Raw genomic sequence first — 53885 nt, forward strand, 5'->3', positions numbered from 1 at the left:
GACTTCACTTTGTTTATGTAAGTCTGAAGGAATTTGGAGTGGTGGGTTTGGACATATACACATGGGATATAAAAGATTTTCACAAATGCTGGTGGAGGTCCTTGGCTAAGAGGAGACTCTGCCTTGGGCCAGTCAGTATAATAAACTGCACCTCACTATCTACATTGTCCTTCTGAGTGAGTTTGTTTCCCAGAACACGTGGCTACAACACCACCATACCAACTTCCAAGGAGCAGCTACAGCTACAATGATTTTTTTTTTTTTTTTTTTTTGCAGCTACAGCTACAATGATTTTTAACCTAGAGACTTCCCTAGTGGCTCAGATGGTAAAGCATCTGCCTACAATGCGGTAGACACAGGTTCAAACCCTGGGTTGGGAAGATTTCCTGGAGAAGGAAATGGCAACCCACTACAGTATTCTGCCTGGAAAATCCCATGGACAGAGGAGCCTGATAGGCTATGGTCCATGGGGTCGCAAAGAGTCAGACACGACTGAGTGACTTCACATTCACACTGAATTTTCAAAACACACGTGAGGCTTCTACTCAGTTCAGTTCAGTTCAGTCACTCAGTTGTGTCCGACTCTTTGTGACCCCATGAATCACAGCACGCCAGGCCTCCCGGTCCATCACCAACTCCCTGAGTTCACTCAAACTCATGTCCATCGAGTCGGTGCCATCCAGACATCTCATCCTCTGTTATCCCCTTCTCCTCCTGCCCACGATCCCTCCCAGCATCAGAGTCTTTTCCAATGAGTCAACTCTTCCCATGAGGGAAGTATTGGAGTTTCAGCTTTAGCATCAGTCCTTCCAATGAACACCCAGGACTGATCTCCTTTAGGATGGACAGGTTGGATCTCCTTGCAGTCCAAGGGACTCTCAAGAGTCTTCTCCAACACCACAGGTCAAAAGCATCAATTCTTCGGTGCTCAGCCTTCTTCACAGTCCAACTCTCACATCCATACATGACCACTGGAAAAACCATAGCCTTGACTAGACGGACCTCTGTTGGCAAATAATGTCTCTGCTTTTCAATATGCTATCTAGATTGGTCATAACTTTTCTTCCAAGGAGTAAGCGTCTTTTAATTTCATGGCTGCATCACCATCTGCAGTGATTTTGGAGCCCCCCCAAAAAAGTCTGACACTTTCCACTGTTTCCCCATCTATTTCCTATGAAGTGAAGGGACCAGGTGCCATGATCTTTGTTTTCTGAATGCTGAGCTTTAAGCCAACTTTTTCACTCTCCTCTTTCATTTCATCAAGAAACTTTTTAGTTCGTCTTCACTTTCTGCCATAAGGGTGGTGTCATCTGCATATCTGAGTTTATTGATATTTCTCCCAGCAATCTTGATTCCAGCTTGTGATTCTTCCAGCCCAGCATTTCTCATGATGTACTCTGCATATAAGTTAAATAAGCAGGGTGACAATATACAACCTTGACGTAGTCCTTTTCCTATTTGGAACCAGTCTGTTGTTCCATGTCCAGTTCCAACTGTTGCTTCCTGACCTGCATACAGGTTTCTCAAGAGGCAGGTCAGGTGGTCTGGTATTCCCATCTCTTTCAGAGTTTTCCAGTTCTTTGTGATCCACACAGTCAAAGGCTTTAGTGTAGTCAATAAAGCAGAAATGGATGTTTTTCTGGAACTCTCTTGCTTTTTCCATGATCCAGTGGATGCAGGAAATTTGATCTCTGATTCCTCTGCCTTTTCTAAAACCAGCTTGAACATCTGGAAGTTCATGGTTCAAGTAATGCTGAAGGCTGGCTTGGAGAATTTTGAGCATTACTTTACTAGCGTGTGAGATGAGTGCAACTGTGAGGTAGTTTGAGCATTCTTTGGCATTGCCTTTCTTTGGGATTGGAATGAAAACTGACCTTTTCCAGTCCTGTGGCCACTGCTGAGTTTCCCAAATTTGCTGGCATATTGGGTGCAGCACTTTCACAGCATCATCTTTCAGGATTTGAAATAGCTCAACTGGAATTCCATCACCTCCACTAGCTTTGTTCATAGTGATGCTTTCTAAGGCCCACTTGACTTCACATTCCAGGATGTCTGGCTCTAGGTGAGTGATCACACCATTGTGATTATCTTGGTCTTGAAGATTTTTTTGTACAGTTCTTCTGTGTATTTTTGCCACCTCTTCTTATATCTTCTGCTTCTGTTAGGTCCATACCATTTCTGTCCTTTATAGAGCCCATCTTTGCATGAAATGTTCCCTTGGTATCTCTAATTTTCTTGAAGAGATCTCTAGTCTTTCCCATTCTGTTGTTTTCCTCTATTTCTTTGCATGGATCACTGAGGAAGCCTTTCTTATCTCTCTTTGCTATTCTTTGGAACTCTGCATTCAGATGCTTATATCTTTCCTTTTCTCCTTTGCTTTTCACTTCTGTTTTCACAGCTATTTGTAAGGCCTCACCAGACAGCTATTTTGCTTTTTTGCATTTCTTTTCCATGGGGATGGTCTTGATCCTTGTCTCCTGTACAATGTCACGAGCCTCCATCCATAGTTCATCAGGCAATCTGTCTATCAGATCTAGTCCCTTAAATCTATTTCTCACTTCCACTCTATAATCATAAGGGATTTGATTTAGGTCATACCTGAATGATCTAGTGGTTTTCCCTACTTTCTTCAATTTAAGTCTGAATTTGGCAATAAGGATCTCATGATCTGAGTCACAGTCAGCTCCCTGTCTTGTTGTTGCTGACTGTATAGAACTTCTCCATCTTTGGCTGCAAAGAATATAATCAATCTTATTTTGGTGTTGACCATCTGGTGATGTCCATGTGTAGAGTCTTCTCTTGTGTTGTTGGAAGAGGGTGCTTGCTATGACCAGTGCGTTCTCTTGGCAAAACTCTATTAGCCTTTGCCCTGCTTCATTCCGTATTCCAAGGCCAAATTTGCCTGTTACTCCAGGTGTTTCTTGACTTCCTACTTTTTATTCCAGTCCCCTATAATGAAAAGGACATCTTTTTTGGGTGGTAGTTCTAAAAGCTCTCGTAGGTCTTCATAGAACCGTTCAGCTTCAGCTTCTTCAGCATTACTGGTTGGGGCATAGGCTTGGATTACCGTGATATTGAATCGTTTGCCTTGGAAACGAACAGAGATCATTCTGTCATTTTTGAGACTGCATCCAAGTACTGTATTTCGGATGCTTTTGTTGACCATGATGGCTACTCCATTTCTTCTAAGGGATTCCTGCCCACCGTTGTAGATATAATGGCCATCTGAGTTAAATCCACCCATTCCAGTCCATTTTAGTTCGCTGATTCCTAGAATGTCAGTGTTCACTCTTGCCATCTCCTGTTTGACCACTTCCAATTTGCCTTGACTTATGGACGTGACATTCCAGGTTCCTATGCAATATTGCTCTTTACAGCATCGGACCTTGCTTCTATCACTAGTCACATCCACAAGTGGGTGTTGTTTTTGCTTTGGCTCCATCCCTTCATTCTTTCTGGAGTTATTTTTCCACTGATATCCAGTAGCATATTGGGTACCTACCGACCCGGGGAGTTCCCCTTTCAGTATCCTATCATTTTCCCTTTTCATACTGTTCATGGGGTTTTCAATGCAAGAATACTGAAGTGGTTTGCCATTCCCTTCTCCAGTGGACCACATTCTGTCAGACCTCTCCACCATGACCCTCCCGTCTTAGGTGGCCCCACAGGGCATGGCTTAGTTTCATTGAGTTAGACAAGGCTGTGGTCCATGTGATCAGATTGGCTAGTTTTCTGTGATTATGGTTTCAGTGTGTCTGCTCTCTGATGCCTCTTGCAACACCTACCATCTTACTTTGGTTTCTCTTACCTTGGACATGGGGTATCTCTTTATGGCTTCTCCAGAAAGCGTAGCCGCTGCTCCTTACCTTGGACAAGGGGTATCTCCTCATGGCCAGACCTCCTGACTTTGAAGGTGGAGTAGCTCCTCCCGGCCCTCCTGTGCCCGGGGAACCACCACTCTGACCTTGGGCTTGTGGTAGCTCCTCTCAGCCGCCACCCTGACCTTGGGCATGGGGTTACTCCTCTCGGCCACCTCCCCTGACCTCGGGCATGTGGTAACTCATCTAGGCCACCGCCCAGAGAACATCATTCAGGACATTAATACCACTCCAGCAAATACCAATATGTGAAAGATGTTTACTCTAGGGAGGAGCTCTCAGAACAAAGAATGTGTGCTGAGGGCAAAGGTAAAGTCTTCCCTTTCTTAGCATGCTCTGAGATAAAGCCTCCAGAATTTCTGATTAGAAGAATCAATCTCACTGTCAAGAGCATGCTGGTGGGTGTTAGGAAACAGGCTCACATTGAAATATCTTAATTAATGATGACTTTTTTCAAAGCTTATTCTTGAACACGGGAATCTCTTTTTATTTTTAAAATAAAACTTCTTGGAAAAGAGAGCAGTGGTAACTTTTGAAGCATGATTTTTTTTTTTAGTCCTTCTGATTGGATTACTGGATTAGTTTTTAAATTGCTGACTTTACTGTTGTTTCAAGAAAGATATTTGCAAGGTCATCATTTAAAGATAATTTATCTCCTTAGATTTGTTGAGAAATAAGAGGTCTGGATTAGCCCATCCTCTATTGTGCTTCCAAAGCTTGGCTTGGAAAAAAGTTAAGGTGGAAGTAGTAGCTGTTGTTTCTTCACTGGTTGCTTCTTAAAGGCAAAGCCTTCATCCTATCAGCTTTTGTGTCATTTGTGAGGACAATCACAGAGTAGAACAGATATCTGCAGGCAACACCTCAGCACCTCTCAGACTGAGGCTGAGAACTATTTTCATCTTTAAAAGTCTTATAATAAGAGAAACTATAGTTTTTCCCAAAATTGTTCGGGATTGGTGGCTGCATGGCACTGGAGGAGATACCCCACATCCAATAGCAAAGGAGAAGCCCCAGCAAAACAGTTCAGTTCAGTTCAGTTCAGTTCAGTCTTTTCCAATGAGTCAACTCTTCTCATGAGGTGGCCAAAGTACTGGAGTTTCAGTAAGAGGGGCAAAATTGTGTTTAGAATCAAACCCCATAGCCTCCAGAGATGCTCAGAGGGCTCAAACAAACCTGTGTGAACCAGGATCCAGGGACCCCACAGAGACTGAGACAGAACTGTGTTTGAGTGTCTCCTGAGGAGGTACAGGTCAGCAGTGACTGCTGCAGGGGCAGGGGCTCTGGGTGCAGCAGACCTGGGTATGGCATAAGCCCTCTTGGAGGAGGTTGCCAGTAACCCACCATAGAGCCGCCAGACTGTATACCCGACTGGAGAAACAGACCCTTGGAGGGCAAAAACTGAACCTTGTGCACACCAGGACCCAGGAAAAAGGAGCAGTGACTCCACAAGAGACTGACCCAGAATTGCCTGTGAGTGTCCAGGGGACTCCCACAGAGGCGTGGGTCGGCGGTGGCCTGCTGCCAGGTCTGAGCGCACAACAGTGCATGCATGGGACCTTTTAAAAGAGGACACCATGATCTTCATTACCTCCACCATAGATTGGCCTCAGGTCAAATAACAGAGAGGAAACACAGCCCTGCCCATCAACAGAAAATTGGATTAAAGATTTACTGAGCATGGCCCTGCCCATCAGAACAAGACCCAGTTTCCCCCTCAGTCAGTCTCTCCCATTAGGAAGCTTACAAAAGCCTCTTATCATTCTCTATCAGAGGGCTGCTGCTGCTGCTAAGTCACTTCAGTTGTGTCCAGCTCTATGTGACCCCAGAGACGGAAGCCCACCAGGCTCCCCCATCCCTGGGATTCTCCAGGCAAGAATACTGGAGTGGGTTGCCATTTCCTTCTTCATTGCGTGAAAGTGAAAAGTGAAAGTGAAGTCGCTCAGTTGTATCCAACTCTTAGTGACCCCATTGACTGCAGCCTACCAGGCTTCTCTGTCCATGGGATTTTCCAGGCAAGAGTACTGGAGTGGTGTGCCATCGCCTTCTCTGAGGCAGACTGAAAACCACAATCACAGAAAACTAACAAGTCTGATCACATGGACCACAGCCTTGTCTAATTCAATGAAACTATGAGCCAAGCCATGTAGGGCCACCCAAGACAGACGGGTCATGGCAGAGAGTTTTGACAAAACATGGTCCACTGGAGAAGTGAATGGGAAACCACTTCAGCATTCTTGCATTGAAAACCCCATGAACAGTATGAAAAGGCAAAATGATAGGACACTGAAAGATGAACTCCCCAGGTCAATAAGTGCCCAATATGCTACTGGAGATCAGTGGAGAAATAACTCCAGAAAGGATGAAGAGACGGAGCCAAAGTGAAAACAACACCCAGCTGTGGATGTGACTGGTGATAGAAGCAAGGTCCAATGCTGTAAAGAGAAATATTGCATAGGAACCTGGCATGTTAGGTCCATGAATCAAGGCAAATTGGAAGTGGTTAAACAGGAAACGGCGAGTGAACACTGACATTTTAGGAATCAGTGAACTAAAATGGACTGGAATGGGTGAATTTAACTCAGATGACCACTATATCTACTACTGTGGGCAAGAATCCGTGAGAATAAATGGAGTAGCCATCATAGTCAACAAAAGAGTCCAAAATGCAGTACATGGATGCAATCTCAAAAATGACAGAAAGATCTCTGTTCATTTCCAAGGCAAATGATTCAATATCACGGTAATCCAAGTCTATGCCCTGACCAATAATACAGAAGAAGCTGAAGCTGAACAGTTCTATGAAGACTTACAAGACCTTTTAGAACTAACACCCAACAAAGATGCCCTTTTCATTATAGGGGACCAGAATGCAAAAAGTAGGAAGTCAGGAAATGCCTGGAGTAACAGGCAAATTTGGCCTTGGAGTACAGAATGAAGCAGACCAAGGCTAATAGAGTTTTATCAAGAGAATGCACTGGTCATAGCAAACACTCTCTTCCAACAACACAAGAGAAGACTCTACACATGGACATCACCAGATGGCCAACACTAAAATCAGATTGATTATATTCTTTACAGTCAAAGATGGAGAAGCTCTATACAGTCAGCAAAAACAAGACCGGGAGCTGACTGTGGCTCAGACCATGAATTCCTTATTGCCAAATTCGAGAAAAGTAGGGAAAACCACTAGACCATTCAGGTATGATCTAAATCAAATGACTTATGATTATATAGTGGAAGTGACAAACAGATTTAAGGGATTAGTTCTGATAGAGTTCTTGAAGACCTATGGGTGGAGGTTCATGACACTGTACAGGAGACAGGGATCAAGACCATCCCTAAGAAAAAGAAATGCAAAAAGGCAAAATTGTTGTCTGAAGAGGCCTTACAAATAGCTGTGAAAAGAAGAGAAGCTGAAAGCAAAGGAGAAAAGGAAAGATATAAGCATCTGAATGCAGAGTTCCAAAGAATAGCAAAGAGAGATAAGAAAGCCTTCCTCAGCGATTAATGCAAAGAAATAGAGGAAAACAACAGAATGGGAAAGACTAGAGATCTCTTCAAGAAAATTAGAGATACCAAGGGAACATTTCATACAAAGATGGGCTCGATAAAGGACAGAAATGGTAGGGAGCTAACAGAAGCAGAAGATATAAGAAGAGGTGGCAAGAATACACAGAAGAACTGTACAAAAAGATCTTCACAACCCAGATAATCACGATGGTATGATCACTCACCTAGAGCCAGACATCCTGGAATGTGAAATCAAGTGGGCTTTAGGAAGCATCACTATGAGCAAAGCTAGTGGAGGTGATGGAATTCCAGTTGAGCTATTTCAAATCCTAAAAGATGATGCCGTGAAAGTGCTACACTCAATATGCCAGCAAATTTCAAAAAGTCAACGTGGCCACAGGACTGGAAAAGGTCAGTTTTCACTCCAATCTCAAATAAAGGCAATGCCAAAGAATGCTCCAACTACTGCACAATTGCACTCATCTCACACGCTAGTAAAGTAATGCTCAAAATTCTCCAAGCCAATCTTCAACAGTATGTGAACCATGAACTTCCAGATGCGCAAGCTGGTTTTAGAAAAGGCAGAGGAACCAGAGATCAAATTGCCAAAATCTGCTGGATCATCAAAAAAGCAAGAGAGTTCCAGAAAAACATCTATTTCTGCTTTATTGACTAATGCCAAAGCCTTTGACTGTGTGGATCACAATAAACTGTGGAAGATTCTGAAAGAGATGAGAATAGCAGATCACTTGACCTGCCTCCTGAGAAATCTGTATGCAGGTCAAGAAGCAACAGTTAGAACTGGACATGGAACAACAGACTGGTTCCAAATAGGAAAAGGAGTATGTCAAGCCTGTATATTGTCACTCTGTTTATTTAACTTATAAGCAGAATACATCATGAGAAACGCTGGGGTGGAAGAAGCACAGCTGGAATCAAGATTGCCAGGAGAAATATCAATAACCTCAGATATGCAGATGACACCACCCTTACAGCAGAAAGTGAAGAAGAACTAAAGAGCCTCTTCATGAAAGTGAAAGAGGAGAGTGAAAAAGTTGGCTTAAAGCTCAACATTCAGAAAACTAAGATCATGGCATCTGGTCCCATCACTTCATGGGAAATAGATGGGGAAACAGTGGAAACAATGTCAGAGTTTATTTTTTTGGGCTCCAAAATCACTGCAGATGGTGACTGCAGCCATGAAATTAAAAGATGCTTGCTGCTTGGAAGAAAAGTTATGACCAACCCAAACAGCATATTAAAAAGCAGAGACATTACTTTGCCAACAAAGGTCCATCTAGTCAAAGCTTCGGAGAAGGCAATGGCACCCCACTCCAGTACCCTTGCCTGGAAAATCCCATGGATGGAAGAGCCTGGTGGGCTGCAGTCCATGGGGTCGCTAAGAGTAGGACACGACTGAGCGACTTCACTTTCACTTTTCACTTTCATGCATTGGAGAAGGAAATGGCAACCCACACCAGTATTCTTGCCTGGAAAAGCCCAGGGACAGAGGAGTCTAGTGGGCTGCCGTCTATGGGGTCGCAGAGTCGGACACGACTGAAGAGACTTAGCAGTAGCAGTCAAAGCTTTAGTTTTCCCATAGTCATGCATTTATGTGAGAGTTGGACTGTGAAGAAAGCTGAGCACCAAGGAATTGATGCTTTCGAACTGTGGTGTTGGAGAAGACTCTTGAGAGTCCCTTGGACTGCAAGGAGATCCAACCAGTCCATCCTAAAGGATATCAATCCCAAATATTCATTGGAAGGACTGATGCTGAAGCTGAAACTCCAATACTTTGGCCACCTGATGCGAAGAGCTGCCTCATTGTAAAAGATATCCTTATGCTGCAAAAGACTGAAGGCAGTAGGAGAAGGGGACAACACAGGATGAGATGGCTGGATGGCATCACCAACTTGATGGACATGTATTTGAGCAAGCTCCGGGTGTTGGTGATGACAGGAAAACCAAGCATACTGCAGTCTATATGGTCACAAAAAGTCAGACATGACTGAGTAACTGAACTGAACTGAAAAAGAGAAACAAAAAAAAAAGTCAAAATAGGGTTCTAAAAAGTGTAGTATATTTTAACTTTTAAAATTTAATACTGAAAATATTTAAATTATAGTGGACTCTAAATGTCCTGTTTACAAGCTAATATTAGGAAGATAAAAGATACGGCTCCATGATGACCTGGAAAGAAGATGCAAACGTTGAAATAAGATTTGAAGTTGACAGATAAAGATTTTTTTTTGTTGTTCCTTTCAACACTGGGGGTAGATACAATTAGAAATGATGTCATGAGTGGGATAAGGTCGTGGGGGTACTAAGTAGACCCCCTGCCCTGATCCTCCATCCTCATCTCCCCTCTAAGATAGGCCCTGCTTATTAGGTATAGGAGCTATTAAGAGGCCTTAAAGTGGGAATTGTAATACTATAAATAGTATACATTATGTGTAAACGTGGGTACATTTGTCTTCAGTACAACATGTAAAATGAGACTGGTTCTTTCCCTGTGTTACTATCTCCAAGTTAAAACTGGCTCTTCTCTCTGTACCAGCTGGTTGGGCTGCAGTAGCAGGCACACACCGCAGCCCTGTGACCTGGCTGTCTTGACATCAGGGGATTGGAACTGAAATCATAGAACCCAAAGCTGTAAGAACTAGAAGGAATTTGGGAATATTTAGTAAAACCTTCTCTGGGTCAGGGAGATAAGTAATGTCCCTTAAACCATAGACAGAGCTGAGGCCAGAAGCCAGGTTTCCCAAATGAGCCCAAGTGACCTTGTTTTTACAAATAAACTTTTGAAATCTCAATGTGAAGCAGATGCTCAAGGTTGTCCAAATCAGTTCTCCTTTATTCATCTCCCCTTCTTGTTGAAATAAATTGTGGCTAGCTTTGCCATTTGTCTTTGGGTATCTGACACCAGGATGAATTATGCATTGCTGAAGAGAAGTGAAATGTCTTTGTTAGTCATGTGAAATCTTATTTCATTCTGTACCCTTAAATTCTCAAAAGCCTCGAGCAGGTGCATGTCAGCTCTACTCATGTCAGAATGAATCTCGACACTATCACGTGGAATGAAAAGAAGAGCACATATGATCTGATCCACATATATAATGGTCAAAAACAGGGAAAACTAACCCAAGCTATCAGAAGTCAAGGTGCTGTGTTGTGCTCTTTGTGACCCCATGGACTATAGCCCACCAGGCTCCTCTGTCCATGGGATTCTCCAGGCAAGAATACTGGCAGCTGCTGCTGCTAAGTCGCTTCAGTCGTGTCCAACTCTGTGTGACCCCACAGATGGCAGCCCACCAGGCTCAGCCGTCCCTGGGATTCTCCAGGCAAGAACACTGGAGTGGGTTGCCACTTCCTTCTCCAATGCATGAAAGTGAAAAGCCAAAGTGAAGCTGCTCAGTCGTGTCTAACTCATAACGACCCCATGGATTGCAGCCTACCAGGCTGGAGTGGGTGGCTGTTTCATCCTCCAGGGGATCTTCCCCACCCAGGGATTGGACCCATGTCTCCTACATTGGCGGGTAGATTCTTTACCATGGAGACACCTGAGACACCCTAGAAGTCAGGGTGAAGTGAGATGAAGTGAAGTGAAGTTCTCTCAGTCGTGTCCGACTATTTGCGACTTGATGGACTAGCCCATGGAATTCTCCAGTCCAGAATACTGAAGTGGGTAGCCTTTCCCTTCTCCAAGGGATCTTCCCAACCTAGGGATTGAACCCAGGTCTCTCAGATTGCAGGCGAATTCTTTACCAACTGAGCTATCAGGGAAGCCCAGAAGTCAGCGTAGTGATTACCAAATCTTTGTGGCCAGGGGAAGAAGTGGGTGTTTTCGGGGTCTTGGTAATGTTATCGGTCTTCATCTGAGGCTGGTACAAGACTATGTTCAACTTATAAAGCATCGCTGAGTTGCGTACTTACTTAAAGCATGTGCTCTTTTCTGCATACCTGCTATTGGGTTGGCCAAAAGTTTCATTCAAGTTTTTCCATAAGATGGTACGGAAAAACTCAAACAGATTTTTTGGCCAATTCAATATTTTTCAATAAAAAGTATCACCAAGAAAATAGTCATAATGATAGTACTGGATCCATCTTGAGTGTGCCTGGAATGAGCAGAAATTAGAAACAGCAGTTTATAACTGTTCTTCTGTATACCCCATCTCAGCTGGACACATGAAGTGTGTCCTTGAACCTTACTGTTCAAGAATAAAATGATTCAGTGTTTACTTCTTTGTGACCTGTCAGAAAAAGTCCACTCCATAGTGCAGTTGGAGAGAGGCAATTTTCATTGCTCTTGGCTGCCTCCAAACGCTTTGGTGTATTGCTTGTGGGCATTTATCTCACCAGCTGTTCCCTGATGGTCTGCAACAGGAGAAGAGGGAAAAAGCCAGGAACAGTGGGTCATAAGTAGGATCTCTACAGTGAAACCCTCGTATGTCCGCTCCACTGGAGTAGAGGGTACCTGGTTGGTGCATTGATGGCAACTATCAGAACATCTGCTCTGACTCTGTCTCTGATTTAAGCTCTTTTTCCTCTTTTAACAACTGATCATGAGTCAGTCATCTTCCTGAAAAGCATCACTCACCTTGGATTGTAACAGAAAATAATTATTATTTCTCTGACTTGATTGTTGCCCCAATGTCTTTGCTCATACACCCACTTTTTTGTTTTTATAGAACTCCTTCTATACATTTTTGTGCATGTTGGAAGAATACATGCTCCACTATACTCATAGCCCCCTCCATTAGAGAAATGACCTTGGCCTTCAAACCTAGCTTTACCAACATTCACTCCTTCCCTGGGGTAAAGGAATGAATTATCTGTCTAGTAAACTGGGAGTCCTTTCTGCCTTGCTTCTCCCCATGGTAGGGAGTGGGGGTGGGGTGGGGGGAACCTACAGTTGCAGAGTAGTGCTGAGGCTGGGTGGGAAGGTCGGCCTCATTGAGAGGGAAGCAGTAGCAAGGCTGCTTGGCCAGAAATCCAAGCCATCCTTTAGTATCTGCTTTCTCCTTGCCTGATTTCTGTGTTTATCTGCCAATGACTCCGATTTAGGCAGGGAGGAAAAAGTAGATTTTATTTATTAACACCACCACCACCACCACCACCCTCCCCCCCCACCAAATTTCAACTCTTTACAGTCAGTGTAGAGAAGGGCTTCAGAGAAGGATCTCTGGGTTCAAATCCTGCTCTGGCCACTTACAGCTGTGTGCCCTAAGTTGCTTAACCTCTCTGTGCCTCACTCGCCACCAGTAATAGGAGGATCTTAAGAGTATCTACCTCATGAAGCTGTTAAGCAAATTAAATGGATCATTCATGTGTACAACTAAGACAGTTACCTGGTATGACAAGACTGCTCATTACATGTTAGCTATTAATTATATTTTAACAAAAACAATGCTCCAGTATTCCTGCCTGGGGAAGTTCCACGGACAGAGGAACCTGGCAGGCTACAGTCCATGGGGCTGCAGAGCATCAGACGCAACTGAGCACACATTGGCCCACTACCGAGCGGAGCACTTCTTCCCTTCTGGGAACTCTCCTCATAGGGTATCCTGGTGCTCATTGCATGTTAGCTGTTAATTATATTTTAATCAAAATAATGTCATCCTAGTTTGTAAATCTACCCCCACCACATAAAAGGATCTGAGCAACAAAATAAATGAGATTGACCTCAGTGTTCTCAAAAAATTTAGACCACTCCAATTTTGATAAACTAAACCATCTCACATTATATTACATATAAAAATTTGTATTATCAAAAACAAGATTTTCACAACTCTCCCTGAGATAAAATTGCAGTTTAGTATAGAATTTGCTGCATCCCAACAACAGATTTCCCCTCTCCCTATATGCTGGTACTCCCTCCCTCCCCTTCACCATCACCCTTGAGAATCTCTGATCTGATTAACAGTTAGAGGTGGAACCCTGGGAGCAGACCTCCTTCACCAGGTCATGGAATACTTCCTTCATCTCAGAATCTTGGATCCCTTTTCTTTTTTTCTTTTTTCTCACTCAGATCACTCAGTTATCAGTCACTGCCATCTCGTCTTCCTGCTCAGAATCTGGTTTTAAATGTTGACCGTATGCAGGCCAGATAAAACATTTCAAAAAAAGAAGATTTCAGAAATGAAGTGAGACTTCTTAAGTGGGCTTGGTTCTTAATTGTAACCTGGATCTCTAGGGGGCACAGTGGTGAAGAATCTGCCTCCAATGCAGTAGATGTGGGTTCGATCCCTGGGTCGGGAAGATCCCCTAGACATGCACAGAGGAGCCTGGTGGGCTACAGTCCACGGGGTCACAAAGAGTCAGACATGACTGAGCAACTGAGCATGCACAGGTTTCCTCAGCCACATGGGGCTGGGGGCAGGGCTTATAATAGAGTTTAACAATAGCAAACAGTATTAATACACCGGTTCTGTACCACAGAGTCAAGGAAGTTTTAGCTTCCCGCAGACGCCTCCCTAGAGCTCTCTTGTCTTGTTTTTTCCTCCCACTTCTGTATTTGGCCTCATGCTCCCCTGTCACTGCTAGCATTCTCTCTTTCACTCTCCCAGTCTGGAGGCTTGAGACTCAGTCTACTCTCAGCTTCCCAGGACTGAACACCCGCCCCTTTCCATGGGCCAACATCATCCTGCAGTCTCCTCTCTCAGGTGTGAAGAAACTCCACCCCACACATGCCCGGGTTCAATCCTCTTTAGAGCTTACAACGCGTTGCTGTTGAAGGCTGTTGGTGACTCACAGAATCTGCTGCTTTTAATTTTGGTTGTTGGTTGGTATTTTAAACAGCATTTTCACTTTAAGTCTTTGCTGTAAAAACTGAGTGTGAGGGCAATCTGAGCATTCCTGTGATCATACATATGTACTCACAAATGACCTGTCTCCTCTTTTTGGATGGTTATGCAGAATCCCTGAGCAAAACTTGGGTTTTTTTACTTGGCCCACGGTGTAATTCTTTCTCTGAGTCTCCTCTGCCCCTGGAGCAAGTAGGTGCCAGAATCCTAGGAGAATGTATGCAGGAAATCCTAGGTATGAGGCCACAGAAAATCCTAGCTATGAGGTACACAATTTAGATTTTAGGCTTTTAAGAAACACAAGCTGGAATCAAGATTGCGGGGAGAAATATCAATAACCTCAGATATGCAGATGACACCACCCTATGGCAGAAAGTGAAGAGGAGCTAAAAAGCCTCTTGATGAAAGTGAAAGAGGAGAGTGAAAAAGTTGGCTTAAAGCTCACCTTCAGAAAACAAAGATCATGGCATCCAGTCCCATCACTTCATGGGAAATGAAGTGGAAACAGTAGAAACAGTGTCAGACTACTTTTTGGGGCTCCAAAATCACTGCAGATGGTGACTGCAGCCATGAAATTAAAAGACGCTTACTCCTTGGAAGAAAAGTTATGACCAACCTAGATAGCATATTCAAAAGCAGAGACATTACTTTGCCGACTAAGGTCTGTCTAGTCAAGGCTATGGTTTTTCCTGTGGTCATGTATGGATGTGAGAGTTGGGCTGTGAAGAAGGCTGAGCGCCGAAGAATTGATGCTTTTGAACTGTGGTGTTGGAGAAGACTCTTGAGAGTCCCTTGGACTGCAAAGAGATCCAACCAGTCCATTCTGAAGGAGATCAGTCCTGGGTGTTCTTTGGAAGGACTGATGATAAAGCTGAAACCCCAGTACTTTAGCCACCTCATGGGAAGAGTTGACTCATTGGAAAAGACTCTGATGCTGGGAGGGATTGAGGGCAGGAGGAGAAAGGGACGACCGAGGATGAGATGGCTGGATGGCATCACGGACCTGATGGACATGAGTCTGAGTGAACTCCGGGAGATGGTGATGAACAGGGAGGCCTGGCGTGCTGCGATTCATGGGGTCGCAAAGAGTCGGACACGACTGAGCGACTGAACTGAACTGAACTGAAATAAGATTTGAGGATAATATTTGAAGTGGTTAATTTAATTCTTTTTGCATTTCTTTCTAAATGTGATTAGTTAAAATGATACAAGTAATTCTCAAATGTTGTTGCTGTTTAGTTGGTAAGTCCTGTCTGACTCTTTTTTCTAACCCATGAACTATAGACTGCCAGGCTCCTCTGTCCATGGGATTCTCCACGCAAGAGAATCTACAGGAGCGGTTTGTTATTTCCTTCTTCAGGGGATCTTCCTGACCCAGGGATCGAAGCCACATCTCCTGCATTGGCAGGTGGATTCTTTACCACTGAGCCACCAGTTCTAAGTTGCTTCAATAGTGTCTGACTCTGTGCAACCCCATGGACTGCAGCCTGCCAGGCTCCTCTGTCCATGGGATTCTCCAGGCAAGAATACTGGAGTGAGTTGCCTTGCCCTCCTCCAGTGGATCTTACCAACCCAGGGATCGAACCCAGGTCTCCAGCATTGCAGGTGGATTCTTTACCAGCTGAGCCACAGGGAAGCCCAGGAAGCCCAAGCTGCTGCTGCTGCTAAGTCGCTTCAGTCGTGTCCAACTCTGTGTGACCCTATAGACGGCAGCCCACCAGGCTTTGCCATCCCTGGGATTCTCCAGGCAAGAACACTGGAAATGGGTTGCCATTTCCTTCTCCAATGCATGAAAGTGAACAATCAAAGTGAAGTTGCTCAATCATGTCCAACTCTTAGTGACCTCATGGACTGCAGCCTTCCAGGCTCCTCCGTCCATGGGAATCTCCCGGCAAGAGTACTGCCCCACACATCTTGTCAAAAACTCAAATGGTTTAGAAGTATATGAGTCAAGTGTGGTAACCTCCCTCCCTCCATTTCCCCCAGTAAACATTTTTCTCTAGTTGTAACACTGTTACATAACTCAAGACACATTTGTATACATCAGTTCAGTCAGTTCAGTTACTCGGTAGTGTCTGACTCTTTGCAACCCCATGAATCGCAGCACGCCAGGCCTCCCTGTCCATCACCAACTCCCAGAATTCACTCAAACTCATGTCCATCAAGTCAGTGATGCCATCCAGCCATCTCATCCTCTGTCGTCCCTTTCTCCTCCTGCCCCCAACCCCTCCCAGCATCAGGGTCTTAGGTAAATACAGAAACACTTGTGGCATTTATTTTTCTTAATGTAATCAGATTATTGTGATATTTTGTGCAGTTCTCCCACCCCTCTAAAAGTATGTCTTAGAAAGCTCTCTTTGCTGGAATATATAAACATATCTCATTCTTTTTAACTGCTGTGTATATTCCATAGTAAGACTACACCGTCATACATTCAGCTGCTCTCTATTGAGAAACAGAGGATTGCTATAATAAGCAATCCCAAAGTGACATTTTTTCTAAAAATATATATATTTAACTTTGTGAATGAGCATGCACTTAAGACAGATATTTCATAGTGGAATTGTTGAATTTAAATATTGATAGAAGCTGTTAGACTGACTTCTCCATTTACTTTCCCTCAACAGTGAGTCGAGCTAAAGCCTATCAACTGAGTCTCCCAGTATGATTAGGGGATCACCAGCATTTTGCATAAGCAAACGAAGATTTTGGCAGATCTTCCAGAGTACAGTGAACGCCTTGGGTATTGAAAGCAATGTTTCATTTCCAGGGTTGCAGAGTCTGCTCCAGAAGATGATGGAGCCCAGGCTTTGCACGCTTGTGGTTTCTGAAGTAGACATCTCCTTTCATGTCTGTGAGGCTTCCTTCATAATGCTACGTTTTATTAATAAAACTTTCAAAGCACATCCCGTCGCCTCAGCAGCAGTTTGTGTTCTCAGTGTGGTTACGGCTGTCAGTAGGTCAGTTGTAATGATCCAGCCTAGATGGTACAGAAACAACGCTTTCCCTTCTCCTTAATAACTCAGGGGGGAGACACTGAAACCAATTTTTAACCCTAAAAGTAATTCTCTTGGACTTTTCCAGATCTTCCATACAAAGAGAGAACTGCTAAACTCTTAGCTTTTCTTCAGTGAATAGCTTCATTATTGTTCAGTGTTTAAGGAAGAACATTGACAGCTGTTGTTCTGTGCTGCGAGCCCCTGCTAACCATCCTGTGCTCTCGTGTCCCTGCAACAGCCCGAGCTCTCAGCTTTGCAGGACACTCTCTCTTTTGAGTTGGGAATTAAAGTGCCATGTGCTCAGTTGTGCCTGACTCCCTGCAACCCCATGGACTGTAGCCCGCCAGGGTCTTCTGTCCATAGGATTTCCCAGGCAAGAATATTGGAGAGGGCCGCCATTTTCTTCTCCAGGGGATTTTCCTGACCCAGGGATCAAACCTATGTTTCTTGTGTCTCCTGCATTGGCAGGCAGATTCTTTACCACTGAGCCACCAGGAAGCCCAATTTCTGCTATACAGCAAACTATGCTATACATCACACATATATATACATTCTGCTTCATATCCTTTTCCATTAGGGTTTATCACAGGATATTGAATATTGTTCCCTGTGCTATTCAGCAGGACCTTGTTGTTTACCCATTCTATCTAGTATAATAGCTTGCATCTGCTAACCCCAAACTCCCAATCCATCTCTCCCCAACCCTTCATCCCCTTAGCAACCACAAGTCTGTTCTGTATGTCTGTGAGTTTGTTTTGTAGATAGGTTCATTTTTGTCATATTTTAGATTCCATATGTAAGTGATATTATATGGTATTTGTCTTTCTCTGACTTCACTTTGTAGGATAATCTCTAGGTCCGTCCATGCTGCTACAAATGAAAATTCTTTAGTCTTTTTTTTTTCAAAAGCATTTGTATTACTTTATTATTAAGCCCTGTGAGCTATAAGGACTGTGTGAAGGGGCATGTGTGTGTGCTCCATTGTGTCCAACTCTTTGTGATCTGATGGACCCAGCCTGCCAAGCTCCTCTGTCCACAGGATTTTCCAGGCAAGAGTACCAGACTAGGTTGCCATTTCCTTCTCCTGAAAATTCTTTAGTCTTATGGCTCCTTATTACTAAAAATTATCTGTAGTGGCTGAAAAAAGCTGTGGAAAACTAACGCACGTTCTCCATATTACATCAAGTAGAGTGGTGATGGGGAGGGAGAAGATGGCTGTAAAAATATTTGGAGTTTAGATATTTTAGATTCAGAAGGAGAAAACACGAAGCAGCAAATATAACAGTTAATATGATTAACAAGAGGACATCATCTTGTTGAGCTCTTGCTAGTTGCAGTAATTGCTTATTTTTAATCCCCATGACAAATCTGTGAAGAAATGTCATTTCTTCATCCTAGGATATGGAGACTGAGGCTCAAAGAAGTGAAACGACATGCCCAGAATCTCATGATTAATAAGCAGTTGTGCAGGATTCAAATCTATACGTTTTGTTTCAAAATCTTTGCAGTTCTCATGATAGTGCAGTTTGCTCCAAATTTTAATTTCAAATAAGCAGTAAATAACTTTTTTATTATAAGTATGTCCCAAATATTTCACAGGGGAATGCTTATACTGAAATTTAACTAGACAGTGTATATTTTGATTTACTTACTAAATCTGGCACTATAAGACTCCCTAAGCAATTAGGACCAAGAGCAGGGGTAGAGGACAGAAAAGGATAAAATCTCTCTTCCTCCTATCCATTGTTCCTTTTGTTATTTCTGTGCCCTCTTTATATCTCTTGCCCTGCTTCTCCCAAGATAGCATTACCCACATCTGGTGATATTCTCACCTACATCCTAGATTCTGGTAATAATTTCTAGAGAGAATGTTTTCAATGACCTATGTCCTAAACCAATGGGCCAACTTTGGACACCAAAGTTAAAGATTGCCAGTCTTGTTTCAGATAACGCAAAGTCGATGTTCCTTAGTTTTTAGTTGTCAGCTTTTAGCTTGGTAGTTACAAAAATTATTCTCAAGAGAGGATATTCAAAGTCGTGGGGAGGCCCCTATGTCCCCTCCTGATTAGATTCAGAATTTGTTCTATAGGAGCTGTAAATCAACCAAAACTTGCTACCTCATAACAAGCACTGTTTGATTCTTGGCAGGATTTCAAAGATACCATCCTATTCTTTTTCTTATTTTTTTAATTTTTTTCATCCTATTCTTGAGGATAAGTTAAAGGCACTAACAGACAGAGAAATATATTTGGTGCTTTTACAAAATTTGAGGACATCTGTGCACACACAGCTGTACACCACCAGCACAATGCCAAGGCTGGGACATTTTTAAATGGCGGCTCTGGATGTATAGAAATGGTGATGCCATAGACTCATGCAGTCAGGCCAGGAATGTAATATATGTGTCAAACACAGTTGTTATTGAAGCTGTTTCTGTTTGCTGTTCACCTCAGCATGAAAGAAACCTTTGTGATTGCCTGGCTTCCGGCTGCTTTATCCTGGTAGCAGCTGAGGTCCAGGAGGGCCCAGGGACTCTGTGTCTACTCACGGTACCTTGTGGGTGACTGGGAGCATTACCGTAGTCTTGTCTTGCTCCATGGAGTGGAAGGCTGGGTGGCCAACACCTCAGCCAGTTCTGAGCATGTTCCTCAGCATGCGATTTGGTAAAGTAAATGAACTAAATAATTTTCTGGACACAGACTCTAGTTTTTGAGTCGTAATAGTTGCTTCAATCCATCTTTCTATTTAAGAAGTACTACCCCAGTCTATTTATGCTTCCTCAAGTTGTATCAGAATTCAGGATACATTCTAAAGGCATGTTCTCTGTTGAGAAATGCTCTGAAAGTGGGGTTCTATAATGGACATCATTCAGAAAGATGACAAATACTGTACTGTAAACTCTTTATCTCAGAATCTGGAATAATGAACCCACTATTGTAATCAGTATAATGTAGTATTTAATAGTACACAAACGGTAATCTGGGGAGAAATTAAAAAAAAAATAGTGAAAGGATTTTTTTCTCTAACTGTCCTTTTCATTTCCAATCCCTTACTTTCTCTGATTTTTTGATCAAATCCAACTTTTTTGCTACCATATTTGAACAAAGCTTAGTCTCATTCCTGCCAAAGTTCTAACTTAAAGTGAAAAGCTGGCAGCTTCTGTAGATCGTTCTTTTTTATTTTTTAATTGTAGGTATTGCCTCATTGAATTTTGGATTTTAATTTTGTTTCTTTTCAGCTGTGCTGGGTCTTCGTTGCTGCACAAGGGCTTTCTCTAGTTGTGGCAAGCACGTGCTACTCTTTAGTTGCAGCGTGAAGTCTTTTCATTATGGCGGCTTCTCTTGTTGCAGAGCATGGGCTGTAGGGCGTGTGTGCTTTCAGCGGTTGCAGCTTGCAGACTCAGTAGTTACAACTCTCAGGCTCCAGGGCACAGGCAATAGCTGTGGCTCATGGGCTTAGTTGCTCCGTGGCAGGTGGGATCTTCCTGGACCAGGGATCAAACCTGTGTCTTTTGCATTGGCAGGCAGATCTTTACCCCTGGGCCACCAGTGAAGCCCTGTAGATTGTTTTTAAGAGCTCTTTTTAAAGTTTAATTTTTTTAGCATACAGTTAATTTACAATCTTGTGTTAGTTTCAGGTCTACAGCAAAGTGATTCAATTATACACATACATATATTCATTCTTTCCAGATTTTTTTCCCATATAGGTTATTACAGATTATTGACTAGAGTTCCCAGTGCTATACAGTAGGTCTTTGTTGATTATCTATTTTATATATAGTAATGTATATATGTTAATCTCAAACTCTTAATATATATCTCTCTCTCCTTCCCCTTTGGTAACCATAACTTGTTGTTTTTCGAAGTCTGTGAGTCTGTTTCTGTTTTGTAAATATGTTCATTTGTATCATTTGTTTAGATTCCACATGTCAATGATAATCATATGATATCCTAATTTTGCCAGCCTTTCTTAACTGTTTCCAAATTTTTGAAATTAATATCATGAATGCTGTATATTTAAACTATGCTTATAGGACTATTCTTCAATTAAATTTGTAATATTTCATCCCAATTGTTGTGGCAAGAATGCACATGTAGTTGCTCTAAAAACAGATCTAGAGTCAATCCCATCTTTGTCACTTACCATCTGTGGCAGGTTATATTTTCCCAGATGGCCACAGCATGCTCTTATAAGGGGCTATTGACTCCACTCAAGGTGGAGTGGATGTGACTATAAAAACATAGCACAAGTTCTTGATGGACCAGTTCGGTATGTCGATTGTGCTGGCAATTATATGAATCTTAACATGGAATCAAATTACACAGAATGTACGTCTGTGTGCACACACACACATGCACAAATGAGTACACGTAACAACCGGTGAAATGGATTAAATTCATAGTCTAGTTAATTGTGTTTTTAATTTCCTGGTGATGATATTGGTCTACAGTCATAAACGACCACTATGGGGAAGCTGAGAGATGGGTTCATGAAACTTTACTGCTGTATTTACAACTTCCTGTTAGTCTATAACTCAATATAAAAAGTTTTTTTTTTTTTTTTTAAGGCAGTACAGCTTTTATTTGTCTTCTCAGGATGTTTGTCTTTGCAGCCCAGCTGCAATGACATGGGAACGTCTAGGCCACATGAAGAGGTCATCTGCGGGGTTCTGCGTGACAGCCCCATAAGGGATCTTGTTGACAGACACATGAGTGGAGAAACAGCCACACCTGCCATCTCACTGTAACCACATGGGAGACCCCAGGTGAGAATCGCTAAGAACTGCCCAGCTGAGCCCAGTCAACTTCTAGCGAAGTAACAGGAAAGTAATATTATTGTTTTAAGCCACTAAGTTTTGAAATAATTCATTAGGCAACCAAAGATGACCAGAACACTATCAATGTGATCCGTGCACCTCTGTGCCCCAGGTTTTTGATTTATTTATGAAAAGATAATAGTGCCTGCATCAGTTTATTGCAAGCATGAAACAAGTAATCAAATAAAGCAGCTAGGGCAGTGCCCATATGAGATAGATGTTAGCTCCCATTATTATTACTATGTATCCAAACTATAGTAAAAGAACAATTAAGATGAAATAGCCCATTTAGCTTTGGGTCCTTTCCAAGGTGACACTAAATGACATCCCCTCTTGTCCCTAGAGATTGAGAGCGAGCCTCAAGAACTTGGCGAAAAGAGTGGCTTCTATCTTGAGCACATCCTTAAATAACCTCTACCCTCTGGTTTCCCTGTGGAGTAAATGTACATTCTAAAAATAAATGCTGGTTCTGTTAAGTTACCCCCTCTCCCTTAACCCCAGAGGGAGTAACTTTTTTCTTCTATATGGGTTAAAAGTATTGGTGGATGCTAATTTACTTCTTGGAACATTCTTTTATGGAAAATATCTGTTGCTTGAACAACATTTGAGCTAGTTGGAAGCCCATTTTGTAATACCCAGCATTATAAAAGGCCTTCTCCCTTTCCCCAATTTAACCACAGTGTGCCAAGTCAAAGTATCTTTAAAGCCCCCTTTTCAATTCACAATTTTAAAAAATTACAATTTTTATATTATAAAAATTATATGTATTATATATACATATACACATATAAAATAGGAAAAAGCTCTGTTCCTACCTCCTGACCACATAGTTATTGTCTTCATGGGTCGGGGCAGCAGACCACTTTAAAAGGAAGAACTGGCATAAAGGGAAGCCAACTTGATTAGGAAGAGTGTGGGGCCCTGAGGCCACCCCCAGGGAGTCTGAATTTCCTTCAAGGGTTAGTGCCAGGTTGGAAACCAAGGAGGGGTCATTTCACCCCGAAGTGCTGACTGCAGCTGCCTGGCAGGGCAGGGTTGTGCTGAGGCAGTAGAGGCCCTCAGGCAACATCTGGAAAAATACTTAGGACTTCAGACTTTGGAAAATGCCAAATCAGTAATCCTTAGGTTTTAGTCCTTGCCGGTGATCTGTGTGGGTTTTTTTGCATATTGCCCTGAAATCAGGATCCACTATGATGATCTCAGTCCAGTCAACCTTGTCAATAACATTTAAACCCTAGAAATAAAGAAGAAAATGAGGAAAACAAAACAAAACTGATGTGTGGGACTGGAAGAGGGAGGGTGTTGCTGGGGAAAGCAGAGGGGTATACACACACACACACACACACACACACACACACACACACACAGGAGAGTGCTGGGGAAAACAGAGGGCTAAACACCCATGCAGAGATGACGGAACAGTTTCTGCATCATCAATTTGTTTATCTGAGTTATCACAACACACATTAAAATATAGCCTGAGCTACATTTCCCTTGGAGAAGGCAATGGCAACCCACTCCAGTACTCTTGCCTGGAAAATTCCAAGGATGGAGGAGCCTGGCGGGCTACAGTTCATGGGGTCGTTAGGAGTTGGCTACAACTGAGCAACTTCACTTTCACTTTTCACTTTCATGCATTGGAGAAGGAAATGGCAACCCACTCCAGTGTTCTTGTCTGGAGAATCCCAGGGACGGGGTAGCCTGGTGGGCTGCCGTCTATGGGGTCGCACAGAGTCGGACACGACTGAGCGACTGAACTGAGCTGAACTGAAGCGACCTACCAGCAACCAGCAACATTTCCCTACTGCAGCTGTTACAGTGTCATGGTAGCCCATTTCCTGACATATCTGTGATTAATGGCCTAATTAACCTAATATTATAAACCAACGTATACTTCAATTTAGAAAAAGGACTTTATTGTTTATTTGATCCCTTTTATTTTGTCCCCTTACTGACAATGATTTTGCTGCCTTTGTTCAAGGTGATTCTTAATCATTGATAGCAAGGTATTTCAGTTCAGAAGGTAGGAATGTGATGTCTCATACAAATGGGTAAAATATTTATTTAAATATTTAAGACCTTAGTAGGCCTTTTAGTGTATAATTGTCAGCAGTTGTCAGTGACAGTTTTTCATTCACCTGGATCCCCTTCTTTCACATGAAACTGAATGCCTATCCCTTTCTACCTGAATTAGCTTTTCCTCTGACTTCCTTTGACACTGACCTCCCCTGTCTGTCCCTTCTTTTTCATTCTCCCTGCTTCCTAAATGTGGCGATCATTGACCACCTATTGTTCTTATTTTGCTTTTGCTATTTTTTCTTAGAGTGTGTCTATTTTTAAGACTTCAACTACTGTGCATATCTCTAGCCCTGTCTTCACTCCTTCATCTTTAGGTGCTGCTAGGAATTCTCCAGCCAGGTGTTCTGCCTATCTCAAATTCACTGTGTCTATAATTGAACTCATCTTTAGCTTGGAACAGCTAAATCTTCTTGGGACGTCCCCATTTTTGACAGCGGTCTGTTAGTGATTCACTCACCTAGACTCCAGAAGAAGGATCTTTAAAACGCATTTTCTTCTGTTCATTTTGAAAGTGAAATCTCTGCTGAGTGGATGATGAGGAAATTAAGATTCTGTCATTCCAAAGATGTGTGAAACAGCTTTCACCAATATTAATTGAATATTACTGAATATTACTGAATATTTTGTCAGTTAACTCTAAAAAGCAAGTTGCTAAAGATATTAAATGAAATAGATGGTACAGAGCTCTATACAATGCTTACTTGTATTTTTCCCTAACATGTTTACCATAGACATGAAACAAGTGTGATAGATATAAATACAGATAGAGTTAATAGTTCGGGCTTCTATTGTGGCTCAGCTAGTAAAGAATCCGCCTGCAATGCAGGAGACCTGGGTTTGATCCCTGCTTTGGGAAAATCCCCTGGAGAAGGGAAAGGCTACCCACTCCAGTATTCTGGCCTGGAGAATTCCATGAACTGTATAGACAATGGGGTCACAAAGAGTCGGACATGTCTGAGTGACTTTCACTTGAACCCAGTGAAAGAAAACACATGGGATTAGCTACATAAAAGATAAACTATGGGCTTGATTCCTATTATGCTATTTATAGGCAAAATAGTTAGTGACCTGCTATTTCTCAAGGGTGACTGACACGTTATGGAATTAAAATAACCATCAGCAAACTATTTCAAGTGGAAAAGCTTATGTCTCCTTGACTCCAAGAAGATATCACAGGATGCCTTGTTTCTTATGGGAAGCATTGAAAGCATTCCACACATGGTTGAGAATCCAAAAATGGTTTAATGCCCATGTACAACATGGATGATAAGGTCTGAATACCCTTCTATATACAAAATCAGTAATGAGTCCATTGCTGGAGACTTTGAGAAAAGTATGAGCTTAAGCTACTTCCTAAAAGAGAACTAGATGAGAAATAAATGTATGAGTAGGAAAATCTCATCCTCTGATGATTAAGATACATCAGCTGGGAGTCTGCGAAATAGCCACATCAGGCCTGATGCTTTTCCAGGAATTGTCTGAAGAGATAGGACTTGTATCACTGAACCAGGTAAGTTAGCCACAACTTTGCCAAAGGGCAAGGATTAAAGCATTTATACAGATTAAAGATATTGCTTATCTTACCATTGCATTAGGACATTTGAAGAATGTACTCAGGGAAATAAACACAAGTTAACTCCAAATAAATTCTGAAAGTCACTCCCATTATAGCTATAAGGAAACTCACTAAAACACTGTAACAAACCCAATGACTCAAAACCCAATCTAAGACTTCCCTGGTGGTCCAGTGGATAAGAATTCACCTGCCAATGCAGGGGATATGGGTTCAATCCCCACTCTGGGAAGATCTCACATGCTGCCAGGCAGCTAAGCCCTGTGCACTGCAACTACTGAAGCTTGCTCCCTCTAGAGCTCCTAAGTCACAAGAGAAGCCACAGCATGAGAAGCCCGCACTGCAACTAGAGAAAGCTTGCTTGCAGCAATTAAGACCCAGTGCAGCCAAAAAAAAAAACACACCAAAACCAAAAACCCAACCTGCCAGGTACATTCAAGTATCTGGTATAACCTGAACTGTAAGAGAAATATCCTAATCTAGAGGTCGTGGGTCTTATGAGACACTGATATCAAAGAGAGTGTCAGTATTAGAGAATATACTTCATCTATTCGTTGGATGAATTGTGTTCAAAGATATAAGAAAACAGAAAAAAAAAAAACCCGCATATAAATAAGTTGATACAGATGGGAAAAAAAAGAATTAAAATTTTGGCTGAGGTCCAAGTTGTAGGTTTCATGGACTAGTACAAGACTGTGGTAATTAATTTGCAGCAAGCAAGTCACTAACAGGTAGCCTCTCAAACAATAAAAATAGAAACATGAAAAGTAAACTCATTAAGTAATTCTAGTAAATGGAGTATCTGTATCGAGAAAATCTGGAAACTTTTAAATAGGTGAGAGTAGCTCCATAATATTAGAATCAAAGTTTTCAGGTTCTATCACATAAATACTTTGGAATTTACATAGGAAATTCATAATATCTAAATCTCACAAGAAGTGCCTTGCTTCCTACTTCCTATTCCAAGGAAAAGAGAACACAAGCAATTACCACCTTAATCAAATGAGCAAAGCTAACTTCACCAATTTTGGGATAAACCAGTATCATACTCCCTTTTCCCCTTTTTCCATTATTATACCCTGAGGAAACTGTATCCCTTCAATGGTATTTCTGCCTAAAATGCAAAACTTGAATCTAATTGCAAGGAGATATCATTCTTGCTGTTTAGTTGCTGAGTCCTGTCTGACTCCTTTCTGACCCCACGGACTGTAGTCCACAACACTCCTCTGTCCATGGGATTTCCCAGGCAAGAACACTAGAGTGGGATGCCGTTTTCTTCTCCAGGTGATCTTTCCAAGTATCAAACCTGTATTTCTTACAGTTCCTTCATTGGCAGGCAGGTTCTTTACCACTGAAAAATCTGGGAAGCCCAACTCAAATGGAGGGACTATCTACAAAATACAATACTCTTAAAAACTGCCAAGTTATAGGAAAAAAAGAAAGGTTTAGGAACTGTTTCAGACAAAAGGAGACTTAAGAGATGAGACAGCAAACTACAACGAGTGATCCTGGATTGAATCCTGGAGAAAAAACTGTAAAGATAACTGGAGCAGTTGAAATTTAAATAAGGATTCAGTTCAGTCGCTTAGTCATGTCCGACTCTTTGCGACCCCATGAATCACAGCACGCCAGGCCTCCCTGTCCATCACCAACTCCTGGAGTTCACTCAGACTCATGTCCATCGAGCCAGTGATGCCATCCAGCCATCTCATTCTCTGTCGTCCCCTTCTCCTCCTGCCCTCAATCCCTTCCAGCATCAGAGTCTTTTCCAATGAGTCAACTCTTCACATCAGATGGCCAAAGTACTGGAGTTTCAGCTTTAGCATCATTCCTTCCAAAGAACACCCAGGGCTGATTTCCTTTAGAATGGACTGGTTAGATCTCTTGCAGTCCAAGGGACTCTCAAGAGTCTTCTCCAACACCACAGTTCAAAAGCATCAATTCTTCGGCACTCAGCTTTCTTCACAGTCCAACTCTCACATCCATACATGACTACTGGAAAAACCATAGCCTTGACTAGACGGGGGCTTCCCTAGTGGTGCAGAGGTTAAAGCGTCTCCCTGAAATGTGAGAGACCTGGGTTCGATCCCTGGGTCAGGAAGATCCCTTGGAGAAGGAAATGGCAACCCACTCCAGTATTCTTGCCTGGACAATCCCATGGACGGAGGAGCTTGGTGGGCTACAGCCCACAGGTCGCAAAGAGTTGGACACGACTGAGTGACATCATTTTCACTTTCACTTGACTAGACGGACCTTTGTTGGCAAAGTAATGTCTCTGCTTTTTAATATGCTATCTAGGTTGGTCATAACTTTCCTTCCAAGGAGTAAGCGTCTTTTAATTTCCTGGCTGCAATCACCATCGCCAGTGATTCTGGAGCCCCCCAAAATAAAGTCTGACACTGTTTCCACTGTTTCCCCATCTATTTGCCATGAAGTGATGGGACCAGATGCCATAATCTTCGTTTCTGAATGTTGAGTTTTAAGCCAACTTTTTCACTCTCCTCTTCACTTTCATCAAGAGGCTTTTTAGCTCCTCTTCACTTTCTGCCATAGGGGTGGTGTCATCTGCATATCTGAGGTTATTGATATTTCTCCTGGCAATCTTGATTCCAGCTTGTGTTTCCTCCAGTCCAGCGTTTCTCATGATGTACTCTGCATATAAGTTAAATAAGCAGGGTGACAATATACAGCCTTGATGTACTCCTTTTCCTATTTGGGACCAGTCTGTTGTTCCATGTCCAGTTCTAACTGTTGCTTCCTGACTTGCATACAGGTTTTTTAAGAGGCAGGTCAGATGGTCTGGTATTCCCATCTCTTTCAGAATTTTCCACAGTTGATTGTGATCCACACAGTCAAAGGCTTTGGCATAGTCAATAAAGCAGAAATAGATGTTTTTCTGGAACTCTTGCTTTTACCATGATCCAGCAGATGTTAGAAATTTGATCTCTGATTCCTCTGCCTTTTCTAAAACCAGCTTGAACATCTGGAAGTTCACGGTTCACGTATTGCTGAATCCTGGCTTGGAGAATTTTGAGCATTAGTTTACTAGCGTGTGAGATGAGTGCAATTGTGCGGTAGTTTGAGGATTGTGCTGTATTAATACTAAATTTCCTGATTTTGATCATCACATTGTAATTATAGAAGTGAATGTACTTGTTCTTCTTAGGAAATACACACAGGATTACTTAAGGATAGAGGGGCACAAATCTTCATATTACATTGAAATGGTTCAGAAAGAAGTGTGTGTGTTGTGTATGGAGAAAGAATGAAATAAAAAATAGTACAAAAGTAAGAATTTGGTGACAATATACAGCCTTGATGTACTCCTTTTCCTATTTGGAACCTGGCTGTTGTTCCATGTCCAGTTCTAACTGTTGCTTCCTGACTTGCATACAGATTTCTCAAGAGGCAGGTCAGGTGGTCTGGTATTCCCATCTCTTTCAGAATTTTTCACAGTTTATTGTGATCCACACAGTCAAAGGCTTTGGCATAGTCAATAAAGCAGAAATAGATGTTTTTCTGGAACTCTCTTGCTTTTTCCATGATCCAGCGGATGTTGGCAATTTGATCTCTGGTTCCTCTGCCTTTTCTAAAACCAGCTTGAACATCAGGAAGTTCATGGTTCACGTATTGCTGAAGCCTGGCTTGGAGAATTTTGAGCATTACTTTACTAGCATGTGAGATGAGTGCAATTGTGCGGTAGTTTGTGCATTCTTTGGCATTGCCTTTCTTTGGAATTGGAATGAAAACTGACCTTTTCCAGTCCTGTGGCCACTGCTGAGTTTTCCAAATTTGCTGGCATATTGGGTGCAGCACTTTCATAGCATCATCTTTTAGGATTTGAAACAGCTCAACTGGAATTCCATCACCTCCACTAGCTTTGTTCGTAGCGATGCTTTCCAAGGAGAGTACACCGTGAGAAACGCTGGACTGGAAGAAACACAAGGTGGAATCAAGATTGCCGGGAGAAATATCAATAACCTCAGATATTCAGAGGACGCCACCCTTATGGCAGAAAGTGAAGAGGAACTCAAAAGCCTCTTGATGAAAGTGAAAGAGGAGAGTGAAAAAGTTGGCCTAAAGCTCAACATCCAGAAAACTAAGATCATGGCATCCGGTCCCATCACTTCATGGGAAATAGATGGGGAAACAGTGGAAACAGTGTCAGACTTCATTTTGGGGGGCTCCAAAATCACTGCAGATGGTGACTGCAGCCATGAAATTAAAAGACGCTTACTCCTTGGAAGAAAAGTTATGACCAACCTAGATAGCATATTCAAAAGCAGAGACATTAGTTTGCCGACTAAGGTCCATCTAGTCAAGGCTATGGTTTTTCCTGTGGTCATGTATGGATGTGAGAGATGGACTGTGAAGAAAGCTGAGCGCCCAAGAATTGATGCTTTTGAACTGTGGTGTTGGAGAAGACTCCTGAGAGTGCCTTGGACTGCAAGGAGATCCAACCAGTCCATTCTGAAGGAGATCAACTCTGGGATTTCTTTGGAAGGAATGATGCTAAAGCTGAAACTCCAATACTTTGGCCACCTCATGTGAAGAGTTGACTCATTGGAAAAGACTCTGATGGTGGGAGGGATTGGGGGCAGGAGGAGAAGGGGACGACCGAGGATGAGATGGCTGGATGGCATCACTGACTCGATGGACCTGCGTCTGAGTGAACTCCGGGAGTTGGTGATGGACAGGGAGGCCTAGCGTGCTGCGATTCATCGGGTCGAAAGAGTCGGACACGACTGAGCGACCGAACTGAACTGAACTGAACTGAACTGAAGAATTTGGTAAAGGATTACGGGATTGCTTCATACCAGTGTTATAATTTTTCTGCAAATTTGCAGTTCAAATTAAAAGTTACAAATGATGCTAAAGATCTGCAAAATTCAGTTTTTTCAGAATTTGAGAAACCATCCAAATTCAGAACTGTTCAGATATATTGTTTCAGAGGAATTGGCAATCTGAATTTTATATTTGCCCTAGTATTAAAAACAGGAACTATGAAACCAAAGTATAAAAGTGATAAAAGTATACTTTTATCAGTGCCTATATACATATTCAAAGTCTTCCTTATTATTTTTTATACTGGTTTCTAATCTTGTCTCCTCACAGGCTGAGAGATAAGATCCCTATTCAGGGGACATTGTTATTGCATATTCAACGGAGGTGAGAAATCACTTGTCAGAAGTGTCTTAGAAAGACTGTATCAGACAATAATACAGGGAGCTGTGATTCTTTTAAGTCTTTTATTGAATTTGCTAAAATATTACTTCTGTTTTCTTCATGTTTTGGATTTTTATCCAGTGGTATGTAGGATCTTAACTCCCTGACCAGGGATTGATCCCTCCACCCCCCACCACAGTGCACTGGGCATTGGAAGGTGAAATCTAACCACTGGATAACCAGGAAAGTCCCTGGGAGCTGATTCTAATTTAGATCTTAAATATTTTCATGTAAAAATCCTAAGAAACAGTATTTGCGATACAGAGAATTTCGAACTGTCACCTCTCTCACAGATCTTGCTGTTTTTACACTAAGCACATTATTTTCCAGGCCAATTCTGATCCTCTAAGTTACAAAATAAGCCATTAGCCTCTGGATGTATTGGTCAGCATCTGATCATTTGATGATTTTAGAACACTAATTGGTTCTTGGCCCAATGCTGACCCTGACAGTTGTTCAGAATGGGGTTTGGTACCACCAACCAACACTCATCTGCCTGGCTCCCAGGATGTGTGAGTGCTGGAGGGACTATCTATGATTAACCAATCCAATGCCACCCTTTTGTTTAATGGAATGCTTTCTCTTTCTATCCAAACCTGAACATGTATTGGGACAGGAGCGAGCCCCAGTTCAGCTATAAGGATTCCTTGATTCCAGGTCAAAATGGCTGCTGATGTACTATGTCAGCTTGATCAAAACTCCCCTCAACTTCCTTCTCCAAAATAGATAATGATGGGATGTGGAGCAGGCTTTGTCCAGGTCTGTAGAGCTGAAAGCTTGGGAAATGTCTTTGACTTGTTTCTTCCCCCAAAACCCATATTTCTTGGGAGCTCCCAATCCCGTCCCGTCCTATTTTCTTTTCTCAGGATCCACCCCACTCTCTGCTTTCAGTGCCATTATCCCAGTTGAGATCTTCATCTTTTCACCTTGTAACTGATCTTTTCTCAACTGTGCTCACCACACCCTACCTCATTCCACTACTGTGCATTCTTCACAAAAAGTGCCCAAAGTGTTATTTTTTTAAAATGAAAATTTGGACATGGAACAAGACTGGTTCCAAATAGGAAAAGGAGTACATCAAGGCTGTATATTGTCACCCTACTTATTTAACTAATATGCAGAGTACATCATGAGAAACGCTGGGCTGGAACAAGCACAAACTGGAATCAAGATCGCTGGAAGAAATATCAATAACCTCAGATATGCAGATGACACCACCCTTATGGCAGAAACTGAAGAGGAACTATAAAGCCTCTTGATGAAAGTGAAAAAGGAGTGAAAAAGTTGGCTTAAAGCTCAAGATTCAGAAAACGAAGATCATGGCATCTGGTCCCATCACTTCATGGGGAATAGATGGGGAAACAGTGGAAACAGTGTCAGACTTGCCATGAAATTAAAAGACGCTTGCTCCTTGGAAGGAAAGTTATGACCAACCTAGATAGCATATTCAAAAGCAGAGACATTACTTTGCCGACTAAGACCCGTCTAGTCAAGGCTATGGTTTTTCCTGTGGTCATGTATGGATGTGAGTTGGACTGTGAAGAAGGCTGAGCACCAAAAAATTGATGCTATTGAACTGTGGTGTTGGAAAAGACTCTTGAGGGTCCCTTGGACTGCAAGGAGATCCAACCAGTCCATTCTGAAGGAGATCAGTCCTGGGTGTTCTTTGGAAGGACTGATGATAAAGCTGAAACTCCAGTACTTTAGCCACCTCATGCAAAGAGTTGACTCATTGGAAAAGACTCTGATGCTGGAAGGGATTGGGGGCAGGAGGAGAAGGGGACGACAGAGGATGAGATGGCTGGATGGCATCACCGACTTGATGGACGTGAGTCTGAGTGAACTCTGGGAGTTGGTGATGGACAGGGAGGCCTGGCGTGCTGCGATTCATGGGGTCGCAAAGAGTCGGACAGGACTGAGCAAATGAACTGAACTGAACTGAACTGATGATCATGTCCCTTCCTTAAGTTTTCACTGGCTCCCTATTAACTTATATGCTAATGATACTAAACTCAGCACACACAGAGACTCAATTGCCTAATATTCCCTTTTGTTCCCTTTTTGTTCGATCGTCGGTGTTCTTTCCCTTTCTCTGTAGAATCCACATCTTACTATCTGTTTACCTAACCATTTTCCCCCACAGTAAACTCCTTGAGGGCAGAGACTCTTTTTAAAACCAAAATCCTATGGCTAGGATCTAGCAGGGTTCCTGGTACCTGCAATACAGTCGATAAATAAAAACTCAGGAGACTAGTTCATTAGCACTGAATTTTAATTAAAATCGATAGTTTAGATGAAGAACAGGACTAGGATAGTGTTTACAATCAACTTCTGAAAAATCACATTTACATAAAGGAAATAAAAGAGGCCAGCAGAGGTCCAAAAAAAAGGTGCAGCTTGTATTATTGCACTTGGATGAAACATGCTGTTCAAGGTCGCAAAATACTTAGGCCACACAAGGCCAGGAGGAGGAGACAAACACAGAGGACAACCCCCGCCCCCTCAGGGAGTATTTCTTCTGGATTCTCCAAGGAGCTCAAAAATATTTAGTATTTTTAAAAGATTCAACTAGAGCTCTTAACAAAGATGAGTCTTCAATACGTTTTAGTTACAGCCATGCTCTTCATTTCAAATCATATGCAAGTCTAACATGCAGCTTCTACTGCAAATAATGAGATATCTGTTATATTAGAATGACCCAGCGCCCCAGGCCATGAAAAGCAAGAAAGGGAATGAATCTCTATACAATTTCAGGGAATAATACCGTGGCTATAGTTTATCCTTTTGAGCACTGTTGACTTTGGTCATTGATCTTAGCACATAAGAAAAAGTGACAGAGAGTACAAGTGGACATTAAAAATAATTCCTAGGCTATTAGTAGAAAATAAAATTAAAAAAAAAGTCCCCGGCCACGTTCACAAAGGTGGCATAACTGTATGCATAAGAAAAAGGCTGTAAACTTATAGAAAAGATAAACTCTGGCTTCTAAACAAATTACAAAATTGATTTTGCCTTTACCCTTGAGAGTTATAGAGAAAAATGTAAACCAGTAGACCCTAGTTACCAGAAAAAAAAACATCCTCCAAAGACAAGAAATGACCTTAAAGTTTGGCCTGGGCTAGTTTTAACTGCAGGTTCTCTCCGAGTTTATCCATAAACTCAAACGTATTCAAGTAGTCAGAACGTTGCACGCTAATGGAGGAAGGAAAAAAGAAGGAAATTTAGTTTGTCTCTGATCTGGTAGAGAAAAAGTCTGAGACATGCTGCTTAATGTAGCATTCTATTTATTTCTAGAAGAAAAGTGATTAATGTTAACAAGCTACAAGTTTATGGCCGATGACTGCATTTACGGTTCAAGGGCCTGATCCAGGCTACAGGCAGTCTGAGTGGAGCCAGGCCAAACACACACACTCACTCAGGGGGTTCCTGGTCTTGTAGCTTTAAGAGTAAAACTGCCCCAGAGCTTCATTCAGGCTAATGCCTGGGAGACTGAAATCATCCTACTTCTTATTTCTCATTCTTCGTTAAAAGAACATGTCCAGGTACAGTCATCTTTTTACTTATGTCCCTACAAATTGTCACATGTCCTCAAACAAACAAACAAAAAACCACTCTGGTGCTCTTATATCTACCTTTGTCTTTCTTAAAAAACAAAAGACAATGGACTGGCTCTCATAATCCTGATGACAGGTGTCTATCCAACTAGGCTTAAAAGTAACACACTGATAGGAACATTTCAGACATTGTATTCTTGCTGAAAATTTAAAATAAGAAAGATGTAGTAATGGAGCATATCCCCATGACTGAGGTATACTGACCCTAAACAGAGATCTCTGAGGACCCACAAATGAGACATAGGATTGGTGTTAGATTTTACTGAAGGATAATTGCTTTACAGAATTTTGTTGTTTTTTCATTTCTTGACATGAGCCATAGTAGCCAGCTTTGATTAAGGGAGGAAATCCCTGATCAGCAGCTAATTCAGCTAGGATACAGGCTTCCATGTTCTCAAAAAAGTCCTGGGCAAAACGATTATCTGACTGGCGGCTACAGATACTTAAGGAAGGGACTATGAGCAGCTGGACATCTTGTACCTATGCTCCTTACTTTTCTTACTAAATTGAAGATAAAGAGGTGGAATAAAATAGCCTTGGAGGTCTCTTTGTTTCAAAATGTCTGTAATTTTGTTTTATTAAGCAGAACCTTGCCACCCAGTTGACTGCCAACTAGATCAGGGGTGAGCACACTACAGCTTGGCTCATGACCTCAGTCCAGACTGCAGCCTGGTTCTGTACACAGGGTTTGATTGGAACACTGCCACTCCCATTAGCTCTTGTATCACCACTGACTGCTTTCGCGCCGTGGAGGCAAAGTTCAATACTTGCCATACGTTCCGTAAAGCCTGAAATGTTTATTATCTGACAGTTTACAGATAATGTCTCCTGACTCTTGAACCAGATGACAAATAATAATTCATGTAACCCCAGAAACCACTTAATGTTTTGAGCCCAGTGAGGATAAATGGTAATTTGACCACAGAGCTTACAGCATCTTATACTTACTTGGGTAAACCTTTAATACATGCAGCTAAGTCCTTGGTCATGAAGCCAGCCTCAATGGTCTCAATACAGACTTCTTCCAAAGCCTTTGCAAAAAAGCTGAGCTCTTTATTGTTATCAAGCTTAGCTCTGTGGGCTAAGCCTCTGGTCCAGGCAAAAATGGAAGCTGAAAGACAGGGGGAATAAAAAAAAAGCACAATTCAATCATGCTGATTAGAAATATTCCCAAGTCTTTGTTTGACAAAATAGAATATTTCTTTTGTTTAAGTGACTGACTTCATTGGATGCTATCCACATGAGCTTTAAGTTTCAGGAAATATTTTATCAAATAGAAACTTGAAAAAAAAACAACCTGCATTTTTGTAGAGGAAATGTTTTGGATTTTGTTAGAGCTTTAAGAAAGCATATAGTCATGGTAGGGAACTTACTAATCTGGTAAAGGTCACAACCTCTTTTATCTCGTCTGTACTGGTCTCTTCTCTTTCCAGGCTGTAATGTTTTTAAAGTGCTGTCCTTGAGGACATCCCTGGTGGTCCAGTGGTTAAGAATCCACCTGCCAATGCAGGGGATGTGGGTTCAATCCCTGGTCTGGGAGAATTCCACATGACATGGACACCTAAGCCTGTGTGCCACAACTACTGAGCCCATGCTCCAGAGCTTGTGCTCTGAAACAAGAGGAGCTGCTACAATGAGAAGCCCATACACTGCAACTAGAGTAGCCCCCACCCTCTGCCACTAAAGAAAGACTGTGCACAGCAACAAAGACCCAGCACAGCCAAAAATTAAAAAAATTAATTAAAAAAAAAAAGCACTGTCCTTAAAACTTAGTTAAAAGGGGCCTGTCAATATGGCTTTAGATTCTCAGCCACATGTGATGTTTCACAGCAGCAAAAGAAAAGGAAAAGGAAAATGCTTGTTGATAACATTCTTCTCTGTAATATATATCCTCCCACAAAATGGAAAAGCATATATTGTGTATATTTTAGGAAACATATTAAAGCAGTTCTTATTGGTAGGACAAATGAGCTGCTAGGTGATGGTTTTATACACAAGGCATTGGGCAGCCAAAGGAACACGTTGGAGTCCCTTTGGAGATTTCTATTCTGGTTGGAAATCAATGTAGCAGCCGACACTATCTTACCAATGGGATTGGTGGACGTCTCTTGTCCTTTCTGGTACATTCGGTAGTGACGGGTGACAGTCCCGTGGGCAGCCTCTGCTTCAACTGTCTTGCCATCTGGACAAACCAGCACACTGGTCATCATGCCGAGAGAGCCATAACCTGTGAGCGGCAGAACATGAAGGACGGGATTCAAGTGCAGGAAGAGCACTGGATCTCCCAGAGAGGAAAGACAAGGACTTCATCTTGACAGGACTCGGTGAACAAAATAAACATGAGTGCATGGAGTCATCAGTAATTCTTCTGCCTTTCAGAAAAGGCTACGTTTTTCCTCACTTATTTACTTCAGAGGCACCTGCTCATGGTCTGACTGCCTGTATTCCACCCTAGTTCCATGACTTCCTAGCTACTGTGGCTCAGTTTCCTTACCTGTAAAATGGGTATAGCAGGGCTTCCCTGGTGGTACAGTGGATAAGAATCCACCTGCCAGTGTAGGAGAAGCCGGTTCAATCCCTGGCCCGGGAAGATCCCACGTGCTGAGGAGTAACTAAGTATAAGTGCACCAACTACTGAAGCCTGCACTCTGCAGCAACACAAGCCACCACCGTGATAAGCCTCCACTCTCCACAACGAGAAAAGCCTGTGTGCAGCAATGAAGACCCAGCGTGGCCCAAAACAAAAATCAATAAACAAATCTTTAAAAAAGGAGGAGGGGAGAAAAGTAAAAACACCTACTTCATAGGGCTGTTGTGAGAATTAGATGTATATTCATATATTCATGACTATATATGAAAAGAAAACACATTCTTATTCCTTAGAATACTACCCTCCAGAGAATAAGAGTTCAATATATCACTGTTATGCTTATGTGCAGATGCTCTGCTATTCTGGGAAAATAAAGATTCAGGAGTTTTCTCCAGCCACCAAGCTGCTCACAGGCTCACGCGGGACTGGCAAGAGAAAGCTGGTTAAAAACAAAATAGGGTGGATCCGAGCACCTCCCACTCGCTCCTGCTCTCTTTTACAGCCTCACCAGAACGATTCTGTTCTGTGGTTTCCTAGTCAGAGAACCAAACTGCAACTTTTAAGTCCATGTAATTGACTTTCCTTCTTCTATTCATTTTTTCTTATACTCAAATTCAAAGAACATTTGTCGCCATTTTTGCTACTTCCCAATAGAACCTGTGGAATTAACAATGCAAATTTATAATAGGCTGCTACCTTTTTTTTGGTTTGAAAGTAAGGAAAAAACTTTATGAATTCTTTGAGTACAATTAGCAATTTCTGTACCAAATTAGCAGCTCCTTTCCTATCACTATGTCGGTATGAGGCTTCAGTAGAGGCTCAAATATTCACTGACTGGAGATGTTTGTGGCCATATCCATGGTGATAGTCTATTTATCCATGAGACACTAGTTGGTACCACTGTCAAAACTGAGGACAGAAATATAACATTTGGTTTGAGTCCAAAGTAGTTCATGCCTCTAGAAAAGAATGCATGTGAGGACAGCTCTGCTGCCTTTTAATCTGCTATGCTGAGGTCACCTTTACCTGCAGGCACTGCCCAGACACAGTCTTGGTTCCAGGTATCTTTTCAGTGCATGGCTGGACACTGCACTGCAGCACTCTTGCTCTGAAGTCCTTTGAACCTCCACAGCTTGACAATAACATTTGCGATATCCCTCCAGATACCCTCTTATTGCCAGGAGGACATTTAGAAACCATGAGATGATCTGAGCCCATTCTAAGAACCCTGCTCTCCTTGCTTTGTGATGGAATTATCACTAAGCAACACTCCTTTCTCTGCTGCATTCAAACGACTGTGATGACCTCCCAGGTGGCACTAGTGATAAAGAATGTGCCTGCCCATGCAGGAGACATAAGAGATGTGGGTTGGATCCCTGGGTCAGTACGATCCCCTGGAGAAGGGCATGGCAACCCACTCCAGTATTCTTGCCTGGAGAATCCTATGGACAGAACAGCTTGGCAGGTTATGGTCCATAGGGTCTCAGAGTCAGACACGACTGAAGCGACAGCACACAGCATGCAAGAGAAACAGAAGGAGGGTAAAGAAAGACCTGGGTAACTCATTTATCTGACATCAAAGTCATCTTTAACCAGGCAGATCTACTAATTTTCAAACTGATAGCAATGATTAACTTTTCACAAGAGAAAGAAAAAGTAGTACTTCCTGGGGGAAAGCAAATGCAACCGAAGTGAACACAAACATTCATCAGGGAAATTCAGTGCACACCACTTCACGAGTAACTGAAACTGAAGGACAGCTTAGCACTGAGGAAGGCAGGGAAGGGAGAGCTTTTGCTCCTCTGGTCCCTATCTCTGGCATGAAGCTCCTGGTTTCTGCAATGTCTGCTTCTTTGCTTGATTTCATGTGTTTAGAGCTAAGCAGTAAACACGTGTGTTTTACGTGGTATGGAACAGCTGTCAAGGCTGGCAAAAGTGGCGTGATTTGTACCAGTTGTGGGATGAACAGGCTCTTGGGAGGGAGGTCCCTTGGTTATGAGATAACCCTGGCCCCTTCTCTCCTGAGTCCCCTAGTTTTTTTACATTCTTATTGGAAGGCAGGAAAAAAGAGTGATTTTCAGATTAGGTGATTGGGCTGCTCATTGGAGGCAGTGAAACTTAAGGAGGGAAAAGGGTTGAGATGTAAACTGTGTTAACATCTAAGGCTGGAGATTCAACCCCACTGAGTTACTTCCTGGGCACCCCTGAGAGAAGTCGTCTACCCAGTCTGATCTTACTTTCCTCATCAGTCAGCTGAGAAGATGGACCTGAATGTCTTGCAGTGCTACCATTTCATGAGCTTTACCAAGGGCTATAGCATCCCTCTTCCCACACCTGGGCACCACCTGTTGGCCGCAGGCCAAGCCCCACCTCCACTTGTCCTCCAGCTCCTTACCTTGGGCCACGGAGTCCGACTGCACGTCCCCATCATAGTTCTTACAGGCCCAAATGAAGCCCCCCTCCGATTTCATAGCTTGGGCCACCATGTCATCAATGAGCCTGTGCTCATACCAGATATTCTGAGCTTCAAACTCAGATTTGTACTGCCTGAGAAAAGAGAAAGAGAAGAGAACAATAGACAAAGGAAATTGGTTTTGTTGGGATACCATGTGCCTCTCTGAAAGGCTGGAGGTGGGGCTGGAAGCAGCAGGTTTTAGTAGAAGCAACGCAAATTTGGGGATCTGACAGACATGGGCTGAAATCCCTGCCCATTCATTTTCTAGCTATGAAACTCCCATTTCCCCATCTGTAAGGGTGATTTCATCCACTTGGCAGAGATATGAGAATTAAGCAAGACAACAGTGTTCCAAGTATTAATACTACTTCTACAGTTTTCAATATACTACTCACCTGTTTCTTGGGATTGAGCTTGCCTTAAGGATTTATGTTAAAAAAAGAATATAAGGGGGTAGAGAAAGACTATTTTACTACCCAGTATCATTCAGCAAACTAGGACAGCTTCCAGGTTTGATACAGACAGGGAATGGAAGGAGGTATTAAAATGTCTTGGGAAGGATACCTAAAATCCCAGCCCTGGTCTCAATGCTTGTATCTAAAGGGAGGAATGCCATCTTAAAAGTTAACAAGTACTCAAGTACTGTTGAACCTAAAATGATTATAAATGTAGACTTAAGTTCAAATGACTCCATTAAAGCAAAGTTTTATTTATTTTCTTTATTTATATTTAAATTACTGGCTGTGTCCCACAGCTTGCAAGATCTTAGTTTCCTGACCAGGGATTGAACCCACACCTTTTGCAGTGAAAATGTAGAATCCTAACCACTGGACTGCCAGGCAATTCCCAAAAGGAGAGTTTTAAATCATAAGAGTGGGCTTCAGAAAGAATGGAAATGGGGTCTTCCCTGGTGGTCCAGTGGCTAAGACTTTGAGCTCCCAGTGCAGGGGGCCCAGATTTGATCCTTGGTTGGGGAATTAAATCCCATGTGCTGCAACTAAAGATCCTGCATGAGCAACTAAGACCTGGTGAAATAAATAAATATTACAAAGAAGGAAAATGGAATAGGCCCAATTTAGAAACTTACACACATGAAAAATTAGAACTTTCTATCACTAACAGGGTACATTCACTCACACATTAAATAATTCTGGCTCTGAAAAAAATGTGGGACCTTTATCTGAGAACACATTCCCCTTCTAAAAGCAACTCAAGTGTTTTGTTTCAACCCTTGTTAAATCTCAGTTCTGTCTTTATCTTAATGAGATAGTGATGGTTTTCACTCAATTTGTCTCATAATCAAAGGGATAAGCATACAAATTCTATATTATAAATGCCGCCATTTGTGACCAAAAAAGGAAAAAAGAACTGTAGTTACTTGTCATATATCTCCTGAAAGATGTCTTTAAAACGTCCATCGTATTTCTTCAGAATAGTGTTTTTGGTGCTCAGATACAAAGGCCAATTCTTAGACAAAGCCATCTGGAAAGAACTGTGTGCAAAATCTTCAATTGACTTATCTTGATTGAACATCCCCATGGCAACACCACCACTCTCTGTGAGGGGAAAACAAGAAAAAAAAAAAGAAAGGTAAATAGGGTACAGCTGTAGCAAGTCTAAACCCACCCCCACCACCAAAATAGCCTGCTTCCAGCTCTCATGTCTGAGTTCAGGCTTCCAATTTCAGTATTCCATGAGTTTCTGAGACACATAATTCGAGGAAAGACAATTCTAGGTAAGGACATTCTAACTTGTTTTGAAAGGCCAATACCCATGAGAAAAACATGTCTTTTGGATCCTGAAATACCAAGAACTGATATGAACCAGAAACACACTGAAGAAGGGGTAAGTGATTTTTAAACACTTTTCACACTTTAAAAAATTTCAAGCATGTCTTTTAAGCTTTAAGTGTGCACTCAATCTTCAGTCACTAAGAATACATTTCAAACATGGAATGAAAATTCTCATCATTTCCTGGAGGATACTGAAAGTTGGTTTTGCTTTGGCAGAAATAATCATGCGCCATATAATCACGGGTGTTTCACAACTCTTACTGTTTGAACTCTGTTATTACTGAAAGCTAGAACTTGAATCTATGCTACTGTCCAGGGCCAGCCTGGGGCTAAGGATGAGAGGTGTGGAAACTGGCAGAACTAGATTCCTTTAAAATGATATGACTTAGAGGAGGCAAGAACAACAACAGCTAGGTAAATTTTGAGATTTTGTTTGCGTGAGTTCTTTTAACAAGCTTAACAATGGGGAAAGTCTGTTCTTTCAACAACTTTTGGTTGGGATTTGCCATATTGAACCTTATTAGAAACAGCAAAATCGAGGGAAGAGAAGAAGTAAAAAACAACAACAACAACAAACCAAAACCCAAACAGTTCACTTTCACAAAATAAACACTCAGAACCAGAAAAAACTTCAGCAAATAAATAAAAAAGCCATTTTCAAACAAAAACCCTGCCAGAACCAAAGCGTAGGACTACATAACAGGCAATTTGGGGCTATTAACATTTAATTTATGTAATTTGCGTGTAACAGATTCCTGTCAACCTTCCCTCCCTGTTTTGAGATGCATAATTATCTACTTGTATTTTCAATTAAGTGAATTAAGTGGCTAATTCCTTTTATGCCACTGGAAGCCAATGACATTTTTATGTTAGGTTTTGAGTCCTGTGGAAATACTAGAGATTCAGGTTGCATTTTTAGGCAGCCACACAACTAACTTTAAAAAACTGGTGATAACGTTGTCTAAATGGCCTGTTAAAAAAAAATGAAAAATACAAACATACCTGTGAAGTTATGTACTAGGTATACCGTTTTGGGGGATCCATCGCTTGGTGTATAGGATATCTCTACTTTCCCAGGCCCCGGCACAACAAAATCAGTTGCTCTATACTGTATAGGGGGAAAAAAGAAAATAAATCTCAAAACTGTCCTAACAAGAATTACATGAAGGGAAAATAAAACCCATAGACTACAGAGCTGGAAGACACCCAGACAACAGTACAGTGCGGCCCAACTTTCTAATTGAAAGATGGAGATAAAGAGGTCCAGAGAATTCCCAAAGCTAGTTAGTAGGAGTACACATTGGACATCAGTATTTATCAGGTGCTTACAATGTAAGGGGCAGTTTTCTAAGTACAGATATGAGTATGAAAGAGAGTAACAAAGTCTTCCCTCTTACAAAGTCTATGACCTAACAAACTCATACAAAAGTGAAGCAACATTAACAGCTTTCAAATGTCAACAGCAGGCATAGATTAAAAAATGCGACTGGAAGATGGAGGAAGAGAAATGACCATAACCTGGAGGTCAGGGAAGTCTTCTCTTGGGGGCCGACAATATACTAACTGTAGCACTGAACATGGGCTTCCCTGGTGGCTCAGACGATAAAGAATCCACCAGCAATGTGGGAGACGTGGGTTTGATCCCTGGGTTGGGCAGATCCCCCAGAGGGCATGGCAACCCACTCTAGTATTCCTGCCTGGAGAATTCCCACGGACAGTGGAGTCTGGTGGCCTACAGTCCGTGGGGTCACAGAGTCGGACACGATGGAGTGATTAAGTGCAGCATGGCACTGAAGATGATGTTGAGAGTGCTAGCGCCTGGTCCTCACTAGGAGACACACTTTAAGTGATTAACCTGTATCCCACATTATCTCTTTTGATTCTTCCATCAATCTTACAAGGGAGGAACTATGATGTAGTGCAAATAACCCATTTAGGGTCTGGTCCTTGGACCTTCAGGGCTTGTTCTCTTCATGAACATCATTCTAGAAGCAGCTGCAGTAGGCTGATGACCCTTAAGAAAGGGCCTTCTAAGGACAGCTACCTCTGGTACAGGTAAGGAAAAATATGCCCAGCCCACACTAGGCATATGTCAATCTTTGCTGCCTTGTACCTTCTTCGATGGCTCAGATTAGAATACTTTCAGAGTCAGGTACCAGCAGATGCCAGTCAAACTTATTTATCTTTGTTTATAGCAATACTAAAGACAGCTGAAAGAACAGCTGTCAGATAATGACATTAATATCTATTCTATGCAGAACATTTCTGACATATATTGGTAGTAACTGATTCTCATTTCTCAAAAGGTGTCAAAGCACCATAAATGCTTTCTAGACGCTTGGAATTTTCAATCTAGTAGGCTAGAATGACCATTCTTCCAGTGATTGATGCCACAATCATTTTTAAAAAAGGGAAAAGGAAAAAAAGGATATAACTTAGGGCCATGTTCCCAGGACTAGTGAGTTTGTAGCAATCTCATCTACATTCCCTCTTCTGAGCCTCCGAGTTATCTGTGAAGGGAACTGCCAGGACGAAGGGATAGCCTGAAATACACAGTAGAACAAAGTGAACTGCCGCTCAAGGACTGACCTGGTAACCCAGCCCCCAGCAACAGAGAGTGGTCTGCTCTACCCATACTATTTTCAACGATGGTGACATCAAAGCCTCTGGGTGTCAGGGACAGAGACTCTTGTTTTTAAGGCTCTTGTAAGACATGCGCTGCTTTCTATGAAAGTCTGAAACTTTAGTTTCAACACAGAATTTTTAGTTTAGTTGGTAATGTTTCTGTTTAATTTGGCCACAAGCCTACTTGTACAGAAGTATAGAAACTAGACTTTTCTTCTTCCCTCAAGGAGGAAATGTTCTGAAGAGACTGCTTTCAACTACTGAGTTAGTTTGTCCTTTTATGCATGAAATGATCATGTTTAATATAATCATCTTTGGTAGTTCTCAATTCTGTCTGCACATTAGAATCACCTGGAGAGCTTCAAAACACCGCGGAACTGAGATTTAGCTAGTGTAGGGTGGGACAAAGGCATTGGAATTAAAACAAAAAAAGCTTTTTTTTAAATGGCAATGCAAAATAAAACAAACACCAAAAAACCTGTAAAAAGGTCCTATTGTACAGCCCGGGTTTGGCTGAACCACTGATTCAGTTAAACCACAGGAAATTATACGAAAATGTCTTTATCATATGGTTTAACCTAATAAAAAGACCCCAAAAAAGGCCTATAAAAAAGTCATTTATAGTGAGATAGGTACCTATAAGTTTATCTGAATTTACTTTTATCTAAATGTCTATGGGTGTGTGTATATATACACATATATATTCATTTTTCAATTCTATACATCATTTGTGGGCTTTCCTGGTGGCTCAGTGATAAAAGATTCTGCCTGGAGTACAGGAAACGTGGGTTTCATCCCTGGGTCGGGAAGATCCCCTGAAGAAGGGAAAGGCTACCCACTCCAGTATTCTGGCCCGGAGAATTCCATGGACAGAGGAGCCTGGAGGGCTATAGTCCACGGAGTCACAAAGACTTGGATATGACTGAAGTGACTGAGCACATACCTCCCTTAATGGAAGCAGACACCAAAAGAGAGTAAAGCACATAGAAATCAGAACTGCTGGGCAATCAAAAGCCACGAGAAAAGAACATGGAAAGTCAAGTCATGCCAACACGACTTACTTGATCCCCATAAGCATGACGACCTATGATAATGGGTTTTACCCATCCGCTCACGAGCCGGGGAATATTTTTGCAGATAATAGCTTCCCTGAAGACAGTGCCACCCAGGATATTTCGGATGGTGCCATTCGGAGACTTCCACATTTGTTTCAGCTTGAACTCCTCCACTCTCTTCTCATCGGGGGTGATGGTGGCACACTTGACACCAACGTTGTACTTCTTTATAGCTTCTGCAGCGTCCTTGGTGACCTGGTCATTGGTGGCATCGCGATTCTCTATGCTTAAATCGTAGCTGGGAGGGAAAGGTTGAAAGCGTAACTTTTCCAGACATACCTACAGGTGACTGAAGATACTCCCCTTCTATCCCCATGCACAACTCTATGCATGCTGATGGTACACGGGGCCTGCCCTGCAGAAAGTGAAGGCTCCGTACACACCTAAATCTGCTGAGTTTTAGCATTAGTGTACCCTTGACACAAAGATGGCTGCCAACTAAAAAGACCTCTAAGAAGGGGTAGACCGCTGGGCCACACTGTGTTGTGGGAAGCTGTTGAGAAGGAAATAAAATAAAAACCACTGTACCCTTTCCTCTCGGCCTACTCTTTATCACCACTTTCTGCAGACCTTCTTCATCTGATTAGCATAAAAATGCAAACCTAAGTATTATTTTCCCCTTAGAAAATACTGTGCTCTAAAAATAAAGCGGCTGAGGACTAAAAGGATTTCTTGCAGTTTGGCACTGAAGTGGTGGGAGTTACAGCTGAGACAGTCAGTGCCAAAAAATGCTAATAACTATTAAGGCCAATTAGCTGTATACTGAACCTTTCCCTAAATCTCAGGCAAGTCTTTCTCCTGGAAACAAGCCTGAAGTTTATAATGGAATCCAGCAATGACTTTATATAGCCCACTGATTTATAGCGTAAAATACACCAACACCCAGACTGCAAGTTATTCAGAGTGTGAAAGAAAGCTGGTTGTTCAGAGCAGAGAAGACTGTAAAACTTTAAAGTAGGTAATAGTTTGTCAAAAGTAGGAAAAACGAAACAGTAATGTAACAGTTTATTTTGTTTTCCAAGGCTTAAAAAGTTTTCTAGTTTTTTCAGCTTTCAAAATTTGCTGAATTATCAAGCCCCTCAAACTCTTGTTTCACTTCTGGTATTTTCCTTCCTTTAGATATCCCACTCCTTGTGATGGAAATGCAAAAGGGCATCCAATCTGGTGATATATTTCCAAATAAAAATAATTCCAAGCTGCTTTAACTGTTCGCATCTCCTCCCTCTCCTTGAGGGTCTATTGTCAATTGTCAACCTCCAGACCTCCTTAGGATATCCTTCCTTCTTAATCTTGTAAGGGGTCACTTTGTAAGCACAGTCGTGGATTATGTGTAAATTTTCAACATGACCTATAACACTCTGTCTCAAAAAGTTACATAACTGCTCTTTGACCCCAAGTGGGCAGAATGGTCCTCAGAGCTTTCTGAATACTCAAGCTGACATGAATACAATTCTCCCTTTCTTTCTTAGATTATTAATTTTTTTTCCATCGGCACTAAAAAAGACACTCTTATCTTCTGACTTAGAAAGTGCTGAATATCTATAAAAAGTCCACTCTTAACTCAAACAGCAGTAGTCAGCAATATTCACGTTCACAGGAAACATTTTTCATCAAAAGAATCTTACAGCACATCAGTGGATTTTTTTGCTTCTAAGTGAAAAAAAAAAAAATGAATAAATGGTCCCAATCACTGTCTAGACAACAGAAAATAAAACAAACAAATAGCAATCTTGGAACTACTTACACTTGTTTAAGTCTCCAAATATTTTTTAGTTTTTAGCCAGTAACTCTGCCTTCTAGGTATAATGACTGTCCTTTAAAGCTCCTTATGCCTCTAGGCTAAAGAGAATCTTTGTAGCTATTATCATGGGAATTGTTCTGCAAATTCACCTACTGCCATGTACACGAAAGTCAATCAGTTGTGTCCAACTCTGGGACCCCCATGGACTATACGGTCCATGGAATTTTCCAGGCCAGGATACTGGAGTGGATAGCCTTTCCCTTCTCCGGGGATCTTCCCAACCCAGGGATCCAACCCAGGTCTCCAGCATTGCAGGCAGATTCTTTACCATCTGAGTCACCAGGGAAGCCCTTATTCAACAGCTTAGCCACCAGAAGGCTTCCCTGGCCTTCACTATCTCTTGGAGCTTGCTCAAACTCGTGTCCATTGAGTCAGCGATGCCATCCAACCATCTCATCCTCTGTTGTCCCCTTCTTCTCCTGTCCTCAATCTTTCCCAGCATCAGGGTCTTGGACACAAATGGTTTAGGGAACTTCTCCTGAAAGGTGGGGATTTTATTAGATAACTTCGAGAATTCTGTGCTATAATTGTATAAAATGCAGAAAAGACAAGGAATGAACAGGTAAAAAGGCCCACTGACTAGTTAAGCAGAGTGGCAGAAAATACTTTATCCTTTAGAAAGGACAAAACTGTGTTAACTACATTGTTTACTGATTTATTAGAGGATTCCCAGGCAGCACTAGTGGTAAAGAACCCACCAGCCAATGAAGGAGACGTAAAAGACGTGGGTTCAATCCCTGGGTTGGGAAGATCCTCTAGAGGAGGGCATGGGAACCTACTCCAGGATTCTGCCTGGAGAATCCCATGGACAAAGGAGCCTGGCAGACTATATAGTTCATAAGGTCGCAAAGAGTCAGACAAGACCGAGCAACTTGGCATGCAGCTCTGTTCTCCTCCCCTCTGCAAATAGTACCTCGCGTTACTCTTGGCCACTGATTTATTACAAACAAAACCCTCGCAGGAAACAGAGGCTTGGAAAGACCTGAGAAATCACTTTGCTGACATCCTAATTCCTCTCTTCTGAACAATGACAAGTTCAGTATTTCTAGTATTATGTTAAAATTAAAGATTCATTTCATATATATTTGAAACCCAGTCCCCCTAAAATTGAGTTCCCTTTGGAGTTTATAATTAATCTCTCTATCTAAAACTCTTCTTTGGTCCCCTCTGACCTCCATCCTATATTAATTTAACACTAGTCAACCGGACTCAGGTAACTAACATTGCTATTGTGACAACACTCTGAATGACTATAATTATGACTTAGGTATCATCAGTAACAACAGAATCAAGTTGTTTCTCCAGGGAAAAAATCAGCCCCTGAGCCATGAGAATGTAAACTGGATGCAACCTGACTTCCCTGAAACTAACATTTAAGAAAAGTCACAGAAATTTCACAATTTAAAAATACCCTCAGGCCTTCCTGGAGAAGGAAATGGCAACCCACTCCAGTGTTCTTGCCTGGAGAATCCCAGGGACGGGGGAGCCTGGTGGGCTGCCGTCTATGCGGTTGCAGGGTCGGACACGACTGAAGTGACTTAGCAGCAGCAGCAGGCTTTCCCTGGTGGTCCAGTAGTTAGGAACCCCCCTGCCAATGCAGGGAACACAGGTTTGATCCCTGGTCCAGAAGATTCCACGTGCAGCAGGGCAACTAAGCCCACGCGCCACAACTGCTGAGGCCCTGTGCCCAGACCCTGTGCTCTGCAACAAGAGAAGCCACTGCAATGAGGGGCTGCTACATCCTCGCCAGAGAGTAGCCCCTGCTCGCCATAACTAGAGAAAGCCAGTGTGCTACAACAAAGACCCAGGGTACCCAAAAATATAATAAAAACAAAAAGACAACTCAAAGATCAAGTTGGAGTGGATCTGAGACTTGTCTCCACTCCCTACTCAGTGCCCTGAAAATAAACCCTTACTTTGCTGCAAACATCTACTGTCAGAGCTGCTCTCTGCACAGGGGCACACCAGTTCTACGTTTTGTTTGCATATAAGCTCGCCCAAAGCTTTATTCACAAGATATAGTGGTATCTATGCAAAAAAGTGACTCATACCCTGAAATCACACGGATTATGCTTTCTGAGTTTGCTGCTTGGCAAAGTGATTCATTTACCTGTGCAGGTCCAGGTCCACGTAGGGAAAAATGAGTTTCTCTTTAATCAACTCCCAAATGATTCGTGTCATTTCATCTCCTTGCATCTCTACCACAGATCCTCCTTGGATTTTGTGAGACATGTTGACTTCAATAAACCTCTAAGAGGAAAAAAAGATAAGACACATACCTCATCATTTGTTTCATTACCATGTAAAAGCAAAATACAATTTGGTGATTACTAAAAAGAACAATTCATAATAGCATGATTGCACAGAAAGCTAGTAACAATTACATTAACCATTAGAATTGAATACATTCTCTGTATAAAGCATTGTGTTACATGCCTCTTGTGTGATTTCTGAGTCAACAGTCACAACAACCCTGTACGATGGAAACTGTTTCTCCATTCTACTTTGCTAAAAGAAAGCAAGCTTTCCAAGGCCATCCAGCTAGAGCGTGGGGGAGCCGGAGCCTGTCACATGCCCTTAATAATGTCAATCACTATTCTTTATTCTTGACTGTTGGTTTGTCTTATCAAATGGGATTATTTCCAAAATATCATGTTTATTTGAACACTTCTATCCAACGCCTCATTGTGCTAGGCCTTCAAGATGCACAGAATGACGGGCACTACTATTTCCCCTCTTTTAAGAGGCTGTTTTGGTTAAAACAACTATCCTTAAGAAGATTCAACAAGTTCTAGTGACCCATTTTAAAGAAAATTTAATTAAGTCTTTTTACAAGTGAAAGATGAAAAATTCCTGGTGGAACTCTATTTTCCTAGAGACAGTAAAAGATAGTGGTGGTGATACACTGAATACAAAGTGATTTCTCAATTAGAGCAATCTGTATGTATAGAGATGTATGTTTTCCTGGTAGGTCAGAGGTTAAAGCGTCTGCCTGGAATGCAGGAGACCCGGGTTCAATCCCTGGGTTTGGGAAGATCCCCTGGAGAAGGAAATGGCAAGCCACTCCAGTACTCTTGCCTGGTGAATCCCATGGAGGGAGGAGCCTGGTAGGCTACAGTCCATTGGGTCACAAAGAGTCGGACACAACTGAGCGACTTCACTTTCACTGCTCAGAACATATCCCTGGCCTGTCCTTGGTATCCCAGCTCCTGGACTATTCTTCCAGCCATTAGTGGGCAAAGGCAAACTGCCAATGGGTGGGATAGCGGATTGGAGTTGTTCCAGGAAGAGGTGTCTTCCTGGGATGTGGGGGTAGCAGATGCTAATCCATCTGATTCCCAGAGACAGCAGGGCTACACTCTATGGACGCGCTCAGTCACCTCCCACTCTTTGCGACCCTTTGGACTGTACCCCCCCCGGGCTCCTCTGTCCATGGGATTCTCCAGGCAAGAATATTGGAATGGGTAGCCATGGCCTCCGGGGGATCATCCTGACTCAGGGATTGTACCCATGTTTCTTATGTCTCCTGTATTGGTGGGTTTTTTTTACTATAAGTCTCACCTGGGAAGCCCTTTGTAAAAAGTGAAAGTGTTCGTTGCTCAGTCACATCTGATGCTTTGGAATGCATAGACTATAGCCTGCCAGGCTCCTTTGTCCACGGAATTCTCTAGGCAAGAATTCTGAAGCAGGTTGCCATAGGGCTTAGGCTTAAAGAAAGGGATGTTTCCTGAAAGTAACAGGCACTGAGCCTGCTAAAGGTATCTGTTCCCTTTCACGGTGCTTTAATGGAAACTATTTTCTCCCCTAGAAGATAACAACAGACTGCTTTTATTCTATTAATTTACAGTTGAGGACTGAAAGGAGAATTGACTTTAAAATATTATTAAGGAAGAGGTCTATAAACATTATCTCAAAAAGTTGAGTTAAAGTTGTCTGGCCTTTATATTTTTAAATGTAATGATTGACTATGAGCTTCAGTTCCTCATGACAAGCCAAGATATATTCCTAACCTCTAGGCCCATTTTCACTTCCCAATTTGCAATTCTGGGATTTTGCTTATTATATTAGTATTTAGGAGGTTCTCTAGACCATTACTGGGGGACCATCTGGAACTCAACTAGAATAAAAAAGTGAACACACTGGTATGAATGAGTCAGCTACTTCCCATTTGTAATTTCAAGTATAATTTAAAGTACAGCTTAAAGCATATGATTTAATCACACTGATCCCACAGTCACATCTGTATCATGAACAAAACAAAAAGAGGCAGCAAACTTATCTCAGTTTTGATACATTTCCAAGGCCATATTCCTATGAAGTATTATGCAAGAGTTATGACTTGGCTATTTTTCTTTAATGGCAAATACAGTTAATAAAAAGTCATACAGCAAACTTGAAATTTCAGTAATAAGTGATAATATTTTTTGGTTAAGCAAACACTTTCTGATTAATCTTTCTATATTTCATAATGCATAACTGAAACATTAAAGGTTTTCTTCATGATACTTACCCATTACATTTTTACCATCTTTTAATTTAAAAAGTGAAGCTTTATTGTAGACCCTGGGTTACTACACTGTAGGACACTATTTTATTTCTTCTAGATTTGAATCCTATGAGGGTGGGCTTCAGATACCACTGAATTCACTTTCTACTCTAGTCCCTCAGATCTTTTGTCTCCACCCAAACCCTGATTTCAGAAGGAAGGCCTTTTCCAACAAGCTAGTTCATTTATGGAGCAGCTGAATTCCAATCTCCTGACACACATGTGCAATGCTAGAAAATAAACCTGAACTAACAACAAAGTAGTTTAAGAAAAGCTGCTTCAGGGGGTGTGTGGGGGGTGAGGGTGCTGAGTTCATGAACGACACTAATTTCTGTGCAAAAAAAAAAAAAGTGTCTTGCAGAGAAGACTCTAGACTGAAAGAAACAAGGAAACAGTTGCAATTTATTGGTGGAAAAATTCCTGAGTCATTCCCTTACAGGGCCTCCGACCACCTCCAAGACCTCCACCAGTTAAACGCAGTATTGCCATATGAAAAAAGGGGGAGGAATTACTTATTCTCACCTTTACAATTTCTAATCACCCCAACTCCTCTCAGTCTCGCAGACTCAGCTTACCTCCTAAAACAAAACAAAAAAACAGAGACCGAGATAAGGTACAAGACACTCCAGCACTCTACTCCGGAGAATTTAGCTTTTTTTTTTGTTAAGCCAGGCAGCCCAGTTTATCTGTTTTAAAGTACAGTGTCAAGTGCACCCTAAGGGGCAAAGGACAGTTTTAGGTCCGCATGCACTTTCCAAATACAGTATAATAAATACCCCTGCTTGCACACGGAGGAGGGCGCGTCCGTGGGCGCGGCCCGGGTTCGTTGTCCGTTAGCTAGTCTTGAGGTTTGTACGTCCTTCGGGGACCAGCCGGCTCTTGGCCTGCATGCGTCTTTGTGGCCCTTGTGCAACCGAAGCCAGCTGGGTTCCTCCTTCCACGCCCGACCCTTCCCTCCTGAGCGGAGGGACCTTTAACCCCTCTCCACCTTAACTTGAAATGCCGACGGCGACATTTCCTCCACCCCCGGCAGCCACCAGGTGGCCTACCGACCGCCCCTCGCCGCCCCTTTAAAGCTCCCCAGGAGGACGCCTCCAGCCCGCCGCACCACCAGTCCCGTCGGCCCCAGTTCCATGCACACGCTCAAGTCCTCCAACATGTTGTCGAGGCCGCACGTCTTCTTCCCCCTAAACCCAAGACTTCGTCTTCCACAAGTCCCTGCATCCTCCTACCGCCCGATTTTTTCTTCCGCTGCAGACCCGGCATTCCATCCGTCACCGCATGCCACCTCCCCATGCCCAATTTGACCCTCCAATGTGTAACAGCGAGCCGCCTACACAACCAGGCATCTAGCACCGTCTTCCTCCCATTTCCTTCTCCCACGCCCACTACCGGGATTTTTTTTTCCCGCTGCCTTGCGACCAGGACGTGCCGCTAAATTTCCCCTAGCATGCTCAAGATCTGAGCGTCCTTTTCCCCACACTAGCCACTAACAGCCTTCTCGCAGGAGCCAGAGACCGGGGCCGCCCCTCGAAGCCTGCGGCTACCTGCGGGGAAGGTACGTTGGCGATGACTCGGGAGCACACAGTCACTCAGTGTCCACTCTGGCAATCCCGGCTGGACCCTAGCTGTTCCGGCTTCTCACCGGGCCTCAGCAGAAACCCAGAATCTGTCCACCCAGGCAGGGCTTTTTCTCTTCCCGGCTTTTGTCCAGACCCGGGCCCGGCCCCCTCAGCCCACCTCCCGGAGCTCCGCCCCCGAGCCCCTGCCAATCGCCGCGGGCCGACCACCCGAGATGGGCGGGGCCATGGGGGCGGGGCGGGTCCTTCCATTTGGGGCTAATCCGCGGCCCCGCCTTCCTTGCGCTGGGATGGGGAAAGGTGGGGCCAGCTGCGCGGCTGGGTTCCGCCGCCGCCCCTCTTCTGCTGAAGAACAAGCTTGCCACCTGCAGGCTGGCGTGTTGGGCGCGTCGGCGCTGGTATTCTGAATCCCACGCCACGAAGGGGCGCCCCGGGGTTTTTAACAACCTAGGGTCAGGCTGAGTGAGTTTCTAGGTCTCCAATAAAGACAAACCGGAGACTTGGACCTATCCTGTTTCTGGCACGCTCCGGATGTGCCATAGACTGGAACGCGGTCGGGCAGAGTGGTGTGGGCAAGCGTGAAGTTACTTTGGGGGCTTCTCTGCGCAGCTGGAATGCAAAGGATTGAACAGTTGCACAAGCAGGCACGCTACCGTAAATTTCACCCACCGCCGATGACTAGGTCTTCAGAGCTAATGGATCTATTACTTTCAATTTCTATTGCATGCTATAAATAATGGAGAAGGAAATGGCAGCACACTCTAGTATTCTTGTCTGGAAAATCCCACAGAGAGCGAAGCCTGACTGGCTAGAGTCCATGAAGTCGCCAAGAGTCGGTGGCAACTTGGCGACTAAATAAGGAGAACTATAAATAAATGCAGT

General features: G+C 42.6%; 1 protein-coding gene across 3 annotated transcripts; it reads right to left on the reverse strand.

Annotated features, from left to right (window-relative positions):
- Window positions 1–33163: 33163 nt before the first annotated feature.
- Window positions 33164–53103, reverse strand: IDH1 (isocitrate dehydrogenase (NADP(+)) 1). Of its 3 annotated transcripts, none has more exons than XM_068967442.1 (10): window positions 52971–53103; window positions 51946–52001; window positions 48988–49127; window positions 45023–45314; window positions 42339–42444; window positions 40922–41099; window positions 39484–39635; window positions 36585–36725; window positions 35447–35609; window positions 33164–34076 (listed from the first exon to the last, which is right to left on the reverse strand). In XM_068967442.1, exons 3-10 carry the CDS (start codon window positions 49107–49109, stop codon window positions 33986–33988), a joined length of 1245 nt encoding a protein of 414 aa, XP_068823543.1. In that variant the 5' UTR covers window positions 49110–49127; window positions 51946–52001; window positions 52971–53103; the 3' UTR covers window positions 33164–33985. The 3 variants fall into 3 exon arrangements, with proteins under 3 accessions (XP_068823543.1, XP_068823544.1, XP_068823545.1); XM_068967443.1 differs by lacking the exon at window positions 52971–53103 and adding an exon at window positions 52656–52761; XM_068967444.1 differs by lacking the exon at window positions 52971–53103 and adding an exon at window positions 52200–52313.
- Between the last annotated feature and the right edge of the window lie 782 nt (window positions 53104–53885).

The sequence above is a fragment of the Capricornis sumatraensis genome, chromosome 3 (genome assembly GCF_032405125.1).
Source record: "Capricornis sumatraensis isolate serow.1 chromosome 3, serow.2, whole genome shotgun sequence".
NCBI lineage: Eukaryota > Metazoa > Chordata > Mammalia > Artiodactyla > Bovidae > Capricornis > Capricornis sumatraensis.

Excerpts from the sequence above, each read along its gene's own strand:
- IDH1 (XM_068967442.1), bottom strand. The coding sequence starts at position 49,109 with ATGTCTCACAAAATCCAAGGAGGATCTGTGGTAGAGATGCAAGGAGAT. Across the intron at positions 39,636-40,921 it reads TTTCAGGAGATATATGACAA|GCAGTACAAATCTGAGTTTG; the intron begins GTAACTACAGTT and ends CTCTTTTCTCAG. Across the intron at positions 36,726-39,483 it reads GTCGGACTCCGTGGCCCAAG|GTTATGGCTCTCTCGGCATG; the intron begins GTAAGGAGCTGG and ends TGCCGCTCACAG.